At 37.1% G+C, this 72089-nt stretch overlaps 1 protein-coding gene and 2 long non-coding RNA genes across 7 annotated transcripts in view; 1 reads left to right on the top strand and 2 right to left on the bottom strand.

The window, feature by feature from the left end:
• LOC106158229 (uncharacterized) overlaps positions 1 to 8537 on the bottom strand; it is a 9513-nt gene extending 976 nt beyond the window's left edge. The window contains exons 1-2 of one of the 3 annotated variants that reach the window (XR_015333023.1): positions 8287 to 8537; positions 1 to 3289 (exon numbers count right to left, since the gene is read on the bottom strand). The exon at positions 1 to 3289 is cut by the window's left edge and continues 976 nt beyond it. Coding sequence is in view for 2 of the 3 variants with exons in the window: in XM_087005577.1 (XP_086861703.1) it covers positions 7302 to 7916 (615 nt within the window). In the remaining variant the exon portion in view is untranslated. Of the gene's footprint in view, positions 3290 to 7149; positions 8219 to 8286 lie in introns of those variants that run through there. The other 2 variants (XM_087005577.1, XM_087005578.1) reach the window with 2 other exon arrangements.
• A 10819-nt stretch (positions 8538 to 19356) lies between these two features.
• On the bottom strand, positions 19357 to 42684 carry LOC147763553 (uncharacterized). 3 transcript variants are annotated; one of them, XR_015333206.1, is made up of 4 exons: positions 25753 to 25945; positions 24762 to 24900; positions 20603 to 20762; positions 19357 to 20353 (listed from the first exon to the last, which is right to left on the bottom strand). It is a non-coding gene; the product is annotated as an uncharacterized LOC147763553 (long non-coding RNA). The 3 variants fall into 3 exon arrangements; XR_015333208.1 differs by lacking the exons at positions 24762 to 24900; positions 25753 to 25945 and adding an exon at positions 42423 to 42684; XR_015333207.1 differs by lacking the exon at positions 24762 to 24900 and having other exon boundaries at positions 25753 to 25936.
• A 17023-nt stretch (positions 42685 to 59707) lies between these two features.
• On the top strand, positions 59708 to 68803 carry LOC147763552 (uncharacterized). The gene is made up of 3 exons (XR_015333160.1): positions 59708 to 59938; positions 67047 to 67217; positions 68381 to 68803. It is a non-coding gene; the product is annotated as an uncharacterized LOC147763552 (long non-coding RNA).
• The last annotated feature ends 3286 nt before the right edge of the window (positions 68804 to 72089 follow it).

The following is a 72089-nucleotide window of genomic DNA, read 5'->3' as shown; positions in this document are numbered from 1 at the left end:
TTACAATACACAATAATTTGGGTGTCCCTTCTCTGAGGGCAGCGATGCTCCTGCCCACAGCTTTCACCATAGAGTGAAAAATTGTAAAGCCACAAATAGTATACTCTTTTTTTTTAAATATCAAAATGAGAAAATGATGATCTAAGATGAAAATAATTTGCTTTTAAATTGAAAAAGAAAATGAAAGTTCCACATGTTTAGGTATTTTTATACCTTTATCAATTCCTCACAGGGTACAGCTCTCCAGCCAGATATTCTCCTGCCCAAGAACTCCACCTCTGAGTGGAACTTAAGTTAAAGACATGGAAACATGGTAGATTTTATTCCATCCTAAAAGATAGATGGGTAATCAAGGGTTTCTTAACATTCCATATTTTATTTTGAACAGCCAAGGCTACAATAAGAGTAATTCTCAAAGAAAACCTATTAAAAGCTACCCTAGTGGGCAGGGGAACTTCCCTCGGGGGATGGAACCCCAAGAGAGGTGTGAACCTGTCAAGATTCACTAGTATGGGTGTCCCATCTCTCAGTGCAGAGTATCTTTGTATCTTACTTTTTATTTTGAACAGCCAAGGCCACTGTTAGAGTAATCTTGACAAATAACTTTTTAAAGGCTAAAGTGGTGGACAGAGGAACTGCCCTCAGGCGGAAGGGACACCCAGCATGGTGTCAATTTGCCAAGATACACCAATATGGGTGGGTCAACTTTTTAAAAGATATTCACATGCTTTTGTTCAATCTACATCACCCTAACATGCATGTACCAGGTATGATATTAATGCATGCAAGTGTTCAATTCCTAACCAATCTGCACTAAGATTGTAATAAGACTGTCAGAGTAATACAGAAATAGGAAATTCGACAACAGCTTTTATCTCTTAAAGCCCTCAAATGATAAAATTGATAATTAAAAGTTAACAAACAGGTTTGACTACAAGATAAAAGGTCAGAAAGGGCTGAAGAATAAAGTGACTGGAAGGGGTCAGGAACATCATGTAACTTACTCTTTGACATGAAGACTTCATGAGCTGTTTCTCTATTTCAGAAAAACCAGGCAAAGTTATATAACTTATAATCTATAGGTTTCACAGCACATTGCAAGAGGCTGAAAAGTTTCCACCAATGAGAGGTTAACAAGCAGTAAAAATAAATGAAAAATAAATAAATAAATGAGAAAAAACTGGGAAGGCACATCAAAGATCATGCAGCCAGACATGATAGTACTGGAACTGCTGAGAAACACCAAAGAAAAAAGATTTTGTGAAAAAACTTCCTAGTGCAACATGTATAAAGAAAAATAAGTGACAAAAATCACATTAAAAAATACTTGTCATTTATAAGACATTAAATCCAAACATGAAGAATCAAGTGTAAAAAAAATTTAATTAATTAAAATGCACTTTTGAACACCACAACCTAATTAATGGTGATGCTTGCTATATAGAGCTATAAGCCTTATAAATGAAATGGGCAAAGTAAATAGAATTTGAGTATCTTAAATAGAGAAGTATAATTTTTAAAGAGGCAAAATAGGTAGACAAGTTTTAAAATTCCTGATACTCACATTTAAATTTAATGAGCAATTTCCGTTAATTGTTATGTAAATTCAATAAAAATGCATGTTTGAGAGGATCCCCTCTCAAAAACAAGCTGAACATGGAACATGTAGATATAAACAAAGGTCACCAACATCTCATACAACTCTGTTAACCTCTTAGATGGGACCTTTAACCTAAAAGACATATTTTGGACCATACAAAAAACCTAATACAGTAAAACTGTATATTCACTGCAAATCTAACCACTCAGAAAGTGTCATCAATGCTATATTGAACTCAATAAATGAGGCTATCCACAATTTCCAGCAATGAAAACATGTTAAAAACATCAAAGAGTGAGTACTAAGATATGCTGCCAGTAACATGGATAGTGAAAAACTAGCAAGTAATTCAGTTTCATGGGCTATAAAAGACACTGAAAATGCTAATGTGTGAAAGATAAAATATTCAAACAAAAATAAAACAGAACAATTACCGTAAATGTAAACCAATCAGGCCGCTTTTTGAAAGCAACCTGCCTCTTTACCAAACAAATCCACTCAGTAAACTTAATATAAAACAAAAATAAGGTTTGGCAGTTACAGGGTAAACATCACCATAAGTAGTTCCAAAAAACAGGAATAATAAATGTAAATAGATTGTGCCAATTTTCAAAAGTAACCTGCTTCTTTGCCAAACAAAGCCAATTAGTAAACTTAAAGTAAAACAAATAATACGGAAAAAGCTAATGTCCCTACATAGGGAGGTAAGAAAATTTGATTCATGAAACTCATATTGTTATTTGACTGTCTTGAAAATTGCTGCATCCATCATTTTGTTTGTCTGTTACATGTGAAGTTCAGTAGTCCTGTGTCTCCTAGTACAGTGTAGTAGTCTTGAGTCGTTGTGTTCCATTGTGGCAGTATAGTCCTGTGTATCCTAGTACGGTGTAGAAGTCTGGGGTCATTGTGTTCCATTGTGGCAGCATAGTCCTGTGCCTGCTAGTACAGTGTAGTAGTCTTGAGTCATTGTGTTCCATTGTGGTAGTATAGTCCTGTGCCTGCTAGTTCAGTGTAGTAGTCTGGAGTCATTGTGTTCCATTGTGGTAGTATAGTCCTGTGCCTGCTAGGACAGTGTAGTAGCCTGGAGTCACTGTGTTCCATTGTGGCAGTATAGACCTGTGCCTGCTAGGACAGTGTAGTAGCCTGGAGTCATTGTGTTCCATTGTGGCAGTATAGTCCTGTGCCTGCTAGGACAGTGTAGTTGTCTGGAGTCATTGTGTTCCATTGTGGTAGTATAGTCCTGTGCCTGCTAGGACAGTGTAGTAGTCCAGAGTCATTGTGTTCCATTGTGGTAGGATAGTCCTGTGCTTCCTAGTACAGTGTAGTAGTCCAGAGTCATTGTGTTCCATTGTGGTAGTATAGTCCTGTGCCTGCTAGGACAGTGTAGTAGTCCAGAATCATTGTGTTCCATTGTGGTAGGATAGTCCTGTGCTTCCTAGTACAGTGTAGTAGTCCAGAGTCATTGTGTTCCATTGTGGTAGTATAGTCCTATGCTTCCTAGTACAGTGTAGTAGTCTGGAGTCATTGTGTACCATTGTGGCAGTATAGTCCTGTGCCTGCTAGTACAGTGTAGTAGTCTGGAGTCATTGTGTACCATTGTGGCAGTATAGTCCTGTGCCTGCTAGTACAGTGTAGTAGTCTGGAGTCATTGTGTACCATTGTGGCAGATGATGATGGACAGATGATGGACTGGAAAAGACAAAAAAGTGTACTCTAGAGGGTAATATAGATGTGGGTGAACACATAGAAAGAATTAAACCATGGCAAACTGATAAAGCCAACGAATATAATAGAAACATTAACTTAGCTTGCATTATTGATGTACAAAATGTTATTGAGAGATTGGATCTTGGCAGTGTGGAGAAAAAGGAAATTGATTCAATTTTTGATAAGACTGCTGAAATATTGTCGAGTTCAGCTAAGAAAATATTTGGATCTTATAGATATAACAACAATAAAACTAAATTTCCCCCAAAAAAAGAATAAAGAGTGGTTTGGCAATGAGTGCTGTATCGCACGTAAGGAGTACTGTAAATGTTATTGTAAATATAAGAAATATGGATCCACTTTATTTAAACAAGGGGTTCTTGATGCCCAGAAACATTATAAAACTGTAATGAATAAATCTTTTACTAACTATAGATACCAATTACACAATAAAATTAAGAATATGAGAAGTAAAAAATCCAAAAGAATATTGGAAAATGTTTAACGTAAAAGAAAAAAGTCCTGTAGTGATGGTGCAGTAGATCTAGGAGTAGATAATTTTTACCTCCGCCAAGGACGTTATGTTTTCACCCCTGTTTGTTTGTCTGTCTGTCCAGGCCCGTAGCCAGGGGGGTTCGGGGGGTTCAAAAGAACCGTCCCTTTTGCTGGGAAACTCTGGGTAAGATTTGATCTAGGTACATGAAGTTTTTATGGGAAAAGGTCCACTTTTTCAGAAAAAGAACCCCCCTTTTGAAATTGCTGGCTACGGGCCTGCTGTCTGTCTGTTTGTCATCAACATAGCTCAAAAAATTGTGGATGAATTTTGATGGAATTTTCAGGGTAGGTCAGAAATGGGTTAACTTAGAAGTGATTAGTTTTGGGGGTGATCAGGATCAATAATCAATCAATAATCAAAAAACTAAGTTATGGACCGATTTTGATGAAATTTTCTGGAACTGTCAGAAGTGGGCCAAGGAACAGATGATTAGTTTTTGGTGGTGAGCCGGATCAATAACCAATAATCAAAAATATCAAAAATTTAGGGGTGAAATGGCATTGGATGGAGACTTTGCTGCCTTGGCGGAGGTCTGCGGTCTCTGAGTGCTTTTCTAGTTATGAAGGTTAATGCTAATTATGAAACAGATTTACTTTTTATAGATGCTGACCAGATCTTTGATTATAGTTCAATGAACCTATATCGCTCTATGAAGTTGTAAATACTGTGAAATTACTCAGAAATAATAAGTCACCCAGGCCAGACACTTGCTAAATGAATACATAAAATCATCTATACATATTATGGCACCATTATATTTAATCAGGAGTGGATTCAGGCTGTCTTCTGGGTCTTCCGGAAGACGGTCAGATTTTCAAGTTTTTATTGATAGGTATCTAATTTTTTTTTGTCGGAAGATGGTCAAAAATGGAGGATGGATCAACAAAGTTAATTTGGAAAACTGTCAGAAAACATCTCTGGATCCACCCCTGTTAATGTAGTATTTGATTCTGGAATTGTACCAGATGCATGGCTTAATGGACCCATTAAGCCATTATATAAAAATAAAGGATTAGCTCATGAACCATAAAACTACAGGCCTATTTCCTTGTTAAGTAGTTTAGCCAAGGTGTTCACATCGATTCTGAGCAAAAGGCTAACTACTTACTCAGATAGCACAGATATATTAAAGGAGAATCAAAGCAGATTTATAGCTAATTATTCAAAAGCCGATAATATCTTTACTTTGTACTCTTTGACTGAATTATCATTCTTAAAAAAGAAGAAGTTATATTGTGCTTTTATAGATTTTAAATCCGCCTTCGATAAAATATAGAGAATGGGATTATGGAGAAAATTATTTAGTGACCAAATAAGTGGGAAATGCCTAAAGATTACTATGAATATGTACAATGAATGCAAATCAAAAATTACTTTTGGCAATTTCGTGCTATGTAGCTGTTGTGCTACTGACGGATGTCATTTTAATAAAGTGGATTCAAGGAGATACGAACAAACACGCCTTTTCACTTCAAAACAGCAAACCGGAAGAACAGGGAATGCTGGGATTTATTTCAGCATAATTAATTATGATAATTATGTTATCATATTCCAACACCCCCACTTGATAGCATAATTTCAGAACTTACACAACATCTACATTCTTGCAACAATTACAAATGCACCAAGTCTCTTTGCATTTCTCATTTACATTAAATGTCTCTGTTCAGTATTACAAGAATTTACAATTGTCATGCATTACAGGATCTAATATCCAAATATGAAATCTTTAAATCTTTCCAACTTAAACTTGTTTGCAGGCTTTGTGAATAAATCAGCCATCATATCTGTGGTTGGACAGTATTCCACAGAAACACTACACTTGTTGTATTCTGCACGAACAAAATGGTATTTCACATCAATATGCTTGGATCTTTGATGTTTCACAGGATTCTTAATCAAAGCTATAGCACCTTGGTTATCCTCATAAATTGTTACAGGACTAACTCCACAAAATGTGCTATTTCCAATCCCCTTAATCAACTGACTTAGATACAGACTCTCTTGTACTGCACTGGCTAGAGCCATGTACTCAGCTTCACAAGTTGAGAGTGCTACAGTAGGCTGTTTCCTAGCTTTCCACGAAATAAGTGGTCCATCTTGACTTAATGAAAAACAATACCCTGTATAACTACTTTTGCACTGGGTCTAACACCCGTCACTGCCTCAAAAGGCGTCATTTCAATGTGGTTGTTGTAACATCTATTCCTAATATGTGCAGCAGCCATCACCGCATACACCCACATTACCTTGGGTAATTCTGCCTCAATCAGTAAACACCTGGCCATTTCAAATAAAGTGCGCCACTCTCGTTCTACTGTACCATTTTGATGAGGCAAATATGGTGCTGACATTTCATGCTTTATTCGATTCTCAACTAACACAGCTTGAAAATCTTTTCCAGTAAACTCTGTACCTTCGTCTGATCTCAGATGTTTAATCTTGCCATATGGCGCTATGTCTGCAATAAATTTTCTCAAGGCTTCTGCAGAATCTGATTTTCTTCTAAGAAAATACACTGAAGTACATCCAGAAAAATCATCTACAAATGCAATACAATATCTGTAGCCCTCCTTGCTTACAGGAGTAACAGTACCAGTAAGATCAGTGTGAACTAACTCAAATGTCACTTAGCACGACTATCAGCCACTCTGCTAAAGTGCTGTGTCATCTTACCCATCGTACACACTTCACAATCACTAAACTTCCTATCAGTAATTTTCATGTCCTTAACTACTGATTCAAGCTTCTCAATATCTCTAACATTACAGTGGCCCAAAACCTTATGCCACTCTTCTAAGCTATGCTTGACTTCTGAATTAACATTGATACTATACAAGTAATATAGTCGACCATGTTTCTCAATGTCAAAGATAGTTCCATTTGTCGCGATCATTTCCGCATGATCTGAATTGAAGGTGCTCTGGCATCCTTTCTCAGTAGCTGCTTGCACTGAAAAAATGTTCTGTTTGTAACTTGGGACATATAATGCATTGTCTAAAGTCACGTTTGCTACATTCCCATCAGCAGTGGTCAGTGACACATTAACTTTCCCTCTTCCTTGGGCTATGCCATTGGTCCTAGTTCCATCAGCCAATTCAATAAAGTGTTTGTCTGGGTCAAAGTTTTTGTCAAATTCTATGAATTTTGATTTGTCTGTCACTATGTGTGACGTGGCTCCACAGTCCACAAGAAAACTAACATGCCCTGGTGTTTGACACATGTTTTCTGTCATTTTGAATACAAAGTTACAGTTTTCTTCAGAATTTGATACATTGTTTATTACCTAGGCATGATGTGTTCCACGCACTTGGTTCCTCTGCTTTGACTCGTCTGCCCAGCATTCATACGATTTATGTCCTCTTTTATTGCATGTCCAACAAATCACACCTTTTCTGTCCTTTCGTTTCACATGACGCGACGAACTTGATACTTTCATTACAGTCTCTTTCTCTTTACTGCTTGTATCAGTTTGTGATTTTTCTGTGTCATCGTAGTTTTCAGAGCTACTTTAAATTGGGTAAAGTCTAGTTCTTTCTCTCCCTGTGCTAACACTACAGAAAATGCTTTATATTCAACTGGAAGTCCTTTCAAAATCATTGCAATTAGTAAGGCATCATTTACAGTTTCTCCGGCATTATCCAGTGCAGCCGCAGCGTTTTCAGCACGAATAATGTAGTCGGTTATCGACTCCTCAGTCTCCTTTTGCAACGACGACAACTCGGAATACATCGCTATCACTCTAGGCTTTCCTTTACCTAAGTGATAGTCTCTTAACAACATAAGAGCCTTCCTTCCGTCGTTCTCAGCGTCACGCATGACTAAGCTGAGACTTCTGTCGTCCAGACACTGTATGAGCTCTGCATACGCTGTCTCGTTTTTGGAGTGAAAATCCTCTGGCGTCTCCGCTCCCGGCAGAATCGTCTGCTTTAATCCTTGAAGATGCAGATATCCTAAAAATTTGGTTTCCCATAGTTCGTACTTCTTTTCGTCTCCATTGAATAAAAGGCGTCCTCGGGGCCCATAACCTGTTGCGCTACTGACGGATGTCATTTTAATAAAGTGGATTCAAGGAGATACGAACAAACACGCCTTCTCACTTCAAAACAGCAAACCGGAAGAACAGGGAATGCTGGGATTTATTTCAGCATAATTAATTATGATAATTATGTTATCATATTCCAACAGTAGCTCATTGTTAAATCTTCCTCAGCACATTGCATCTAGCACGAAAATTCATGCGTTAGTACTCCTATTGACGATTCTGATATGTACTGGCTGTACTAACACAGTGTGCTAACACAAGGTCAATAGGAGTGCTAATGCGTTTCGTACTACATTGCATCGTGATGTGAACAGTGCACAACTAACACAGTCGATACCATGTGTGTTCTTCACTTCATATGTCTTATCCTGAACTCACCGATAAAGTTTGCCAACAGAATATATAACAAAACCATCTAAGAAAAGTGCCCTGATGGAAGATGACACTCAGTGTACAGAACGTTTGATGAAAAGTCCGGCTTTTCAGCGTCACCATTTGCACGCGCCATATGTAAACATTGTTGAGTGTAGATGGCGCTGTGCAAGAGGTGACACTTTGGATTTGTAATGGACTGCGACCAAGATACTTGTGCAAGGCGGGAGGGGGGTTTGGCATCGCAACAGATATGACCAAGGTCCAGCCACTGTGATATATAAAAAATTATTGTGATACTCCGGAGAAATTATAAAAAAAGATTATCACATCAGCGCCCTCTATGCTTTATCGCTGTCTCACTAGCACAATATGATGAAATTCATGGGCACCGTCACAATCATGTTGAGACAGACTCTGAGAATAAATACTGTAGCATTAACCCTGTTGTAACTCAACTTCCTCAATATTCTCCCGTACCATTACGTACCCTGTCAACATTGACAATTGTCAGAGAGGAAGATTCCCGTGCAAGACCCATGCCCTCCACCCCGACGCGCGCGCGCACACACACACGCACGCACACACATACACACACACACACACACACACACACACACACACACCTATTTTTATGCTTTGGAAAGTAACGCGTCGGTTAGAATTGTGTTGTTAGCCGTTTACTATTATAAAATACTCTGACTTTACAAAATGATATAGAAAAATCAAATAAGCAATTAAGAAATTTATTAAATTCCATTTAGAGTCATTCAATATTTTAAGAATTTCTACTAACAGCCTATTTTTAATCAATAATTAAAACAAGTCATATTTTGCGCTCCGATATTTCAGTCTCCGTTGTGTGGCTTGTTCAAAAATAGCAAACTTTGACTCCACGTAGATTCTGTCGGCACTTTATGTTCCATTTGTAACGTAGCGTTGATGCTTTGCCAGTTAATTTTCCAGTGCTGCGTTTTTAGTAATGGCGCTCTTTCTAAATAGACGTCATCTTTAAAGTTCATCTTTGTGAAATACTATAGTAGAAACATACGGTAGTTATATAAGTAAAAAAGATTAATCTGTACAGTTTTTTAGAGACAAAAGTTGTAAAAGTTTGTATTATCTGGTGTGTTAGAGTTAAAGGACATCAGTAAACACCCCAACGCACTCAAAACTTAATTTCCCCGACTCTCCCAAACCTTTTATACCATCATCATACCCTCCCCCTCCATCATTTTTGTGCCGCTTCAACATATTTCCTTTTAATCTAATTTTCTCTATTGAATGGTTCGTCGACATCTAATTTAAACTAAAATAGCATATTGTCATTTACTGAATGGTTCATCGACATCTAATTTAAACTAAAATAGCATACTGTCATTTCCAATGACTTATTAGGTAATTTCTTTGTAAACCTTTCATCCCCCTCCCCGTCTCGCGTTATGTCTTCACTAACACAATTGACTGATATTTGTGGAGTCCGTCACAATCATGGTTGAGACAGCATCAAAATCAACACACCGCAGCCTCTGGCTACCCTCTACCAGGGCCATAGATTGATTTTTCACTAGATATTAAAAGATGCGTCCCTGGTTAAATAGATGGCTAATCTCTGTACTGTAAAACAGGGCCGTAGCCTCCGGGGGGGCAGGGGGGGGGGGGCAGCTGCCCAACCTGGGATTTGAGGTGCAAAAAAAAAAAATAATAATAAATAATCGCAAAGGTAAAAAGAAAATAATTGCAAAGTTGGTATCAATTCTGTGAGAAAATGCACTCATGGCCACTAGACAATCAATCAACAATCTGTTTACAAAGGTGTACTGATTTTAGCCAACTCAGTTCATGCCAAAAAGTCCAATTGGCGTGTTGTGTTGAAAAAATGACTGTACTTATGGCAAAGTGAACCCACAATTTCTGACTTCTGATTGAGCAATAAATAACAGTTAAAATGCACCAGAATGCAGTATTATACATACAGTTTTTAAAAATTTTCCACACCGTGGGAGGGGTACACCCCTTCCCACACCCTCCCCCCTTGGGGGGTTCGCCCCCTCGTGTCCCCTTACTGCCCCCCTGGCATTTTGCTCAGGCTACGGCCCTGTAAAAGCAAATAATACCCACAGCATAATAACTGCGGAATATGGCTCATTTGAAATATCCACTCATATTTTGGGTTACATGTAGCAAGAAAGATTAAGAGGTTTAAAACGCGTGCGAAAGAGGGAAAAAAGTTAAAATAGGTCTAATTGAGACATTTATAAAATCGAAAACCAAATTAATTCAAATACAAGCAGGAACATTTTGGTGGACCATATTAAATTACACACAAGCATCTAGAACTAAAGTCGGAAATCACCTCTGGAGAGATTATCATTATCAGCGTTCTTATCATTATCAGCCAAGGCTACATTTTTCACAGACGCAGTACGATGAAATCGAAATCAAATTTTTCGTATATTTTGTACTGTAGTTGTCTATGGGCTAGCATGCTTACGTTCGGTACAGGCGACGTACAATTTTCCCCACATGACCTTGAAGTTAAGTGGCGGACGCCCCACGAGTAGGGGCATATGGGCAATTCATGGACACCATAGGACATCGTATACGACAAGTGAAACCTAGGATCGGATATGTGGTAAATTTTTAATATATTTTGTTTGGAATTATGCGTACAATTTTTGAAATGTTTGCGTGCGCACCTGAAAGAAATTTCAGTCTCATTTTTTTTTATTATTATCAAAAGCTGTTTGTGCGCGCGCGTGTTTGCGTGTGTGTGTGTGGGGGGGGGGGGGGGGTTTATAAGGATAATGAAACCAGATCCGCTCATTGCTCAATCGATTGGTTTCCTAGATTTAATTGTATTGTCATCACAGCCACGTGCAGTGAGTATTACTATCGTATTTACTATCGAATTTATTTGAAGAGAGGGTGTATATCGTAATGAAAATGATTAAAAGTACGGACACAAAGTTGTGATCGTAATGAATACATTGTACCTTTCATAACTGATACAATATACATTTGTTAAGAGGTTAAACAGTGTAAGTAAGAGAGTTAAAAGTGCATGTGTTGTTCAATAATAACAAAAGAATAAGGGAGTATAGTTATCATTCCTTCAGGATGATACAATGAAAAATCCGTATTAATAGAAATGGCGACCCAAGGTCAAGTAACATACCATTACCTAATAAGAGAATGATTATATTTTGGTAATGACGTAATGATGGAAAGTTACGGAAAAAGGGATAATCATAGACATTGTGTAAGAGCTGAGGAATTATTACATTACCAAAATATAATCATTCTCTTATTAGGTAATGGTATGTTACTTGACCTTAGTCTTATCGCCATTGTTGGTTTCCCAAGACCATCTAAAACAGATTATTATTCAAATTGAAAAGGAAGCACAGAAATCGATCAATCCGCTACATGTTATTTATTTAAATCCTAAATATTATTTCAATGAGGACAATTTACATATGGAAAACACAAAAATTCATTATTCATTAACCTACAAATTCCTATTTCTGCCTATCCCCATACATTAGAGGTTTATGAAGTAAAAACATTCCCCGTTCCTTTAAATCAATCTACAAACCACGCTTCACAAATACTGGATCTACCAAAATATTTGGCTATTTCTCACGATAAACAACATTATTTTCCCATGAATAATCCTACCTGGAAGAAATGTCATGGAGATCATGTCAAATTATGTCCTTTCGTGTATCCTTTCAGGACTGCGACGCATTTCTCCTGTGTTACAGCATTATTTTTTGACTTGTCACCTTCAGACGTTATCACTGAAACTTGTAATTTCCGTTTTCTGCATAATGTCGTTCAACCCAACGTGCGCGAATTATCAATAGGAAAATTGTTGTTATATAATATCACTGATATAACAGTGGAGTGCCCTACAAGTACTACTTCCCAACCAGGCTGTCAATATTGTGTGATACATTACTCATGTTTTTGCGGTTTAACCTTAGATAGTTTTTATTTGCCTCCGCGTGTTTATGATTGCAAGAATGATACATCAATTACAAAATTACACCCTGTTAATCTTGGTTTACAGCAATATTTTTATTCCAATAAAGAAATATCAACGTAATGATTTCTTTTCTCAACCCCTTGATACTAATTCTTCCAGATTACACATGTACCAAAAAGATTTTTCGAAATTTTTAGCGCAGGATATGAAAGACCATTTGAATTTAAGAAAACTAGCTCAAGCAGCAAAACACAATGAAAGAATGTATTCTTCAATGGCAGATGCTATTGCAGCAAATGAGATTTTGCTTCCATCAAATTCAAAACAATTTTTAGTTTGGATTTCCTTAGCAGTTTCGAGTGCGATTATGCTCGTTGTGATCTACTTATGTATCAAGATTCGCATTTTAACGTTAACAGTGATGACCCTTAAAATGTTAATACAGGTGAAACGATGCCAACTGTACTAACATGGATATTGGGTACAACTACAAAAATTAATTATGAAGTACAAACAACTTGTGATGATCCATATTCCTTCATAACATTTCTAATTGCATGTGTTTGTGTAATTTTGGCTATAGTTTGGATACGAGATAAAATTATTAAGAAATTATGCATCTTCCACAAGGCACTTCTTATTTTAGAAATTGCCAATGACCAACGATGTATTACCATTCCTATTATTCAACTGAATGGCAGTCCTCATTCCTGGCATTTTCATATGACGCAGATCTCTGATATTTTGCAAATTGAAGGTAAAATTAGATCAAATTTATTGATTGATTGGCACGATTTGGTGATAACAAACTACGTAACTGGTCAGACAATACAACTACCAGCACGTGTTCCGATTTCGTTTATAAAAGCAATACAATTAAACAAAACTATTGATCGCGAATTTTACAAATTTTTAGCCATTAAACATGCTGGAATGTTATCCTACATTCGATATTGTTCACCAACGTGCACCGGATCGAAATTAGAATCTTAAATATAACTTGATATTCTCAAACCATCAAATTTTAAAAGAACGGCATAGTAAAATTACGGAGCATAGCAATTGCATTCATGATGTGTGTACGACAGTTTGTATTTAGAAATATTATTTATGTTAAATGTGTTTATGTGTATGGAATGTACCAATAATTAATAAATTCAGATGGACATATGACATTGAAATGAAATGAACTGATTTTACATGAAATGTAATGAACTCTGTTCCAGAGACAAAATGTTGGAACAAATGAACATTGACTTTTAATGTACATACATATACGTATATTATATTCTTAATATTGTCACAATGAATTATTCAGTGAATGAATATGACATAATTTCATATTTAATTGACATTTATGAATGATTTATAATGGAAATATAAGTGGAGATGTCCAATTGGATATTAGTGAATATACAGGAAACTGTGGACATTTATTCACAATAATAGTCACAAACACGGACTAGACGTTTATTTTGTTGTAAATGATGCAGAATAAACATTATTTTCATTGAATGAGCTTTAATTTAATTATTCAAATTATAAAACATTATATCCTTGACAAATGGTTAATGATTTAAATGTCATTGACATATTGCGTAATATGTTAAGGATTACTATTAAATAATATACATGTAAGTATATTGTTGTTACCTTAGACTTTATACACTTTATAACGATATATTATTAGCAGTAGACTAAATTGCATGCAAATTAATGTATTGGAATTAAGATGACATGGAACAACAAACATAAATTTTTAAAGGAATTATTGTTTTTGAATATCAACAAATTGTGGATGTACGTAAATGTATTATAAATAGTGGTTATTCACAACCATAAAGGAAAACACTACAGTATGGATGATAATAACAAACGAAATGCAGATTTTCACCACGGACAATGTGCTGGTCACAATGATGGTGATGATGGCTGTATATTCGAAAAGGAGTCATGACCCTATAATCCAACGTAGTGTATTTAAGAAGATATTATAAAAATGTGTCAGAGCCATAATAAGAGAATTACATGTTAAAGTTACACAAAATTATTAATAAAGTTCAGCATGTGTATTCTTGGGCCGCACATTAAAGACAATAAAGGAAAATGCACTACGCATCCACGCGTATCGCAAAATATGATTATTATTATTTATCCTTTCTAATATATTCATTGTTTCATGTCAACTATATAACTATATATAGGGGCCTATCTATATGATACCATATTATTAAGTCTAATGACAGTATTTTAAAAATTTTAAATAGTTTTTTAGTTATGCAATGCTTGTGCTTCTACATTCAATAAAATAGAGAGAATGTATATCGTAATAAAAAAAAAGGGAATTCGAGGACGAATTTATTTGAAGAGAGGGTGTATATCGTAATGAAAATGATTAAAAGTACAGATACAAAGTTGTGATCGTAATGAATACATTGTACCTTTCATAACTGATACAATATACATTTGTTAAGAGGTTAAACAGTGTAAGTAAGAGAGTTAAAAAGTGCATGTGTTGTTCAATAATTACAAAAGAATAAGGGAGTATAGTTATCATTCCTTCAGGATGATACAATGAAAAATCCGTATTAATAGAAATGGCGACCTAAGGTCAAGTAACATACCATTACCTAATAAGAGAATGATTATATTTTGGTAATGACGTAATGATGGAAAGTTATGGAAAAAGGGATAATCATAGACATTGTGTAAGAGCTGAGGAATTATTACATTACCAAATAAGGTAATGTAGGAGAAAGACTTTGTGATACATCATGACATTGGAATGATGATCTATAGGATAAAAGAGAATACATTGTAACTGGAAAATAAGAATATACGAATAAATCTTTTAGGTTCCCAAAAGATGTATGTTCTTCATTTATAGTACTGGCGAAATAGCGGTACTATATTACTTATATACAACCTATGCCAGTAATAAATTGCCTTCTATACTACTACTCTTATACTACTACTCTCACTACTACTACATCATCTTGTAGGCCTACTACTACATGCACTGGTAGTACTACTTACACTGCCACAGGTATGCTGAGGTGAGTTTTTAGAAGTCTTTAATTAGATGCTGTCGGGGACAACATGAAAATATCTGTTCCCCGTGAGTTAGTACGACTGCTGTAACGAACTGATATTTTAATATGTCTCCCTTCCTCTCTCCTACATCCATCCCCGTTATCCCCACCCCCCCCTCCACCACATTCCCCTTCAAACACTCCAATCATTGCAATACATGTACATGCTATCTCCCTCCCCTCCCCGTCTCACGTTATGTCTTCACTAACACAATGGGGTGATGTCTGTGGAATCCGTCACAATCATGGTTGAGACGGCATCGGAATCGGCTGGAATCTTATCTCGATTGTATTGTTGAAAGGACAGGGCCACACAGAGTATTGTTCTTTAATGTCACAGATATTTTTCTGGCCAATTCTGCACCAGTTTTTGTGTTGTCCAGCAAGAAACTTTGAAAACAAAAATAATAAAACGCCACCCGTCCCACAGCCTAACCCTGGAGGAGAGTAGGACTGCCTATTGGTCATATTGGCTGTCCTCCTCACACTTCGGCTCCCTGGCCATGGTAGAATATAGCATATTTGTATTGTATGATCTATTAGTGTATTCATTACGGACAGGAGCGGTGCATAACTTATATATGATTTTCTTGGCTATGCAGTGATTTAGTTTCGAAGTTTTAAAGCCAATATGTGATACATGTATGTGAGTTGCCAGTTTACGAACTTTTTATCTGTGACAGTTCCCAAAGATTGTAAACTGAGATGACAGGTTAGAGTTATCGTTTAAGTCTGAAGTAATTGAGGTCGGCTTCTGAAGAGTGGTGCCTTTTACTGGACCGGTTCATTTTAAGAGACAATTCAATGGCTTGGAATGTACGTAAGAGTGTTACCTAAAGGGACACCCTCCCTCCTCTCTCAACACGGTTGGGTGATACACTTGGCAGCTTTAAAGCGGGAAGCAAAGTTCAGAAGAACTTGCAAAAAGTAGTAAAAGCCTCTTCAGAGTACTTACGTGTTATAAGACCTCACAAAGAGTTCCAGTTTTAACTTAAAAAATGTACCTCTCAGTGCGAACGAAGTTTTGCCTGACATTACGAATGTATTGATATTTTAAAGGTGTATCAACTGCAGAAGCGTGTCAACAACTCATCAGAATTTGGTGCAATTATATATGTGCAGGCGGATTGTTTTTAACTTCTCCTGACTGGGTAGGGGTAATGGAGTATGGGTCGCTCAACGAAGCTAAATGTTTACCTGAGGAGATTTTAGTCCTGCAGTACTACCAGAGCGGATGAATGTTAGTGCTAGATATCGTTTTGTTGGTGCTAAATAAGTGTGTGGTGTGTTGGTTAATTTGTCAATTTTGTGGTTAAATATGAGCGTTAGTGCTGAAAGATCTGCGGCTAGTGTCAGTAAACGCCTAATCCGTATACTTGCATTTTACTCACTTTTCCTCATTAGAATTCTTTACATCACCATTTATACCGTGGATCAGATATAAGGAAAATTACCACAAAATACTTTTATTTTAATATTCTTTAAATAGATTGTGAATTAGAACACACGCACACACAAACCCATTCAGCAAATTCTCTTTTTATTTCTCACCGACGATATTAGATTTCTGATTTTAAGGGGATAAACGTTTTAAGTAGTTTTTTCTCTCTAAGTATCTAATATTAATTCCACTTTTAAGCCTGTAGCTTATAAATATTATAATATTCAGTTCTTTATTTAGTTTTATGTCTCAAATGAAAAAAATCCGATATTTAGATTTCCAATATTTTTATTGGTTGAATTAATTTTTATCTTATTTCACTAGTTTTTAAAAAAAACAAGGTAAACATAAAACGCCCTAATCTGGACTTATAGGAAATGACCAAAACAAAATCCATTGAACGGCCCTACTGTTAGAGATCTCAGTAATCTATTGGTAGACATATTGTCCACAGCTGCCGTAAGCTTAAAATTCTTCCCTGGAAAGTAGATGATGTAAAGAATAGTACATTTCTCAAGACAGAAGCCAGTCTGATGTTTTCCAAATGTGTCGGGAATCTAATCCGCGAAGCAGGCGACCACTGTACCCCTAAACCACAGAGACGTACACTTAAGCTATAGGCATGGCGAGATGGGCCTCGAACTCTCTACCCCCCCCCCTCGACCCACCACCAAATAAAACCACCCTGGCAGTCGTGCACTTTTCTACAAGTGTGTGCAAACATTTCCTTTATTTTGAATAAGTTACACATACAAATTTCATGAAAAGTAACAATCTGCAGATTCGTTTAAATTACACTTCTCGTTCCCATGACCTGCTACTTACAGATGCTTGTGATGAGTTTAATTACAGACGCGTACGCTCTCTAAAAATTGTATGTATATTTTCTTTAATTAGACTGTAGAAATAAACATTACAGTGTACAATACAATACAATACAAATCACTTCTCACATACACATTTCTCAAAAACATACGCATACTGTACATACATACCTGCATGCGTGCTACGTGTAACTACTGTATAAAATAAATACATATAAAGACAAGCAAAGCATTATTTTTTAGTTCAGAAAACATTCGATGTCCCTGTATTACGGATGCCCTCCATATTTTGATTTTCTGTAAATGTATTATTTTACCTGAAAAATAAGTAGATTTATTTTCTTATCATCATTTCCGAGAATAATATCCGATGCGTAAATCTGAACATTAGCTGCCTCTCCTTCACTTTTAATCCAGTTTTCGAGTTGTTTCCGCATGTTTTAAACAGCATCAAATTTAATTAGTTAACGATATGTATATTATCTTTTATTTTGAAGAATTATACGTATCGGACTTTACTTGATTTCGACTGACGTGAAGGTCACTACATTGTATATAAAATTTAGTTTTGGGGTAATTAAAAAAGATAAATGGAATCATGTGGAAATTATCACAAGGAAGGGCGTGGTCTCGTGTAAAATCATGAATAAATAGAACAGTGAGTTTCCAGGCGGGAGTTTCAAGATTATTATAATTTATTCACATTGCTTGAGACGTTACGACGTTTAACGAGCGTGATTGATATCAATTTGAAACTATCGTGGTGGGCGTCAACTTATCAATATTTTAAGCCAACGATACGCGCACAATCGTTGTTTAAGGTTTCTCTCTGACCATAGGTGCGCTAGAAGTCTGTTACAAAATTGTTGAAAGGGACTGTATACTATTGTATATTATTTTAGAGGTCCTGATATCACAGGGCGGGTTAACGTTAATATACAATGTAGTGAAACGTAGAATTCTGACGTAAGGGGATATCTAAAATGGGAGTATGATAAAAGCTAAGCAATAAATTCAACTTTTTCCATCATTATTCAAGGACTTGCATTTCGTCTGAAATCAGTTCAATCTTTCCCCACACCAGCAGAGGTGTATCGTGGTCCCGGTCCGTCACGTGAAGATACTAGGCCACTGCTTTCATAAACTACGCTACTTATAAAAGGATAATAATTCTTCGTTTTGGCCAAAAAAATGAATTTTCCTGGAGTAAACAATTTTCCCGTACTTACCAGAGGTTAATGAATCCACTTTTACATTCAAAGTTAGTCCCTGTTTTTTTTCTAAAAAGTTTTTTTTTGTTGTTGTTAAAATCTCTTAAGAGATAATAACAGAGTACAGCCATCAGTGGAGGTCACGTGATCTGAACACAATCTCAGATATCAGAGTAATAGCTATAACTGCTGTTTTTGTCGTAAAACAGAATATATTTTATTTCTACGAGTTGTTCACAATGTTTTTATTGTGAAATATAGATCTCATATGAAGAGTTTTTATCCCTTTAACCCAGAAAACGAACGGAATGTGTTAGGTGTGATTTAGGTAGAGCAACCAAATATGTTAGAATTTGTTTTCACCAATTTATTCAGATGTTATGCGGAACAAATGCTTTATAAAAAGTAATATCTGAAAACAGTTTTAATTCAACTAGAAAATATATGAAAGCCGTTCAGAACGCCCCTCCGTGAAAATATAAATATAATTCTTTTAAACCTACACAACAGCTTAAAATGTAATTTATATATTATTATTATAATGCCATACAATGTACACATTCTAGGTAAACCAATAATCCATATTTCAAACAACATTACGTCTTCAGCTTCACAAAAAATAAAGGAAATTTATGTTCTTAATTATTAACATCAACACAGATTTAAAACAATGTAATTGATAGAAATTTAGACATTCTACAAAGTTTAATCAAATCAAACCAATTCAGTGTGGTGTTCACAACTTAAGCCTCACAAAAACAATTTCATCAAATCATTATAATATTGCTCATAAGCAAACAGAATGGAAATTTTATCACTTGGTTGTCTCAGTTAGTGGGTCAATGTTTAAACAAACAATATAGCCCCACATATTTTGATATTTAATTTTGAAAGAAAAGGCTGAAAAACAAAAGCAAGTTTTACATCAGTATCTTGTGATAACACATGAATCATCCAATGGGACTATCATAAAAGTTGGAAAAAAAAAAGAATGAAAATATATTAATGCTTAATATCAGTGTTGCCTGATATAAAACTGATCTAACACCAGAAAGCTATGGAGCTTGATGTGCTACACTCTAATTATTTCTCTGATCCAAATTACTGCCAAGTTTTAAGACACTTGAGAAGAAAAACATGTCTCAGGCCCTATTCCCGTACCTAGATCGATCTAGCAGGATCGACCCATCTCCAAAGGGTTTCTCACTAAAGTACATTCAGCTTAAGTGGCTCTGACATCTAGCACTCCTACTGTAGCTGTTAGAGGGTAATTAACTATCATCTAGCAGATTCAGTAGGTGTGACAGTCATCTAAGCTGCTTAATCTGAATGTAATTTAATGAGAACCCAGAGAATACAGAGATGGGTCGATCCTGCCAGATGGATCTTGGTACGGAAACAGGTCTAAGTAAATCAACTGGTCAAGATTTGTATATGATGAACTGAACCAGATTTGTCCTTGCTGTCACACTGATAAGAATGTGGGCCCCCAGGCTGCTTTTCTGTTGATGAATCTGGAATAATTTCACAATATTCTTTCAGAAGATATCCATTGCTTTAATTGATCAATATGTCTTTAAATAAATATATTATTACACTGTAAAAAAATATATTAAATACCCAACTGCAGGAATCATTTTAGTAAGCAAAATGTGATGCTTTTTATCTTTATATTGTTTACTATGCAGATGATGGAACTGTTGCTGTTATAGGTCTTTAATTGTTTTAATAAAAATTAATAAAACCACAGGGAGCAGTTTTACCTCAGCTGTCAGCTGTGGTACCATATGGTCTGGAGTTTGTCTGTTACCCTGATCTCCATGACAACAGGTGCTGATGATCAACGATGGCGTCCAGAGTCTCAGTAACCACCCATAATTTCTGCTCCTTGCTCACTTCTTCCACAAGAAATGTGCCAAAATTCTGAAGTGAAAAATGAACTAAACAACAAATCTGACATCAATCGTAGGTTTGCAGGAACTCTTGCTGAGTGCAAACAGCTGAAGTGAATGACATGCCTCCTCTTGTTTTCAATATTCTTACATAATCAGCAGCTATTTTGTATTCTATTCAATGCCTGTGGAGGCGCTTCAGTCAATTAAGCTGATTGCACTTTGCGAGAGTCTAGGCACAGAGTTGGTTCACTCTAAGTAGACCTATGGTGTCTGTAGGAGCCCAAAGAGATCAGAATATATACACAAATACACACATCAAACAAATATCTTCTGTGCTATATGAAACCAATTCAATGGCACCTATAGGCAAGAGAGGTGACACAAGAATAGTAAAATTCTTTGAAAAAATCAGATATTTTCACTGTAACAGGTATGGTCTGTCCAAAATAGAAGTGAATTGTTGTTTTTCATTGTTCCAAATCTTTTGGTTTAGTTTGGTTTTCTGCCTAGCCATCAATACTACTGTGTCTGTACTCTTTCAATATTTTAATCTATCAACTGAACACAACCATTCATTAACACTGGCATTATGAGTAAACCATCATCATATTTATATAAAACCCAAATAGGTTATATAATACTGATTCATATAATATTAATTCACGTTATAGAATAAAATGATATCTATTAGTACATCAACCTTTAGACATAGCAAATATTAAGACTTTTTTTGAAATTTTTGAAAATACTGTTTATTTCAGAGCCTGAAATATTTTGTCTATTTTCCCTAAAGAAAATTGTACCTGTTAAAAAAATATTTTTCAGGGTGATGTGACTTTCATTTCTACAATGGGAACTCCTGGCATGTTTATCTTGGAGATGGTCAGCGCTACACTATATTAGTTTTGGCTCATATAATAATCAAACGTAAAGTGCACATGATGTAATCAGAAACTCTGCAAAAACTCATCCCATTGAGTTCCTGTTTACTCTGTGCCTCAGCAACCAGGAGATTGCACTCTTTCATCCAAAAGAAGGCTATAGATGAACATTATCAGTATCAGAGGTTTTTTTAGGTAATTTTCTTGATATTGACTAAGACCCCATTCCCAGAGATTAGATCCATCCAAACTAGATCAACCTAACTCCCTGGGGGTTCATGCTACATTGCTGTCAGCTGAGCGGGCACCATAGTTAATTACCCCCTTACAGTTTGTAGTAGGCGGGACAGACATTTAAGCCGGATTATCTGACAGTAATCTAGTGAGACTCCCCACGGGGATAGATTGATCTAAAATCTCTGGGAATACACTCTTATACAGTACAAATGGCAATGACGCTAGACAGCTGTTAATAGTAAATGTAAATCGGCAGTGTGTGCATGTATACATAAAAAAATCATAAAATTCTTGAAAGAAAAATCAGAACCAAATCAGTAAAATGTACGTGACTGATTTATGGCTTCAGTCAGTTTGAGATACATGTATGTTTACAGTTATCCAAACTCAACTTTGATTTTTAAAAAAAGTGTCCTACCCTACCCTTTAAAAAAAAGACATGCATGTAATTTTTATACCCCCCCAAAAAGTTGTTAAGTATTATAATATTATAATATAATAATGAACAACTGAGGATTAGTTATGCCTGACCACATATAATGTTTTATCTTTTATGTACTCTGTGTGAGGTAAAACGTTGTGAACTTTTTGTTGTGAATTTTAGGAGTGAAAATTCAGAACGTCTCTCTGGTGGCTGGTTTGAAACTTTGTGAGGTCTGTCTCAGTAGTTTTCCGAAAAGATGCCTTAATAACTTATAAACAACAGATTGAGTGAATGCAACGTACCAAAAAACTTTCAAAAACACCACCATCTGCACTGAAGAAAAAAAACTGTGGTAGAAAATTTACTAAGTTCTGTTGAAAAGTTGAAAAGGTTAAAGTTAAGCAAAAATACTGTTGAAAACGCATCTTCCACCAAAGAATCTAAAGCTCGTAGATGTTTGATGTCAGTCATCAATGAACCTGAAGATAAAACTTTACCTTCTACATGCTTATATATATATAATTACCAGACCATGGTTACACTAGATCCCAAGGAGGGGTTGAAAGTGCATGTAATTATGGTGATTTTAAGGTTCAACTGGATCATGACTACAGTTCGACCACTGAGGAATCAGAGACAAAAAACAGTGATGAGCTTTTGAGATCCATATCTGCTTTTCATTCTTATGCATTATCTGATGAACTACTGAAGCTGGACACACAATTGAAAAAACTGTGTCACACTGGGGCTAGTGTATCATGGCAACGAAACCCAGAAGTTTTGATGAATGATAATCATAATGAGTTGGAGTGTAACTGTCCTTTTCTGTTGCATGTGTTGGCTACCTGTCTGTCTTAAAAAAAGTGAATTTTAAATTATTTTTACATCAATCTGACTTGAAAAAAATGCATTTAATTAAAGGGATAATAAATCTTCGTTTTGGCCAAAAAATGAATTTTCCTGGAGTATACAACAATTTTCCCATACTTACCAATGGTTAATGAATCCATTTTTACATTCAAAGTAAGTCCTTGTTTTTTTATCTAAAAAGTTTGGTTTTTTGTTCAAATCTCTTAAGAGATTATAACAGAGTATAGCTGTCAATGGAAGTCACATGGTCTGAAGACCAACTCAGATATCAGAATAATAGCTATAACTGCCGTTTTTGTGGTAAAACAATATATTATATTTCTGTGAGTTATTCACAATGTTTATATTGTGAAATATAAATCTCATACGAAGAGTTATTATCCCTTTAATATCTATGTAAATTAGATGCCTTTTATTTTTTCTAACAAAGTCTTGCACCCAATTTTTTAGACTACATATGTACATTCACATTCTCTGTAAAAGCTGTTGTAGTAAATTTTAGATTGCTGTTATAAACACTATAAAAATTAGTCAAGGCAGGGCCACTAAGCAATTTGCCCACTTGCCAACCAACAACTTGTGTTTTGAAGCTTAGGGAAGGAATCGAACCTTCTACCTTGACAAATGTTTTAGTATATATGATTGAATCTAAATTTTGATTATTCAGTCAAATAAAAAATATTGTTTCTGGAAACATGCCAAAAATTTTTTGGTCATATATATATATATATATATAGGCCTATATATTTGAATAAACAAACAAAATGTGAACTATAAAACACTTGGATAGGCACTTTTTATTTACAGCACTTGACACATGCATTTTAATGGCTGTGCTATTAAAAAAATTACTAGTTTTAAAATAGGACTTTGGAATAAAAAGAAGGGTCAATGGGTAAAATTAGAGTTGGTCAGACTACCGGAAATGCATATTTTTTGTAACTTTACTTATATTTGCTTACCATTCTGAAATGATGTGAACCTCATCTACAACAACGGTACAGACTCTTTCTTGGTATAATTTACTTTTGAGTCCTTCTTTCCACAAAAGTCTCAGGATGTGCATATATCAAACAAAATTTACCATTCTTTACATCTTGTAATAGGGCACATGAAATTAAGAGATTGTCAACTCTTTCGGAGTCACCACCTTTAAAACTGTAATTGGATTGCTTTTAGGTGAACTTCTAGTAAATATGAGAGGCTTACAAGTTTTTTTCTTCAATTCTTTTAATGTGCTTTACAACTATTCCTTAGTCAAGTTTATGATTATTGACCAATATTGCGACATAATTTTAAGGTAAAAATGAGCAAAATGTGTTTTAAATACCCAATGAAATATGAAGACAGCCAGATATACATTTCCAGCCTTGTACTAACATGAACCTATAATATATATATATATAGTACGTTAGTAGATACGTCCCTGTTAGTACAAGGATTTTTTTATCCTATATATACTGTATTTTCATGTTAACTATAAATAAATAAATATTTTAATCTATAAAAGTCTTCTTGCAAATTGTTTAGACGTTTTATAACTAAGAAATATATATATATATATAAATTTGAACTCTTGTTGATTTTTATTCAGAAGACCTCAAAACGCACATACCTTTGACACCCATTCCTTCAATATTCATAAAACAAGCAGGTATACCATGCTTCGATAAAGATTAGACTTGATCCTGCATAATCGAATTTAACGGCATAACTATTAAACAAATCATTTGTTGCTGTCGTCCAAGTTTCCTCTGAAATAGGAAGGGAAGGAAATGGAAAATTATACTTTTACCAAAGCCCGTGGGTAAAACTGCCAAAGTATCATATCCGTCATACAAAGATTTCAATGTTTGGATCTGCTATGAGTACATTATTTAGAAAATTGCAAAGCTTCATAAAAATCAGGGGTAATGGAAAAGTCACTATTGGCAGCCATCTTCATGAGCGGAACACTTGAGTGAAAAGGCAGTTCCAACAGAAAAATGTATCGATTTGATGCATATTCCTACACCTATCACGTCCGAGGTTTGTATAGAGCTTGCGGAGTCAGTCGAGGATTGCCAATAATACAACAGCAATTGTTGTTGTCACAATGTTCAATGTCTTCCCATCATACAACAGCAATTGTTGACGTCACAATGTTCAATGTCTTCCCATAATACAACAGCAATTTTGTCACAATGTTCAATGTTTTCCCATAATACAACAGCAATTGTTGATGTCACAGTGTTCAATGTTTTCCCATAATACAAGGGCAATTGTTGATGTCACAATGTCCAATGTCTTCCCATAATACAAGAGCAATTGTTGACTTCACAATGTTCAATGTCTTTCCATAATACAACAGCAATTGTTGATGTCACAATGTTCAATGTCTTCCCATAATACAACAGCAATTGTTGACTTCACAATGTTCAATGTCTTCCCATAATATAACAGCAATTGTTGATGTCACAATGTTCAATGTCTTTCCGGCAATTGTTGTTGTTTAAATGCTCAATAAATTTTCATAATACAACAAGAGATACCAAATTGAATACAATATGCAGCAAAGTTTTATCTGGCATTATAAGGTGGTAAAGTGACCAAAATGATTTTCTTACCTGCCTTCCCTCATGACCTTGAACTATTCTACAGGTTATACAGTGGTTTGGGATGGTTTGGGCAGCCACATTTTGTAAAGCACATCAGATAACAGTAGTATGGGGTGACTGCATGAAGCTGCAATCTTCCTGGATAGCACATCTTAGAGTGTATCAGATCAGTTCTCTAAGTCCATCTTCTCCTTTTTTGACAATATACCATATCTATTTCCTAACACTAAAATTCAAAGAAATAAAATAATTAAAACTTATTTGTCATGAAAGAAAATAATTAAAACTAGAGAACAAAGCTGATAAATATACAAACACCAAAATTCTTTTCAACAATGCTAAAACAAGGCAGCAAAATTGTCAAATGTACAGACAACAAGAGATAACTATACTGAAATGAGTTTTCAACACTTTTTTACATAAAACAAAATAATTAATTAACAGTCATTTTTATATGATCATTAAGAAAATTGCTGAGATAGGAATAGTATAGAATGGTGCTCTGCAGACAATACTGAGACATTCTGAACTGGTTTTCACAATCTATGCTCTGCAATAACTCACTATCTACCCATTAGAATGCTACAAATTCTACATACAGTGGTTCATCTTACGGTAATGTGCCATGAATTTCGAACAGCTCTTAAATTTGTAACAATTTTAAAATCGGTCGTCTGGAGTTTTTTTATGGACCATGAATTTCGACCAGAAAGCAAGTTTGTGCGATCTTGATTTTCGTGAATTACGTACACAATAAAATCAGCCATCGGGCTATTTTTGCGCTCATAAAGATCTAACAGTCAACAATGTTGCCCTAGCGTACCTTTACCTGAGTACTACGTGTGTAGCCCCAGGTGCAAGATAACGATCGGTACAGTTAGCTTAGGATGCTAAGCAACATGGTCATCACCATTCATTAAGATAACAGGAGAATCAATTATGAGTTGCACTGTCACAGTCTATTCTTTACCCGAGTACTCGGTGTGAGATAGCAATCAGTAGTTTTGCTGAGGCGCACAATAGCATTGTCAACAGTAGGCACTTCTGTAACAGAACAAAAGAAGCAATTAAGAACTGCAAGATTACCACTATTGTTTTCTTGTCTCGCTGGGATCGTTCACGATCTCCCGCTTATGAAGTCCCTTGAACAAATATGAAAACTGCCTTCTCGTTTCGCTCAAATCGCTGTTGATCTCCTGGTGACGATCTTCCACTAACAAAGTCCTTGGAACAAATATAAAAATTGCCTTCTCGTTGCTAGGATCGCTAACCATTTCCCACTGACTATATGAAAATTGCCTTCTAGCATGGACAAAATGTCCAAACTTATAGGCTTGCTCAGAATGTTGATGATCTCTTGCAAACAAATACAATAACGAAGTCCCTTGAACTAGTATGGAAATTGCCTTATCATCACACTCAGATCGCTCACAATCTCCCATTAACGATCTTCCAGTCCCTTGAATGAATATGAAAATGGCCTTTCAGTCTTGCTTGGATTAGTAACAAATATGAAAATTGCCTTTTGGGTTTCATCTAGATTACCTATCACTCACGTGTTTGTTTGAAGATGGTTTAAATGACAAAACGTACAGACTTTTCAAATGTGTACATTGGCGCATCTACAAGGTATGTGCCAGGAAATCAGTTGTGTTGTCGGACAGCTGCTGGTCAAGATTGGGTTGCCTGAGCAAAAAAAATAAAAGTGGTTGTAAAAGGCAACCACACAACCATGGATATCGAGCCCTGCACCTAGAGGTACCCCCCCCCCCCCCCCCCCCCCCCCCCGACCAAGTATATTTGATTGTAGACAACAATCAGCAGTTATCTTGGTTGCAGTGCATGGTGGAGAGAGACTGTAATACACAGTTTGACTGCTGTGGTAAAGGCTACCTCTGCACTGTACATATCGATCTGCGGTCATAGTGGCCTCCCTGCACAGCAGAGAGAGGCCGTAATGCTGAGGCCAGCTTCTGCAGTTAAGGCAGAACCTGACCTCGAAGCTGACTTCGAAGACACCGACCGGCGCACAGTGAGGTGAGGACGCTAATCGCCAATAAAGGCTATCTGTACATGCGCCATAGACACCAATCAGTTGTTAATTGTTACGGCTTCAGCGCATGGAAAGGAGCAATGGTAATACTAAGCCCAGCTTCCACAGTGAAAGTTATCTGGACAGGGTAAACACCAATCTCCGGCTGTCTCTTCCTCCGTCCACTCCCGTTCTGAGCACAAGGATCATTCTCAAAACGATACTATAGTTTCCGGCTGCCAGTTTCGCTTTTGAAAAAGGACACTACTGATAATGATGCTGATTTGCGTCCCTAGCCAACAGTACCACCTTCGGACATACAGAGTGATGGGGTGAAAGTATATATATCCCTTGGGTCGCAATTACCGACACTCACCCATCATTCATCATGGTAACTCTAAATAGATCATTGAGAGAAGGTAACATAAGGCCTAGTGACAAACAGACAACTTCTGGTCAAAATTGACAGAATTCCATGAAATTTTAACGTTTGGAGGTTCTGAGCACCTCCATTTCATGAATTACGACCAAAACTATTGTCGATATGTGGTTCAGAGAAAAAACGAGAGTTGAAAAAACTACACGTTTATTATCTACAGAGACTGATCAAAAACTACCCACTCAATGAGCAGGGCGTGAATATATACAAAGTAGGCAATGGGAGGCGGAGCTAAAACTAAACCCATGTCCACTACAGACATTGACAAATGCATGGACATGCTTTTTCTATACGTTCCAACATTCTCCGGGGGCAACAAATTGTAAAAGTAAACATGAAAGCATTAAGTGTTTTAAAATAAGCAAGAAATCCAAATATTCCATTAAACGTAAGTCATATCAACAAGTCCTTGCGATGTATTAGTCAGTAAGTACTGATTAATGTAAACATTTATGCAATAGATTGTCATTGAAACAAAAAACGAAGTCCAAAGCAATGCTAATTAGAAATATTCCAATAGTAAGGTTAAATAATCCATTAATACGCTTGATTAAATGTTTCAAACAGTTTCAATTGAAGAGCCTAATAGTTCCATAAGTAATCAAAGTTCATTCTCATTTCAGTTCTTGAATCCATCTAGCGATGTTTTCTTTTGCTTGCTGGGCGGCGCGTCTCGTGTTACGGGCTGGTATGTTGATGTTTTCATCAGTAATTTCTTTGGACAGTGTGACCTCTCTCAGGTCAGGGGCAGTGTCATAATCAACGGAAATTTCGAGAGGATAAAGTTTCGTAATAGGGCGATTTGTTGTTCCATACTTAGTTTTCAATGTTGCTGATCGCACTATTCCGTCATTGCCGTAGCTCAGTTTTGTAATTAGACCCAAATCCCACAAAGGTCTAGGTTTAATATCCTCATGAATTAGTACTACGTCTCCAACTTGAACAGTATTTTGTTTAACCCCATTTATATTGTCCCTTTCCCTTAGTGCAGTGAGATATTCGGAGGTCCATCTTTGTGTGAAATGTGCATTGACCTCCTGCACATGTTTCAATCGTTTTGTCAATTGTTCTTTGGGCATTTTGCCATCTGGAGCGAACGTCGGATCCAATCTTTCATCCTCATCTGTCAGTTTGCAAGGTAGTGTGTTGATTCTAAGTCCGTTCAAAAGCATTGATGGTGTAAGAGGTTCACCCTCATTAACGTAGGTAATGGGGCGGTCATTCAGTGTTGCTTCTATTTCCGATGTTATGGTATGCAATTCGTCTAGCGTGATGCGAGCGCGTCCTAATGTTTTTCTCATTGCATTCTTCGTGAGTCCAATTAATCTTCCCCAAAAGCCACCAAACCACGGTGCTCTTTTAGGAATGAATTCCCACGTCACTCTATTTTGACTTAGATATCGACGTACATCTTCATTTTCGAAAAGTTTATTGATTTCATTGGTGGCTGAATGAAAAGTTGTTGCGTTGTCACTAATCATTTTCGTAGGTAGTGATCTCCTGGCAGCGAATCTTCGAAATGCATTTATAAATGAAGATGTAGATAAGTCATTCACAACTTCCAGGTGGACGGCGTGAGTAGCGGAGCAAGTAAATAAACATATGTAGGCTTTCGCTTCACAATTCGTGGACGTTTTGACGTAGAGTGTCCCTGTAAAATCAACTCCAGTGACCGTAAACGGGGGAGCATCGTGAACTCTGAACGTTCGTAGAGGCGGAGCAACCGGAGAAGCATAGGGTCTGCCGATCAAGCGTCTGCATATGACACATTTACGTAGGACGCAGTTGACAGTTTCACGTGCTCTAGGGATCCAAAATCTCTGCCTGATACTTGTTACAGTTGATTGCATGCCGGAATGTAGCGCTCGTTTGTGCACATCAATAATCACTAACAAAGTGAATGGATGTTGCCGTGGTAATAGTATCGGGTGTTTTGCGTCGTAAGTCAAGGGTGCGTTTTGTAAGCGACCTGTAAGTCGTATAATGCCATTACTGTCTAAAAACAAAGAAAGTTGCTTAACAGTATTTGATTTAGATTTTCCTCCTTTCAATGAGTCAAGTTCTTGATAGAAAGCTTTCTCTTGAACACACTTGATCCACATTTCTTCTGCATTAACGATTTCTTCTGCAGAAGGTGAGGCGTTTGTAATTACGTAAGATGACGTCTTGTGTATTTTCCCCTTCATAACGGCAACAAATCTGAGCACCAATGCCGTAACGTTTAATAGTTTCGGAAGCGTGCCATGTCAGCCTATGTCGATCACCTTTGAAATGTCTGTTTTCGTTGTGAGCGGCTGATTTCCTCGCATTCTTTGATTGTTGGCTTTGTCGGAAATATCAGTTTCAACGGAATGACCCTGAACTGCGGTCGCAGGGTCAATGACATTTGGATTGTTTTTAAAGAGTTGCTCATTCAACGAATCACTTGGGGTGAGTGGGGCAAACTCTGCCCGCTCCGTTCTCAAATGCATTACAGTACTGTTGTACTCTCCTATGGGCCAATCTCCATGTGCAAGCCAGGCGGGTCCTTCCCACCATATAGTTGCGATTTCTAGTGACGATACGGTCGTACCGCTTGTTATGAGATCGGCCGGGTTGTCATCCGTCGGACAATATCTGTATTCGTTGAACAACGACGGTTTGATTTCGTTGACACGATTTCGGACAAACAACAGTAGGTGTTTGTCGCTTTTAAGCCAGCACAGCACAATTTGGCTGTCTGTCCACAGAGCACATTTCGCAATGTTAATGTTCTCTTTCAGCTGGTCATGAACAAAACTTGTGAGGCGGGTTCCTAGAACGGCTGCCATCATTTCAAGGCGCGGAATAGTGATCGTTTTCACTGGGGCGATGCGCGATTTGGACATAACTAAAGTAGTTTGTTCTCCATTTCGTAGATATACGGCGCATCCATATGCCTTCTCACTGGCGTCGACAAAACAATGTAATTCCATGGGCTGTTGTGACTCCTTGGTGTTTGAAAAATACTGCCGGGTAACTTTCAGCAATGAACATTGTTCAAGATCAGCAGCAATTTCTTTCCACGTTTCGCTTAGTTCTGGAGGTAAAGTTTGATCCCAATCGAGTTCCGCTTTCCAGAGTTCTTGCATGAACATTTTACCTCGAACAATAACTGGTGCTAACAGACCTAGCGGGTCGTAAACTCGAGAAATGCGACTAATCACTTCGCGTTTGGTGACTTGGCTGACTGGGATTTCTTCACCGGACTTGTAAGATAACGTATCTTGTTCAGTGTCCCATATCATTCCCAACATCGGTGTATTCTTGTGGTCTGTGTGAGCTACTCCGTCAGTTTCGACTATGTTGCGGAGTTTGGGGTCATTGGTAGCCCACGACTGAAGATTGAATCCTGCAGATGCAAGCATATCATTTGATTCCTCGTACATTTGAATGGCTTGGTTTGAAGTGTCAGTTCCCGTCACAATATTATCCACATAGATGTCCCGTTTTAGGGCTTTGGCGGTGCCATTCTCGGACATATCCAAATGCAAGCGTACTACGGAGTTAAGAATGGCTGGACTGGAAATGCTTCCAAAGAGAACTGACGTAAAGCGGTACACTTCAAACTTACTTTCAGTGTCTTCTGGATCTTCAAGCCACAAAAATTTCGTAAAATCTCGGTCATCTTCGTGCAATCCTATGTTTAAGAATGCTTTTTCAATGTCACTAGTGATCGCGACATTGTGAATTCGAAATCTTAAAAAGATTCCAACAAGGTCATTAAGTAGCTGCGGTCCTTTGAATAGACAGTCATTCAGACTGGGGTCATCAGGTGTGGCCTTTGCGCTGCAGTCATAAACTATTCGAATTGGTGTTGTAATCGAATCCTTTTTTACAGGGCGGTGAGGCAGGTAATGTCCACTGGAAGTGTCGTCATCGCATACTTTCTCAATAAAGTTGCGTTTTTCTTGATTCCTGATGATAGTGTCATACACGCGTCGCGTTTCTACTGGTAACTTGCGCACGGTATTACGTGTTCGATGACATGCGTTGCGATAATTCGTAGGCAAAGGACTGTGGTCGGTTTTCCACGGCAATTTGGCCACATATTGGTCATCACGTTTTTCAATGTAATTTCTCTGGAAATTCTGAAAATCGGAGGGATCCTGGACAGTTTGTTTATTGTCTTTAATGCCAATGGATTCTAGGTTCCAGAATTTGTCCAGGGTATCGTCTTCTGCGTTGCGCTGTTTCGCCATGACATGAAAAGCGGTGTCGTTTGCTGTGACATAGTCATCGGAGTGGGCGGGGCCCAAGAGTAAGTATCCAAATTTGGAAGCGACAGCGGTGGGCCCTGGACCTCGCACGATTGTATCTTCAACAAAGTCCCAGTAATGATCGGCACCAATTAGCACAGAGACGAAAAAGGCGATCTGTCATCAGATGGTGTGTGAGCCAGTCTCAAGTTCCTTAAGTGGGACAAATTGCCTGTCCTACGTGTCACTAAATTATGGAGTGGAGCGGAAATTTCAGGAACGACGACTGCGTTAATATCAACAAATTCTTTTGATGTTGTTTTCAGGGAGATTGTGATGATGTCAAAAGTCTGAGGTTGTTTACAGTCCATTCCAAATACAGACAAATTGATCTCCTCAGAATGAGTTGGCTGGAGCTGAAGTTTATGAACAAGCTCTTCTGTAATGAATGATCTGGTCGCTCCTTCTTCGAACAAGACCCCACTAGTTGCCGATAATTGGAAGGGTGTTTGTTTGTTGGAGACCTCCACGATAGCCGTTTTTAACAAGACAACATTCCTTTGATTTTTTGCCCCTTGAGTGAAGGTGCTCGCCGCATGTTCCACAGCAGGCGGTTCCCGCGCTTTCTGAGCGGCGCTTGGTTCACTGTTTTGCTTAGCATGAAGGGCGGTGTGGTGTTTTCCATTGCAACTTCTGCAGCGAAATTTAGACAGGCATTTTCGGCTTGTATGGTTGGGCGTAAGACAGTTAAAGCATAAATTGTCTCTTTTTGCTATTTCAAAGCGTTTTTCCTGTTCCGACACAACTGGGCACGTGATAGAGCTATGTTCATTTTTGCAGAAAGCGCATTTCAATTTTCTTTTCGGCTTGTTCGTCGTTTTCTTCGTGTTACTATTGGTGAAAAACGCAGCAGTGGGTCGGTACGATTTCTCTTGGTTGAACCCGTCTATTTCTCCAGCTTGTAGGGCGTCGATCTCAGACTTAAGTGTAGTGCGCAGATTGGCGATTGACCATTCATTGTTTCCATGCGCTCTTGCGATTTGTCTGCGCGTGTTGGCAGGCAATTTATCTAGAATCATAGGAATCAAGAGTTCTCCATAACTTTGTTCTTCTTTTCCTAAAGAGCTGAGTCCTCTAATGAAAGTCTCGATCCTATCGTAGAAAAATCTCAATGATTTTATATCTTCATCGGGGCGTGGAAGCTCCCAAAGAGCTCTCATGAATGCATTAATGATTTTGTGAGTTTGTCCATACCTTTCTCGAAGAAGTTCCTTCGCATTTTCGTAATTATTAGCCGTAAGCTGTAATTCCGCGATTGTAGAAAACGGTTCGCCGTCCAACTGCGCCCGTAAAAACTGGTATTTCTCGATAGTTGACAGCGTCTCGTTTTCATCTATAGCACTGACGAAGTCGTCGTTGAAAGCGGGCCATTGAAGGAGATTTCCATCAAACCTGGATAGGATGAGTTTGGGGAGCCTGTAATTTCGTTTCATGTTGCTCCGCGGAGGGTCATGACTTGGAGTGGGAGCGTTAGAAATCGAAGGCTCGCTTCGGCGTTCTTCTGACTGTATATTTTCTTTATGTTTTCGAATGCAACGGAGCTTCTCTTTAGCTGAAAACATAAATTCGTCTGCTTCGGCAACGCCGTCTTCCATCTTTTCATCTGAAAGTTTGGACAGAATTCTTTCGTCTAATGTTTTTAGATAGTCCATCTTTTCCTCGATTAGTTCGTACGTTAAGTCCAATGTTTCCACATTTTCTACGGACGGCTCATCAGACATCAAACTTGATACTCGTTGAAACAGCTTCGTTAGCTGGGCTCGGTTCGCCGACCGGAGTTTTTGATTTCTCTCTGCAGCCATAGTTATCCTGGTCACGGCACCAAAAAATGTCGATATGCGGTTCAGAGAAAAAACGAGAGTTGAAAAAACTACACGTTTATTATCTACAGAGACTTATCAAAAACTACCCACTCAATGAGCAGGGCGTGAATATATACAAAGTAGGCAATGGGAGGCAGAGCTAAAACTAAACCCATGTCCACTACAGACATTGACAAATGCATGGACATGCTTTTTCTATACGTTCCAACAACGATCTTTTCCCAAATTTAATTATTTTCTACTGTACAAAATTCATGGCACATTACCGTAATTCCAGTTTATCGACAAACTGAACAACTACTATCCTAGTCAAAAGTAGTAGGAAGGTACTTCAGTGTTATACCGGTACATTATACAAAGCATCCAACTGTAACTTATCTGGATTGAAAGAAAACAGCAAAATAGTGTAATAACCAAAGATTTTTGAAATGAACCTATTATAAAGTCCAATTTGGACAAGCTTTGAAAAAATCATCCAGAAACTACCAGATCTGCCCCAATCTTCTGGGAGTGGCAAACACTGTTTTACACCACCACCAGACATTTGAAGGGTTTAAATGATGGCATAATTTAGGCTACAGTTTTACCTAACCTCTGTTGCTAAGATAATAAAATTAACTCTTACTCTGGTAAAATATATGGAATGTGAATTCTACAGATGCAGCAATCAACATATTGGCCATGAAATGTATCCAGTAGTGGTAATGGTATTTATGTAGTTCCTTTAAAAGCAAACATAACACCCACTGTAACCATTTGCCATTTGTTGATTTGAATAAACATCTTTTATTAATTTTTCTATCTTATTATGTGACATTTGTCATATCTGTAATACTACAAATCCTGAATTCAGCTTCTGAAGTTTACTTTTGAATTTAAAAAATCTAAACAAATACTGTTGCTTTTGACCTAACCTCCATTACCAAATTGTTCATTTTTTATTTGCACATTGGATATTTGTGTGCTGATTGATCTATATTACAACAGATGGATAGCACTTTGTTCATAAACAACTAGTATGACTAGCAAGACTGTTCCCAGTGATTTTTAAAATATTTAAATTGGAATACCTCAGGCTTTGTATTTATAGAAAACATGTGACTTAATTATTACCAAAGTGTTAGCCCCGCATTTTCTGTAATTGAAGAGAAATGTTAAATAGGTAACAATATTTTTAAATACATACAAAATCTTGGTAATTGAATCAAAAATGGAACCTATGACGTATGGAATGATTGAAATATAACCTAATTTAGATGTTACCTAACCTCCATAACGAAAAAATATTGTATTATGTTTACACGTGCATATTTCTTGAAATACAGTAACAGAGTGGGTTAAAATTCTTCTGTCACTCTCTGAATACCTCTTCATTAAAATAATGTAAAAAGTTTTCCAGTTTTGCAAAGTTCATATTTCTGCATTTCTCATTTTGGAATTGTACCCTTTCTTCTGGAATGACCAAGAAGCTATCAAATGTTAATTAGCATTGTTCACCACCTCCCCTTCTCTTTATATTATAACAGCAAACTTTTTATCCAATTACATCTAGCTCAGCATGCACTCCTTATTTAAATACTTTCATGATTTACTATTAATAGATGTGAGAGAAGTCTTTATTGTAACACAACAAAAAATAAAACTTGTTTTAAACTTATCAAGGAAATAGTCACAACCACTTCAAAAACTTATGCTTAACCTCAAAGCCACAAAATACCCAAAAGCTTGTGTTAGTCTGAATGAAGTAAAAACAATGATTAAAAAAAATGGGAAGGACCTAAGTGCAAGTGTAATCTCTGCAATGCCATGGATGTCTCAATGTAAACTTAATTATTACTCACTATAATAATGTATCATACTATGTCAGCTGCTTGGCCTTATTTTCCTGTTGTAATTTCAATCAACAGAAGTAGTTAGAAACAACAGTAGTAAACGCTGTATCATTATTTAATTTATTCTGTCCATGAACAGCTACTCAGCTACTTTCATTCTTTCTGACATGAAATAAACTGTATTGTATTGTATTGTATTGTATTGTATTGTATTGTATTGTATTGGGACGGGGCATGTCTTCAAACACCATTACAGTAATTAAAGCTTAACATTGTATTTAAAGCATAACTGGGGCAACAAACAAAATAAAACAAACACGTCAATTCTACATATCTTTTTTATAAGTTCCAAAATGAGTCACACTGTTTTCCTTTTATTGCATTTATGGTGGCAAGCTGTATTTTACTTGTACCATATTTTTCTGTAGGTTTGAGAATTATAAGTATCTGGTTTACTTTAAATGGCCACTACTGTGGCAGTGCCCAAAATAGGGTTTTGTTCAAGTCCGATGCAATACTATGTACATAATGTTTATAATCACCACCAGTTTTAATTATATACTGCAGATGACAGATATTTAGAAATGATACTAGCTAAAGTCTTCAGGCCCATTGAAGTTCATAGTCACACTATGAAAATACAATAATGAAAAAAATTTAATTTTCCATACACATACACACAAACACACACACTCCTTTAATTACAACAACAATACTAGAAAAGCACTCAGAGAGCACAGACCTCTGCCAAGGCAGCAAAGTCTCCATCCAATGCAGTTTCACCCCTAAATTTTCAATATTTCTGATTATTGATTATTGATAGATTATTGATCCAGATCACCACCAAAAACTAATCATATGTTCCTTGGCCCACTTCTGACAGTTCCTGAAAATTTCATCAAAATCGGTCCATAACTTTTTGAGTTATATTGATGACAGACAGACAGACAAACAGGGGTGAAAACATAACCTCCTTGGCAGAGGTAAAAAGTACCAGTATATATGCGATCAGGCTGGTTTTAAAACACCAGTTGTATCTAAGTCATATTTGTCAGTCATGTAAGTTTGAAGACAGGCAAATTGTTTTCCATGAAATAGGGTATCTGCATATATATATATATATATATATATATATATATATATATATATATATATATATTGGTAAGAATAATACATACTGAAAAAAAAAAACAGCACGAAGGGCCCCAAACCCCGCACACCAAGTGTGTATGTGTGTGTGTGTGTGTGTGTTTTGGAGGGGGGAGGATGGACTTTGCATCTGCGGACCCCCCTTCAAATAATCTTGGATCCCCCCTGTATAATAATATATGCCAAAATGCAAACAAAAAAACAGCATAACAATAATATTGATCACTCCTGAAGGTTTGAAAAAAAGGCCTGTCGGTTTTCCTTGAATACAAGCTGATAAAAGGTTAACTAATGAAAAAAATTGGTGGGATCATGTTCATCAGTTCTGCCAGTTTGAAGACAACAGATCTAACAGTTTTCAACGTATTAACAATGAAGGTGCACAGCTAAAACAGAAATGTTGGGGACAACAACAACAGCAACTAGAGGATCAGAGAGGCGATACCGCCTCCGGATATTGTACCACCAGCTGGAGTAAGCGCATTCGTATGGACCCCCCCTCCAAAAAGGGACATCCTCACCAGTCTTGTGCTTGACAAGCTCTATAAAATGCAATCAACAAGAGTTATCAAAATATGCAAAAAAATATAACTAAAAATGGTACAATCAAGCAGATTTTCGAATTGACTTGCATTTTCCTACCCTTGATCACTCCTGTATTCTCTAGACAAAAGGCCTATTGGTTTACCTTGAAATGTGTTGTCAGTGGTGCATATATGCTGTCAAAAGAGAAAACCTAGGGGAAACAATGGGCACATCTCTGCTAGTTTTAAAGATATGAGAGGCAAGAAAATATGCAAGGCTCAGTTCATGATGAAAAAGTAGGTCAAAGGTCAATTTCAATATCATAGTATATGAATTTCTATTCAAGTTCAATAGCAACCATGGGCATTTCTTTGCCAATTTTGCAGATTTAAAGGCCAGAAAACATGCAAAAAGCAGTTCATCATAAAAAGTAGGTCAAAGGTCAATTTCAAGGTCACAGATTGCTAGTGTATTACTTCCTATTTAAGTTCAATAGTAACTATGGACCTATCTCTGTCAGTTTTGGAGATAAAGGAGAACAAAAATTTGCAAAATTCAGTTCATAGTAAAAAGTAGGTCAAAGGTCAATTTCAAGGTCACACTTAGATTGCCAGTATATGACTTCCTATTCAAGTTCAATAGTAACTATGGACCTATCTCTGTCAGTTTTGGAGATAAAAGGGAATGAAAATTTGCAAAGTTCAGTTCATGGTGAAAAGTAGGTCAAAGGTCAATTTCAAGGTCACTGTTAAATTGCCAGTATGTGACTTCCTATTCAACTTTAATAGTAACTATGGACATATCTCTGCCACTTTTGGAGATATAAGGGAACAAACATTTGCAAAGTTCAGTTCATAGTTAAAAGTAGGCCAAAGGTCAATTTCAAGGTCACATTTAGATTGCCACTATATGACTTCCTATTCAACTTCAATAGTAACTACGGACCTATCTCTGCCAGTTTTGGAGATATAAGGGACTAAATGTTGTAATTTTGGAGTTACAATAATGTGCCATAAATTTCGTACAGAAAAAATTAATTAAAATAAAGAAAAGGTCATTTGGGTTGAAATTCTTGAAATGGGAGGTGCTCAGAAGTTCCAGATGTTCAAATTTCATGAAATAATGTCATTTTTGACCAGAAGTTGTCTGCCTCGCCAAGCCTTATGTTTTATTTTCCCGGGGTTCAAAATTTATTATCCATTACCGTACTGCACATTTTGCTTTCACCACCAATATGTACTTTTTGATACAGCGTAACTCGAAATCCGTATGGAATACAAAAAAACGGAGACCACCTCCAGTGTTGGCCTTTACATGCTCTACAAAATGCAAAAAAGAATGGGTCTCTAGCATTAACGGTTCCCGCATTAGAAACGGTTTTCAGTTGCGGTACTTTATGGCCGCTACTCCCGTGAAAATGCACCGATTGACCCAAATTCACGGAGATGAAAGATGACCCGAAGGGTAACACTTTCAAATAATATTATTGGTTAAGTCTGTGTGGTGTCTGAATAACAGGGCAAAAAAAATTTTTTTCATAAAAAATTTCATTTTTTTGAAAATTTTGGCCCGTTTGACCTTGAAATAAAGGTCAAAGGTCAAATCCAAGGGCATATTTGAAATCTACACATATGACTTTTGGAAAGCTGTCTGTAGAAATTTTTCCCATAACTCCTTCCGTAGGGTAGATAATTAGCATTTAATTTTGCCATTTTTAGACAAGGGTGCATTGCAATGAGTGCCACACCTAGACCCCAATACCGACAAAGCCCAAATTTTATGTGGAACGAGTTGAGATTATAGGTGACCTAAATCCAAGAGATGGGTACAGGGGCCCTTACTGTCTAGGAGGAGAAGCGGTAACGGTGACTTGCCGGCGGAGCTGCAGGAGCCGGCGGAGCCGGCGGAACATACGGGTCGGGACTAAAACCATGGGTACCGCCAGCGCCTACCCTGGTGGTACAATAATGCAACTGCAACTGTTGATGTCAGAATGTTCAATGTATTCCCATAATGCAACTGCAATTGTTGATGTCACAATGCTTAAGATGTATTCCCATAAAGCAACTGCAATTGTTGTTGTCACAATGCTCAATGTATTCCCATAATGCAACTGCAACTGGTTGAATTGAACCGAGATTAAATTACTGTGGCCCTGCAGAGACGATGCGCGGGGAGGCTTGTAAGAGGTGGAGAGACCATTACAGGATTAAGCGGTCTTCCTTTCATGTAGGTCTGCCATATTTAGGTCATATGGCCTGGCTAGCACTTGGCTCTTCTCATTCTGAATGGTCCCTATGTATAATACAACAGCAAGTTATCAACAGTTGAAATCACAATTTCCACGGTCTTCCCATTACAAAACAGCAATAGTTGTTATTTATAAATGCTCATTCTTTTAACACAACAAGAGAAACCAATGTGAGGCAAAGTTCTATCTGGTGTTATACAGTGGTAAAGTGACCAAAATGATTAAATTTCTTCGATCCCTCATAACTTTGACTCATTGTATATATGTTGCATTGTATGTTACGTAATGTATATGACAAACATTAAAATAGGGTGTATGAACAGCAGAGGTTTAATTAGCAAGAACCAAGTTCAAAGAAGGGACATTGGATTTTTGTTTGAAAAATTATGACCCTGCTTAACTGAATGACAAGCATTGTGAAAACAAGGCAGCAAAACTGTTAAATATAATAATAATAATAATAATAATAATAATTTATATAATAATTTATTTTGAGTCTAAAATCCATTATAACATGTTCAGAGGACTTCACATATACATAAAACAATTACTTAAGAAATCAATTATTAGGAATAGATAAAAGAAAAATTACAGAACTTAACGACAAAAAATAAAATAAACAAATAAATAAAATAAAAATAATAATAAGAGTATTCTAGATAAAACATACAGATTCTCACATAAAAGTATTTATAGTACATAACTAAAACATATTTGTTAAGAAAAAAATAATCAATTCTAGATAAAAAAAAAAACAGCCTTATTTGCACACATAAAGGATTATAGGTAGAGCAGCCTTATTTCTTATAGTGCAAAAATGCAATTACTGTAAAATTTGTAAAATCAATTTAAAAAACGATTAATCAAAAAATTTCCTGAATAGGTATGTCTTCAATTCTTTTTTAAAATGTCTGGTAGACTCAATTGATTGGATTTCCAGTGGTAATAAATTCCATTCCTTTGGACCAGCTGATTTAAAAGAAATGTCACCATAAGTTTTTAGGTGGATTTTTACCAGCTTAAGTAACAATTTGTCTACAGACCGCAGGTTTCTTGCTGGAACATAGTGAGTGACTAATTCACTTAGGTAGATCGGTGCAACTTTGTAATAAGCATCATGAACAAAGACTAGAAATTTAAATAAAATCCTGGCTTGCAGAGGTACCTGTAGCCAATGTGACTTTTTAAAAACTGGGGTGATATGGTAACTCATGGATGTACGGGTTAACAATCTAGCTGAGATGTTCTAAATATGCTGTAGTCTTTTAATCTGGTTTTTTGGACAAGCATATAAAATAGAATTACAATAATCCAATCTAGATGTTACTAAACAATTTGCAACTGTAGCTGCAGCAGAGTCAGATAGGTGATTACGAATTGCGCCTATGTTCCTAATGTTATATGCTGCTGACTTGCATATGCTAGCAATAAGCTTATTCATAGAAAGTGTTCTATCTAAAAAACACCAAGATTCTTAGCATGGGGCATTGGCTTTATGATACTGGATCCAATTTTGAGTTCAATTTTTTCTGATATTTTCTGATTATTTGGCTGGGTTACAACTAAACGTTCAGATTTTCCATCATTGATTTTCAACTTAGTTCTCATCAACCACCCTTGTAGATCATCAATACACCTAGACAGATTTTCAATTGATTCATTAGGATTTTCTACATTACAGCATGTAAAAATTTGTGTATCATCAGCATAGATGTGATTGCCAAATGCTAATCTGTGTACAGTCGTAAAGCAGATAATAATTATTATAATAGTCTACAAAACAGGTTTGTTGTCAGTTTTAATGCAATATTACTTTGTTTACCAGTAAAATCACAATCACTTTTCCATAATGTGTATTACTACATAAAGGGATAACAACTTTTTGACAGAAATCTGGTGACAGAAACCCCATGCCTGATCCCAGAAAGATATGGATATACATAAACATAGCATTGATACCAAATAGATCTATATATAATAATAATAATATCAAGTAACAGTGGCAGGTTTAGAGGGGGGGGGGGGGTCATGGGGGTTAGGAGGGGGTTAACCCCCCCCCCCCCCCCCCCCCCCCCCCACCACACCACGATTCCTGGTTCCCTCTTGAAATTAGAATTATGACTAGCTAAATCAATAATCATGAATCATAGTTCTAATCTGTATCAAATGGCAACGTTCGCTCTCTAAAATACAAATTTTTTTCGGGGCCCGATGCCCACGCCAAGGGAGGGGGAGGCTTTGCAACTGCGGTCCCCCTTCAACTAATCCTGATGTATCCCACTGTCAGTGACAGTAATACATACTGACCATTGCATTGAGTTCACTGCTGACCACATCTCTAATCAGTTTACCTGAGTGTCCCTAGGGCTGTCTTCCTGACGTGTTGACCACTGTCCACTACGAGTGACCAACTCATTGTTCTCAAGTAGAGACTTCGGTTGACGGGTAGAAAATGTGATGCCAGCACATACTGTAGCTCTACTTCTGCATTTACTCCCTCGAGCTGAGGGAAAGTATATAATGTTAGTCCACCAAACTCTCTCCGCTGAGAACTGACGTGGTTGGAAAATGTATGTGTGTTTGTGTGTGTGTGTGTGTGTGTGTGTGGGGGGGGGGGGGGGGGGGGGGGGAGGGGGGTTAACCCCCTCCTAACCCACCCCAGCTACTGTGTGCACGTATCCGGTATCGTTGTCGGGTCTTATGCTGCCACTTGGCGCTGGATTCTCTGCGTTTCCCGGGAGCGGAAGAGTTAACGCGGTCCGCGCCATTTTAGGGAGAGGCAGTTGAAACACAAAGATCTCATAATATCTGTAAACTTGTACTCTCTGAAATTGAATGAATGGGTCTTGTTTTTAACACCCTTTCTAAATTTTTTGCAGTATATTCTGCTTTAAGTGATTCCATGCATGCCGAATATTTTTGGTAATTTGATCCTCTCTCTCCGTGTCCTCCCCCTAAAATGTTCCACGTTAGAAAAAATCAATAATCGTATGGGAGAATAACACAGGCAATTGACCTACTTCACCAGTCATCGCTATTTTACTACTTTTATGACTTGGGAGAGATTACGTCATGCACGTCTGGAATGTGTCTTTTTTATGATTATATAATTAATAAATTACACATATTGATAAAATATTTATAAATGTGTCAGTAAAAAAAGGAACATTGCTTTTTAGAAATAATGAAAAAATATGTTAAAGACCCAACATAAGATAAAAACGACTTTTTTTCTTTTATATGCAAATTAGATTGTCTTTAGTAATAAAGCTGACAGGAAGTGATGCTCAAACCTGAGATTTCAAGGGTGGTGATCTTGATTAATCTGTATTTTGATATTTAATAAATTTGATAATATCAATAAAAGTAAAATATAATTGAAGCTACCAAATCAAGTATTCCTCAAGAGTTTTTTTTTTTTTCTAATTACGAACCAATGCTCGACTCGCTCCTGGGATGAATTTAGTAACAGCCAGAAGGGCCTGAGAGTACTCCCCCCCCCCCCCCATACTCCAATGTGTTGTACATGTATGCCCTATCCAGACAACGTTTACCTTCTACACACTGTTACTTTACTTTACTTATATCTATTCTGTATCCTTTTCCTTTTTATGAATTAATGATTCCTAATATTGAGGTGCTTATAAAAAGTAACTGCTATATATCTTTATTGAGAGACTGATCATAAAGTACGGGGCGGAGAAAGTAGGGGTGGGTCACATTTTTTGACTACTAAAAGGGGTGGGCCCATAAAAATTAAGCCATTCATTAAGGGTGGGGCACAAGCTAACTAAGCTTTATTTTTGGCACCTACTATGTAATTGCACCTACTATGCAAATTTTGAGAACAACTATACTATACTTGAAGGAAAACAGTCTGAAAGAGGTCTGTTTCTGGTTCTTCTTTTTTTTTCCAAGCATTTTAAAAAACAAACAACAAAAAATTCTTGTAGTTATTAAAGAACAGCTATATAAGCATATCATTGAGAGGGTGCGTCATTCAGTAATTCATTTAAAAACATATCCGTGGCAGAGGCGGATCCAGGATTATTTGAAGGGGGAGGGGGGGTCCAGAACGATAGACCTTGGATGCGAAACCGACTATCGCCCCCTTGACGTAGGGTTTGGGGCCTGCTTAAGTGCCCCGAAAAAATTTTGGTGTTATGGAGGGCAAATGGTTTTAGTCTTTTTACCGGCTTAAATGTATGCCCCGCCTACTAAAAGCTGTAAGGGGATAATTAACTATTTGTGCACTTGGCTGACAGCAATTTAGCGTGAACCCCCAGGGATTTAGGTCGATCCAGATGGATCGATCTAAATCTGTGGGAATGCAGTCTTAATCAGGTTCTCTACGTGAAAGGAAATAAATCCAAATACCAGATTTTGACCGTCAGTTCTGAACTCTCGATATGAGGCAGAGTCTATTTATAATGGTGCTGATTACTGGGTATTATAGAGTGGGGGGGGGGGGGGGGGGGGGGAGGGGGGGGGAGACGTCCAGGGCCCCGTAACTCGAAAGCATCGCGCATTGCGACCGAGCGCAAGCGTCTAGATTTGCCCATACTCACCACATTCATGTACATGTTTAATACATTGTAGCCATCTCGGCCTATTCGCAATACGCGATGCTTTCGAGTTACGGAGCCCAGATGTCTTGGAGACGACTTTTTCTCTTTGCTCCAGATCTCGCTTTCATGAACTTGGATGATTCATGATTTTTATTTATATTATTGAGTCACTGAACATTCATCTTCATCTTTGTTGTTTTGTTATAACGAATAACGACATGAAAAATATTTTTTCACAAATAATTAAGCTTTGCGCTCATTTGCAGTTTAACTTTATGTAGAAATACTCTCTTTCTCTCTCTCTCTCTCTCTCTCTCTGTGTGTGTGTGTGTGTGTGTGTGTGTGTGTGTGTGTGTGTAGTAGTAGTAGTAGTTACGAAGTAATAATTCATATTCTGACAGAGGTACAAAGAAAATGTAAGCACTACAAAGATGAAGCAAGTAAATTCATCATTTGTCTTCGTCATGATTTCAGAACTTTCATCTTCTCCGAAATCACATTAATCTGCAAAAGTTTACCCAATTTTGATAATTATTCGAGACCTTTTACTTTGGGCCAGCGAGTTGTTAAGTAGGCCACTTTCAGGAAAGTTTCAGAAGAATGACTGTACCCTTTCTTAAAGTTATAGATATACCCGCGTGTGTATTTAGGAGTGATCTTCTGTGCCAGCAAAAAATTTGTCTGTACAAATCCCAGGAAAGGTTGCCATAGTTACTGTAGATGCACAGGGATTAGATGCAGTCTGTCTGTGAAGCGGCTGATGCGAAGCCGACCCCACCTCCCCCCTTAGCGTGGGGTCGAGGCCCTATGAAGGACCCCTAAAATTTCGGTATTTCAGAAGGCAAACGGTGCCTTTTGATTCAAAATTTTAATTTCAAGAGGAGACCATTGGTGTAATTTTTTTTTTCAGAAATCGAAGGGGGGTCAGGACCCCTTGACACCCCTCCCCCCTAAATTCGCCACTGGTATTAAACTATACAATGTAATTTCTTTGGCTCTCATTTGAAAAAGGATGTCCTTTTTGAATGTGGTAGACATCATGTTTGTAAAATTTGACGTCATTTACAATGACTAGTTAGAAAACAAGTCTAAATTGACAAGGTTTGAAATTCATAGTTGTAGAAAATAAAAAAAAAAACTGTCAAATTCATATAGGTGACTGCATGTTTTAATTTTTTTTTCTGCAATCCAAATGCAGTAAATTACCAGTTGACTTTATTTTTACTTTTTAACTAAGAGCATATTCATTTATCTCGTTTCTAAAAAATTAACTGCATGATATATATTTGTCATTTTTATTGCAGACTAAACTGTTATCCGAAAATTATTTTTTCTGTGAATACATGAAATGAATAATCAAGAAAATTCAGATGCAACACTCGTGATAAACATATTTGGTTAAAAATATAATCATGGTTGTCGTGAGGTACCAGCTAACATCACTGTGAGTTCCAGTCTTTAGTGAAGTCGAATGTACCTCGACGAAGAGAGATTTTCATCATGTCACCAAAACCTATAAGTATTTCACTCGGGGATCTAAGACTTTGTGTTGAAAGATTTGTGGTAGACGTCACAACCATGTTAAGACAAGACAAACGTCAGAATATTACCGCGTATAAAAAGTAATCGGGAATAGGTGTAGTCTGTCTGTGTTTCTGAAAAATAAATCACACCTGTCCTCGCCCCTTCACCTAACCCCAGCAGCTGAAGTCGCATAAACAAGGGCACTGTGAGGGCGTTTTGAACTATTTTATCCACGCTTTACTGCAGTAAAATAAACCAACAAAATAGTTACAAGAGCAAAGTAGCGGTTTGTTTGTTAAATAGGATAGTAATATTTTTGTTAACAATTATATTTTTCTTTCCCATCCACTTATCTTATTATCACAGGTCCTTGCTGACAATTACCCCCACAAAAATTAAACCACTTACCTCAACCACAACACGAATGTCACCTTTAATGAAGATGAATTAGTATCGTTTAATTAATTAATTAATTAATTTATTTATTTATTTATTTATTTGCAGAAAGTCTTTGATAGTAAAAGAACCCGTCAATATTCCACACATAATGCAAAAACATTTATTCTTCCTTCTTCCACGCACATACTGGGGTACATAGTTGAACTAATTTTGAAATGACCCATGCGCTACCTCCAGAATAACGTCAAATGTCATATTTCTTTACTTGAATCTGCTTTTTAAATTGGATGCTTTTGCTAAATTCTTCTTTTTACAAAATAGTTTGTAATCTAGAGTGTCGTATTAGAGACGCTGAAGGGTTCAAAAAGAGAACTAGTTTTGGAAACATGTTGCACATATTCTCTTGAAATATTTTGCAATTTAATTACTAACTTCAGATTTTAGCGCTCTCTTTCGGCGTACTCACTGTTTCACAGCGAGAGAAATCACAGTGCGCGATGATTGACGTTTGTTTATATAACCTGCCAATCGATCTGTTATTTTTTGACAGCAACTATCAAAACTAACTGAATTTGATTGGCACCTTGTCAATCAAAGGGTGTAGGAAGCTTGAACTAAATGTGTTCGACGACTATAGTGATCCACCGTGTAATGATTGTGATTGACGTTTGTTTATATAACCTGCCAATCAAGCTGTTATTATTTGACAGCAGCTATTAAAACTAATGAATTTGATTGGCATCTTGTCAATCAAAGGATATAGGGGGTTTTACATGTTCGGAGAGAAGAGTGTAGTAATTGTGTTTGACGTTGTTTAAAAAAAACTGTCATTCATAGTCGTGTGCGATTAACACTTTTCATCAAAGCTGAATTAGCCTGTTTGACTTTGACACATTCCTGTCTATATCAATATATTGTAAGGTTCGATTTTAGGTTCACAGATCGAGAAGAAGTGAGCAACAAGAGTCGTGGATTTCCAAACAGCTTTATTCCCACTACCTAACTTGTTCTCTCTACCCACCACCTGTTCTATTTATATGTACCTTAATGTCTCATTATAATAATACCTTATAATATATCTTACTAGGCGCGGGCGCCGCGACATCCTATAGTCTAGGCGCGGGCGCCGCGACATCCTAGGGGCGTGGGACATGCTAAGGGGCGCCACCGCGTCCCTTACAGTCCTCCCTTTCCCCTCTCAAAATGACTGGTATCAGTCATTTTGGACTTAAAGACATGTATGTTATACTAATACACTTTTTTTTTAAGTCTTTCTTTGTTACACACCATATATATATATGTTCATCGTTTGTTATTGTCACGTTGACAAAAAGTTTGTAAGTATCGCCTCAGTGGCCTCCACGGCGAGTTGGAGTTAGTCCATTTGATCGCTTCAAACAACTGATTGGTGGTGTTGCTGTTATAGCTGTTGCGCTTGTGATTAAGTCAATGTTATTGACCGCCGTGTTAACTTCCTTACTTAGATTATTGAGCTGATGATCTAGTCAGTGTCATTGCCTGCACAGCCTCTTGTTGCGATAACGACCAATGCAATGTTATGGGTTGAAGTTCACGGTTATCGTTGCGCTGATAATCAAGTCTGTAGAATTGGCGATGGCGAATGCTGTTGCGTGGTGGTAACGTAGACTGCATGATCTGACTGCTTTGTAGCCCAGGACCGTTCATTGCGGGTAACGTGTATACAATATTGATAATCATATCTATAAAACAACCTCAGATATACCTAAATATATACAAGATACATACACACATATATGTACATTACAAAACTTAAGATACAGTTGAGTCTTATCAGCCTTCATTGTGTAACTGAATTTATCAATGCCGCAATGTTGAATATACATAATAAAGTACATACTAATGACAAAGTATAGCGCTTAACTATTAATGCATATACAGTGGTGTACAATAGCAGGGGCGGATTTAGGCCGTCTTCTGGGTCTTCTAGAAGACGGTCAGATTTTCAAGTTTACATTGTCAGCCATCTAATGTTTCTGTCGGAAGACGGTCAAAAATTGGAAGATGGATCAACGAAGATAATTTGGAAGACAGTCAGAAAATATCTCTGGATCCGCCCCTGCAATAGGTCATAAATAAAATAATGCATACTCATGTTACATATTCAACAATTTGAATCAGAAATATATCAAATGATTCAGTGTGCATAATAAAGTACATACTAATGACAAAGTATAGCGCTTAACTATTAATGCATATACAGTGGTGTACAATAGGTCATAAATAAGATAATGCATATTCATGTTAAATATTCAACAATTTGAATCAGAAAAATTGAAAATGTTTCAGTGCCTTAACATTTATGTCGCGGTTAGTATAGATCCGCATTACCCTTAAAAGTAGTAACAAAATCCCAACAACTTGTGCGATTTTTTCAATTTTTTTTTTAACCCTTCACCACCTCTATCTAATGAATTGTAATGGATCCATAAATCTACGCTGTGGCGTACCAATATCACAAGAGACTTCTTGTGTGTGCAAAAGAGCACTTGTGTCCACACTTTGCGATTGTGTGTTTAATTCAATATTAATAGCAGAAGCCTTTTGTGATTTCCTCGATTTGACTTTTCGCTTTATTTTCAGAAATGCAATGACTCCTGCCATGACCAGTATTAAAAATAAAGCGACAGTCCCCAGATAACCCAGCATGTTTTTGTTGGATGGTAAAATTTCCTCCCAGTTTGATGTTTCCGTGTCAGTCAAAGGAGCCAAATTTATCTTTGCTGACATTTTTAAATCTTTTGCCCCCAAATTTTCTAATAATTTAATTGCTTTTGTTTCGACTACAATATCGTGAATATTAAAAGGTTCTGTGAAATTAAATTGTATTGGTTTTAATGAAATTTTGCCGATTTTTCGTATGATGCCTGGCAAAATAAAATTGTTTCCGTGGACAGAACACCCATTTTCTACGTCAATTAAATATGTACCAGGGGTAATTTCTATAGAAGTTTCTGGTGATTTTATACACCTAGTATACAGTCTTTCTCCCCATGTCTCGATTACGAATTTACCAGAGTCAATTTCCGTGGCCGAACTGTAACTCGAGTCTTTTGTAATTTCCACAACGCACGAATTTCTATGTTTTGGATCTCCTGTAATGATAGCTCTTTCGCAAATTTGTCCAGTCCTAAATATTGGTCCCGAGTTACATGCTATAGGATTTTTGCCAAGACTTTGTGTAGGATTAAAAATATCGCCAGTTTTAGGATGCAATCCAATTTTTGAAGCTGGTAATATCAATTTTGCACTAAAACCAGGTTTCGTGTATGGGGATTTAAATGTTCTAACATTATAAAGAAAATACGTTCCTTTGTTGACAAGGGGGAGTTTTATGCGGTAAATAAGGGTATCTTTATCAAAAAGAGGAAACGCTGGCGTGTTTTCGTAATACCACTCTTTATTTTCCAAATTGAGAGGATCTAACATAAGTTCCTTTTTCGCTTTGTCCAATATCTGTTGTAATTTACTAGGAGGCAGGAGTGCTTCCGTTAACCTCCCTAGTTCCAGCGACTGCTTTTGTTCCGCAAAATGCTCATTTAATATCCGTTGAAAATTTACGGACTCCTCGAATGTCGCGACCGCTCTTTCGATATTAAAAATTATAAATAGACGGTGTACTTTCTGTTCGGTCTCATTCGCAAGTGAAATCGCGTCATTCAATCTCGTGCGAACACTTGTATCTAAGTAATGCTGGATTGCATTTATATGTCTTCTGTTTTGATTTTCGTTGTCAATTGTTTTATTTATCACGGAGGCCAAAAAGTTTACGCGGTGCGCCATTTGTAGGCCCTCTTTACGCGTTTGTCTGACAATTTCTTTACATTGTGCGAGACCCTCATCCGTGGCCGTGCCTATTAGATAATGAAATGCCTGTCCTATGGAACCAAAAAGGGCGCGTCTGTGTCTAGGATTACGTACTCCTGACCTGCTATCCGTGTCATTTAGTGTCGTCACACTATCAGAAGACCAGCTTCTGAAAAACGCCGGAGCAACAGTTGACTCACCATTTTCTAATGCATAGAACAGGTATAGGCTCGCGTGAAGACGTTGCTTCCATTGATTACTCTCGAGTATTGAGGCATAACCATTTCTCACAATTTGGTTAATTTCATTTACAATGTTTGTATATCGTTTACGGATATCCGTAACCACAACTGGTCTCTCTATTGTAACTAGGACCGTCCATTCTGCTTCTATTATTTTCAAGTCTTCTTGTTGCTCCACAAGGAGACCATTCCTGAGCTTCGTCATGTCGCCCGAGCAGATATTTATTTCTAGAACACAGAAACTCAAAAGAAAAGTTAAAATCATCTCAATCAGTAGGGAATATAACAATTTACTTTAAAGTAATCTTACCTTTTTCCTTTATGTTTTCGTACCTGTATATTCCTTATTTCAAGTGCTTCGTCTGTCGCAGGGACGGTAATATTTACTTTTTTTCGCAACTGTATCCGAAGTAGCTGTCGTTGGTTGAGGGGTAGGTGGACCTACTGCTTGTCTAGGGTTAAAACCCGTCTAATTTTATTTCTATTTACCGTTTTTGTCTGTCCGGTCTGCTGATGACGTAACCAGAACACCTTTCCTCTTTTACGAACCACCTCATATTGTGGTAACCATTTTGATGTAAAGGGAATGCGTGGTTGGGCCAATAAAACTACCGAGTCACCCACGTCAATTTCGTCGGCGTTTGCCTTTGCGTCTAGCCGCTTCTTATTATGTTCACGTGACGCTTTAAGGGTTTCCTGGGCTTGTTTCAAAGCATCTGATAAGTCGCTCAGTCTGCCTTCTAAAGCATTTGTGTCTGTCTTCGCCGTCAGGAGTCTTGTTAATGGCAGTCTTGGCCGACGCCCATAAACTAGGTAAAAAGGGGTGTGTCCGGTACTTGTGCTCACCGATGTTCGGTATGCCAATAATGCGTTAGAAATTTGTCTTTCCCAATCGCGGTTGTTATTGTTTACCATTCGTGTGATCAATTGTGTGAGTGTTTTTTGGAACCGTTGTACTTTTACATTTGATTGGGGATTATATGCTGTCGTTTGTCTGTGTTCTATTCCAAGGCCTTCCAAGTAGGCTCGAAAAGTGTTTGCTGAGAATTCTTGTCCGCGATCGGAAATCAAAATTTCGGGGATACCGTGTCTCGGAATAAATTCGTCAGCAAATGCATTTTCCACCGCTAGGGCTGTTTTATTCTTAAGCGGGATGCATTCCGCCCATCCCGAGAGGTGGTCAATAATATCAAGACAGTATTTGTTCCCATTTTTTGATTCTGTCAGGGGGCCAATGAGATCAACGCCAACAATTTGAAATGGATAGGATGGTAAAGGCATTTCTCCCATAGGGGGCTTTTGTTGATTAGGAACATTTGAGAGACATGTTACGCATTTTCTGATGAACTGTTTCACATGTGCACGCATAGGGCATACGTAAGCTTCTCTTACTCTGCACAATGTTTTATAGACGCTCATGTGCCCGACCTCGCTATGTGCTCGTTTAATGACACGCGTGCGGTATGCGCTTGGAAGCATTAATCTTGGATAACAGGGTTCACCTTTATTAGGTGGGCGTGTAGAGTACAACAAGTCCCCAAATATTGCATATGAGGAGCCCTCTGTCTCTGCCTCCTTAATTTGTGATTCAAATTCTTCTCCCTGCCCCTCAATTAGACCCTCTTTATCAAGCTCATCTGCTTCTATGGGAATTCTTTCTAATGAATAGTCATCCGGATATGCCTCTGGATCAATCCACTCCGTGTCTACGTCTATAATAGCAATTTTGTCACCGTCTTTCGACGGTAGACGACTCATAACGTCTGCCCCGTAATTGTATTTCCCTTTGATATATTCTATTTCTGCGCCAAATTCAGAGAGAAACAATGCCCATCTTTGAACTTTAGTGTTTCGCATTTCTTTCGTGAATGCTGAGCGGAGCGGTTTATGGTCGGTCAAAATTTTGAAGTCCGCCATCCACAAATACGGCCTTAATTTCGACACGCAGTAAACAATGGCGTACATTTCTTTTTCTAACACTGACCATTTCCTTTGGGTTTTAGACAAAGTGTGACTGACATATTGGACTACCCTTTCTCGACCGTCTTTGTCTTCTTGTGTTAAGACCCCACCAACGGCGTAATCGCATGCATCGCAATAGAGCTTATATGGCTTGTTTAGTTGGGGATGGGCCATTACTTCGTTAGAAATCAAAATATCTTTCAAAGCGGTGAAACTTTCTTCGTGCTCTTCATTCCATTGAAAAGGGCAATTCTTTTTGGTGAGAGAGTATAATGGTGTAGCGATTTTTGCAAAATTTGGTAGCGTTTGGGCATAGTAATTGCACATCCCTAAAAATGAGCGTACGTCTTTTTGATTTCGCGGTGTTTTGATTTTCTTAATAGCCTCTATTTTGTCAGGGTCGCTTCTAATTCCCTCTTTGCTAACTACGTATCCTAGAAGTTTAACTTCTGTTTGGGCGAAGCTGCACTTTGAAGACTTCAGTTTTAGACCAGCTTTTCGTAATCTATCGAAAACTAATCTGAGATGTTCGCGATGTTCCTCTATATTTTTCGAGTATATGATCAAGTCATCAATGTAAACACGAACGCAAACACCTATTAAATCATTGTACCACCAGCGTTAGCGCTGGCGGTACACATGGTTTCGGTCCCGTCCGGATCGTTCCGCCGGCTCCGCCGGCTCCGTTGGCTCCGCCGGCTCCGCCGGACGGCTACCGTTACCGCTTCTCCTCCTAGACGGTAAGGGCCCCCGTACCCATCTCATGGATTTAGGTCACCTATAATCTCAACTCGTTCCACGTAAAATTTGGGCTTTGTCGGTATTGGGGTCTGGGTGTGGCACTCATTGCAATGCACCCTTGTCTAAAAATGGCAAAATTAAATGCTAATTATCTACCCTACGGAAGGAGTTATGGGAAAATTTTCTATAGACGGCTTTCCAAAAGTCATATGTGTAGATTTCAAATATACCCTTGGATTTGACCTTTGACCTCTACTTCAAGGTCAAATGGGCCAAAATTTTCAAAAAAATGAAATTTTTTACGAAAAAAATTTTTTTTGCCCTGTTATTCAGACACCACACAGACTTAACCAATAATATTATTGGAAAGTGTTACCCTTCAGGTCATCTTTCATCTCCATGAATTTGGGGTCAATCGGTGCATTTTCACGGGAGTAGCGGCCATAAGATACCGAAACTGAAAACTGTCTCTAATTCGGGAACCGTTAATGCTAGAGACCCATTCTTTTTTGCATTTTGTAGAGCATGTAAAGCCCAACACTGGAAGTGGTCTCGGTTTTTTTGTATTCCATACGGTTTTCGAGTTACGCTGTATCAAAAAGTACATATTGGTGGTAAAAGCAAAATGTGCAGTACGGTAATGGATAAAAAAATTTGAACTCTGGAAAAATAAAACATAAGGCTTGGCAAAGCAGACAACTTGTGTTCAAAAATGACATTATTTCATCAAATTTGAACTTCTGAAACTTCAGAGCACCTCCGATTTCAAGAATTTTGACCAAAATGACATTTTCTTTATTTTAATTAATTTTTTCTGTACGAAATTTAAGGCACATTATGGTAACTCCAAAATTATAACATCTAGTCCCTTATATCTCCAAAACTGGCAGAGATAGGTCCATAGTTACTATTGAAGTTGAATATGAAGTCATATACTGGCAATCTTACTATGACCTTGAAATTGACCTTTGACCTACTTTTCACCATGAACTGAACTTTGCAAATTTTTCTTCCCTTTTATCTCCAAAACTGGCAGAGATAGGTCCATAGTTACTATTGAACTTGAATAGGAAGTCATATACTGGCAATCTAAATGTGACCTTAAAATTGACCTTTGACCTACTTTACACCATGAACTGAATTTTGCAAATTTTGCTTTCCTTTTATCTCCAAAACTGGCTGAGATAGGTCCGTAGTTACTATTGAACTTGAATAGGAAGTCATATACTGGCAATCTAAATGTGACCTTAAAATTGACCTTTGACCTACTTTTCACCATAAACTGAACTTTGCAAAATTTGCTTCCCTTTTATCTCCAAAACTGGCAGAGATAGGTCCATAGTTACTATTGAACTTGAATAGGAAGTCATATACTGGCAATCTAAATGTGACCTTAAAATTGACCTTTGACCTACTTTACACCATGAACTGAATTTTGCAAATTTTGCTTTCCTTTTATCTCCAAAACTGGCTGAGATAGGTCCATAGTTACTATTGAACTTGAATAGGAAGTCATATACTGGCAATCTAAATGTGACCTTAAAATTGACCTTTGACCTACTTTTCACCATAAACTGAACTTTGCAAATTTTGCTTCCCTTTTATCTCCAAAACTGGCAGAGATAGGTCCATAGTTACTATTGAACTTGAATAGGAAGTCATATATTGGCAATCTAAATGTGACCTTGAAATTGACCTTTGACCTACTTTTCACCATGAACTGAACTTTGCAAACTTTTCTGCCCTTTTATCTCCAAAACTGGCAGAGATAGGTCCATAGTTACTATTGAACTTGAAAAGGAAGTCATATACTGGCAATCTAAATGTGACCTTAAAATTGACCTTTGACCTACTTTACACCATGAACTGAATTTTGCAAATTTTGCTTCCCTTTTATCTCCAAAACTGGCTGAGATAGGTCCATAGTTACTATTGAACTTGAAAAGGAAGTCATATACTAGCAATCTAAATGTGACCTTAAAATTGACCTTTGACCTACTTTACACCATGAACTGAATTTTGCAAATTTTGCTTTCCTTTTATCTCCAAAACTGGCAGAGATAGGTCCGTAGTTACTATTGAACTTGAATAGGAAGTCATATACTGGCATTATAAATGTGACATTAAAATTGACCTTTGTCCTACTTTTCACCATAAACTGAACTTTGCAAATTTTGCTTCCCTTTTATCTCCAAAACTGGCAGAGATAGGTCCATAGTTACTATTGAACTTGAATAGAAAGTCATATACTGGCAATCTAAATGTGACCTTGAAATTGACCTTTGACCTACTTTTCACCATGAACTGAATTTTGCAAATTTTGCTTCCCTTTTATCTCCAAAACTGGCTGAGATAGGTCCATAGTTACTATTGAAGTTGAATAGGAAGTCCTATACTGGCAATCTAAGTGTGACCTTGAAATTGACCTTTGACCTACTTTTTATCATGAACTGAACTCTGCTAATTTCTTTCTCTTTTAACTTCAAACTTGACAGAGATAGGTCCATAGTTACTCTTGAACTTGAATAGGAAGTCATATACTGGCAATTTACTGTGACCTTGAAATTGACCCTTGACCTACCTTACGAAGAACTTAAATTTGATTGTACCATATATATTTTTTGCAATAGTTAAAAAATTCTTGTTGATTGCATTTTTACAGCTTGTCAAGCACAAAACTGGTGGCTGTGTCCCTTATTTTGTGTATGTGGGGGTCTATACGAATGCGTTTGCTCCAGCTGGTGGTACAATATTTGGAGGCGGTATTGCCTCTCTGATCCTCTAGTTTAAAACGATTTCCATTACGCGTTCAAAATGCGCGGGCCCATTGACCGTCCCGAATGGAATGACGTTGAATTCGTATAACCCTTTGTGTGAGATGAATGCAGTTTTGTGTTTGTCTTGTTCTGCAACTGGGATTTGAAAAAAATCCAGATTTTAGGTCAGCAACAGAGTAAACAGTAGCCTCTCCTAAATCATCAAAAATGTCTTGAATCAGTGGGATGGGAAACATGTCACGTTTGATAACTTGATTAAGTTTTCGATAATCTACGCAAAATCGCATAGTGTTATCCTGCTTAGGAACAAGTGTGACAGGACTACACCAGTCCGAGGTGCTTGGTCTAATAACAACGTCTTTTAACATCTTTTCTATCTCTTCTTCAATGATTTTTCGCTTATGTATTGGGGCTCTGTAGGCTCGTGATCTGATTGGGGTGGCATCACCCGTATTTATTTTCATGGGTAATATATTACAGTAACCTACGGGTCCTTCTTTTCCACTGAAAATATCTGCATATTCTAGGGTCAGATCATCTATTTCTTTGTTTCCCGAAGATTTGGGCAATTTGACAATTTCATTTATTTCTACTTCTTTCTCATTTTTCTCCAAAGACCATTCCTTATCGAACCATGTCAGTGTTTTGGCCACATAATCTATTTTACCTTGCCCTTTTTCAAGCAAATCATTTCCCACTATCATTTCTTGAGATATGCCCTCTACTACAACTAATTCTACTAATCCTATGTTTTCTATCTTGAGGTTGGCAATCCCTTTTACATCTAATTTTCCACCAGAGACACTAAGCAGGTTTCCTGACTTTGCTAATAAATGGCATCTACCTACTTTGGCACAAATTTTCTTAAAAACATCTTTACGCAGAATCGAAACAGCTGCACCTGTATCAATTATATATATATAATTAAGGCTTTACATTGATATCCGAAAAAATTCAAACTAACACCCAACCGGTTATCATATCTGCCCGATTCCGCGTCCTCTAGTTTAAAGGATTGTGTCTGTTACCTAATGGCTGTGTGTGTTGTTGTGCAAAATTGTAATGTGGATTGTGTTGGTACCCTACCCTGCTCTCTTGTTTTATATTTCCCTTTCTTTGATAGCACTCTCTTTGCCTGTGGCCGGGCTTATTGCAGTAAAAACACACCGGGGCTCCATCCGGCGTCCATTTATACTTTCTGCTTTGTGACTGTGGTGGTGTATGTAATTTTTGTGCCTGGTTAGCTTCTAGTTTTGCAATTCTGGTTTGTAATCTTTCTTCGGATTTTTGTACCGCATCCAAAATTTGGCGCATGTAGGTATCAGTTTCTTTTTTCGAGTTAACTACCCCTATCTCCATGTCTTCTTCTATTCTGAAAGCCTGAGTGGCTTCCCCTTTTAATTGACGATAGACTTCTCTACTAGCATTCTGCGTTTCGGTCCAGGCCAAGGCATCTGCCAGAGTGTTTGGCTGGCCCCTAACTATTAGATCTTCGGCCAGTCTATGATCACGTAAGCCTTTCGCGTATGCCCTAAGTACAAGGCGTTCTGCGTCACCCGTTCTAGGAATTGGGAAGGCTCTATTAGCCTTTTCTCGGAATTTTCTGTTGTAAGAGGTTAGGTTTTCGTAAGGCGACTGTATGTAATGTTCTATTTCGGTCTTAAGTCGTTCAGTTTCGTTACACGAGAGAAAAGATCTTTGAATGTGGTCTTTTAATACCCGCCATGTAATATTTTCCCTGTCTTGTTGGGCTTGTAAAAAACGCTCTATCTCTCTTTTTAAGCTACCTCTAGTTACTCTACAGGCTAGTTTCACTTGTCCATTACTCACCGATGCCACCTGGTGTTCGGCCGAGTCGATCTCCTCCAAAAAGTCTCTTACCTCGTTTTCGTCCTGTCCGTCACATGGTCGTATTGCTGTCGCCGCTGTTTTTAGGGTCTCGTTGCCTATTTCAATAAAGGCCTTTCCCTGCACCGCTTCAAGTAAGCCTTGGAAGTTTTGTATTATCTGCTGAAGTTGGGGATGACCCTCGACTTCGTTCGGCAGTGGGACCTGCGCTGCGTTTGGATTTGCCATTTTCTCCTTTGCTACTTCTTCTCAACCTGGCGGCTCGCCAATCCTGTAAGGTTCGATTTTATGTTCACAGATCGAGAAGAAGTGAGCAACAAGAGTCGTGGATTTCCAAACAGCTTTATTCCCACTACCTAACTTGTTCTCTCTACCCACCACCTGTTCTATTTATATGTACCTTAATGTCTCATTATAATAATACCTTATAATATATCTTACTAGGCGCGGGCGCCGCGACATCCTATAGTCTAGGCGCGGGCGCCGCGACATCCTAGGGGCGTGGGACATGCTAAGGGGCGCCACCGCGTCCCTTACAATATGTCGTAACATTCTGAAGGTGTAGCGCATTTTCTTTTCTTTTTTTTTTTCTTGCAGCGCGTTCAAAAACATCGGTTTTTTTTTTATTTCAACCGAGAGACTGAAATTTAACAACGTGAAAGAGTCCCGGGTTCTTTCACAGGCGTTTTTAATTGTACTAAAAATCAGTTGTCATTCTTTTTCTGGATATGATGTAAAATGACTATACGTGAATTAACGTTGTTGTCGATGTTTGTTGCTCCATGATCCTTTCTTTGGTGCTCGTACGAAATCGGAACTTCGTATACGAACTGAACATATTACTTTAATCATACTCATGTTCTTTTACACCCGATGAATATTTTTGGGTCATTTTTAGAGAACGAATGGTATAAAAAGTAAAACCTTGCCATCTTTTTCATGAGCTACGGAGAGAGAAATGCCGAGATAATGATGTTAGTGACCAGGTAAAATTAAAAACTACCGGTTTTGTTCGTTCCTTATAAAGGGCCGGGGCAATAAGTAGCCCGTCTCTGTATATTGACAGGAGCGTGCGTGAAAACTGTTGTTTTCAATTAAACTACACAATTAAAACTGACAAATTAAAACTGAAAACAATTTTATGCAATGCGTTAACAATCTTTCGAGCTTAAATATGCGATATATTTTTAGTAGTATAAAATTAAGTATAAAAACTCCAGATTTCAATTACGTGTGAATAGGAATAAGTCGGGCTGGTCTAATCAAAGACTTGAAATTCTTGGTTTAATTTAATGAAGTTGTTTTTAAAGCCCCCTGCCCACTTTTTTCCCGTCAACACAGGAAGGGACAGGCTTCTATTTCTTCTTCTCCTTCTTCTTCTTTTTTTTTGTGGGAGCGCAAACTGGTCGAAATTTAACACTTTTTGAGACCTTTCCTGCCATCCGTAATCACAACGCATGGATTTGTGCTAGTCGTCGCAATGAGGCCGAGACCGCAGCACAGGCAGCCTGAGCAGTGGCTTGTTTAGGGGGGTCTCAGGGGGGTCCTGCCCCCCCCCCTTCAGTTTCTGGATATTAAACCACACCAATACTCCTCTCTTGACCAGCTTAATCATAGTTCTAGACCGTAGCAAATGGCACTGTTCGCCCTCTAAAATACCAAAAATTATCGGTACCCTTCAGCGGGCCCCGAACCCTACGTCAAAGGGGATGGAGGAGGGGGCGAGGGTCAGTTTCGCATCTGAGGCCTGTCATCCGCCCCTGAGTAAACTGTTACCATTCGTGCATGATAACTGGTTATTCACTGGTACATGGAAGTATTGGCAAGTGCGACCGCCCATCACATAACCCCAGCAGTCGAGTTAAAACTGGCGGCGAATGAAAATGTGTTCGAATTTTACATTCTTTCCTCCCATTCCTAACCTGGCATGGTTGATCAACTTTATTCAGGTGTAGATAAGGTGAGCTGAAAACCTGGTTTTTTAATTTCTTTTTCAGACAGCTCTCAGTCAAATTTATACTTCCGGGGCCGTGGCTCTCTTCGACGTATTTCCTCTTCGACAGCTTTACAGGGGCGGATCCAGGGTTATTTGAAGGTGGTGGTGGTGGTGGGGGGGGGGGGGGGGGGGGGGGGGGGGGGGGGGGGGGGGGTCCGCGGATGCGAAATCAACACCCACCCCCTTTTACATGGCGTGGGGTTCTACCGGTGAAGGGCCCTAAAACTTTTGGTATTTTTAGAGGGCGAACGGTGCCATTTGGTATTTGGTACGATTTAGCACCATAAATCAGCTAGTCAATATTCTAAATCCAAGAGGGGAATATTAGTGTGATTTTTTTCAGACCCCCCCCTCCAAATCCGCCACTGCTTTTACTAACACTACCCGCTGATCTTTTAGCTCTAACACCCATTTTAACCACAAAACATACAGATTATCCAACACTACCAGAGCGGATGAATGTTAGTGCTATAGGTTTTGCTTCGTTGGTGTTAAATAACTGTGTGGTGCGTTGGCTAATCCGTGGGTTTTGTGGTTAATATAGGCGTTAGTACTAAAGATTTGCAGCTAGTGTCAGTAAACGCCTGATCCGTTTATAAGGCCTGGAAGTCCCAAACAAAATTTTATTGAAACTGCTGCCATAAATGATAACTTGATAAGTCAACTTACATTTCTTGATCCTCTTCCCAAAGCAATTTCGTTGATGTATAATTAAAAAAAGCTTCAAATTTTCTTATTCATCTTGGTCTTTAGATAATCTAAGAGATCAAATATCTATCCAGGTATCAGGACGCCCCCCCCCGGACAATCCCCCTGTAATGAATATAATAATGAAAATGAAAATGCCATATTGAGAAAAATTATAAATGCCTGCTTTTAATAAAACTCTATCTCCAGGTGATGGGTAAGCAGATAACCTCACTCTACAGGTATCTCTTTGATGAAATTACTGGAAGTTTTAATTGTTTTACCACTGCCCCATGACAGAAATAAACAAGCTCCGAAATTTATCATCTTTTTTTCTAATTTCATTTTTGCCCCCCATCCACGGCCTTCTCCACATCCCTTCCCTTCCCCACGGCCTTTTCCACTTCCCTGCCCCTCCCCACGGCCTTTTCCACTTCGCTGCCCCTCCCCACGCCCTTCTCCACGTCCCTGCCCCTCCACACGGCCTTCTCCACATCCCTGCCCCTCCCCACGACCTTCTCCACGTCCCTGCCCCTCCCAGCGGCCTTCTCCACATCCCTGCCCCTCCCCACGGCCTTCTCCACATTCCTGCCCCTCCCCACGGCCTTCTCCACGTCCCTGCCCCTCCCCACGGCCTTCTCCACATTCCTGCCCCTCCCCACGGCCTTCTCCACGTCCCTGCCCCTCCCCACGGCCTTCTCCACGTCTCTACCCCTCCCCGCGGCCTTCCCCACGGATTTACACCTCCCTGCAGCCTTCTCCACGCCCCCCCCCCCCCCCCCACGGCCTTCTCCACGTGAGGTACATAGTTGTAATTCATGTGCCATTTCTACACTAGGCGAGTACAGCTGTGTAACATGAATGGAGAAAGTCCGGCTATTGCCTGCTGGATTTTTTTTGTATTACCGCCAAATTCTATAAAAATTTCTTAATTTTCTGAAGCAGATGTTTTTTGGTTTTGTTTGCTTTTTAATTTAGGAAAATGCAACGATTGGCTAGAGAGCCGATTGTTCTCGTCTGCTGAACGTTATTGATATTTGATGGCCTTGTTATAAGCTCTCCAGGCTCCACCCTTAGTTTAGAAATGACCTAGAACATTGAGGGCCACATTCCGTCTTCCTTTTCTTATCTAACCAAATTAAATCAAGACAATATCAAATTGAGAGGTAGAATGGGGTTTAATAATTCTGCCAAACTGCCGTACACTAGTCCTTGGAGGGTGTCAACTACCAGAGTATAGAACTCAAACAAGACAGATAGGGCCTACATATAGGCCTACCGTTTTCAAAAAACTTCCTTCCTTTTAAATAATGAACAATGCTTATAAAATCAAATTCTTTTCAACCAATATATCATCAATTTATATTTGAATGCGCCTGATGTGCCCCGATTCTCCTCCGATATAGTGTGTTAGTTGTGACAGATATGTTGATTGCGTTTTCACTGCGGGTCTTTTTTTTTTCATCAACAGACTTGTTCTTTCGGATCGGAATACTATTTTCAAGCATTTCGCACGTTATGGAATATATCTAACTACGTAACAAAATGCCATCTTCTCCCATTCAATCGCCACTGGCACCTTGCCTTACATATTCAAAGATTCAGTGAAGATTTTTCGGGATTGGAAAGCGCGGAATACATTTAGTTTTGCAAGTTAACACAATCGAAAAGGAGTGCATTTTAGTTTATTGGGTAAGTATAAAGACTTACCCAATAGACATTCATTTGGGCTTGTTGTATACATGTCGACTCTCCCGGATAATCTGGGAGTCTCCCGGATACAGAACGAATCTACCCGTCACCCGTACATGTAACCAAATCTCCCGGATAAAAGCGACTTTTACAAATTTTCACCACTGTCAGCTAACGCCCTGTCGATTTATTTTCAGAATAGTTGGGTGATCTCTTGAAAACTTCTCTTCTAATTGTTTGAGATAGGGGTCCCCCCCCCCCCCCGACTTTTACAAATATTCACCACTGTCAGCTAACGCCCTGTCGATTTATTTTCAGAATAGTTGGGTGATCTCTTGAAAACTTCTCTTCTAATTGTTTGAGATAGGGGTCCCCCCCCCCCCCCCCCACTGAGCACAACCCCCCCCCCCCCCCCCCCCCCCCCCCCTTATTGAGCAAAATTTTAGAATCTCCAGATTTTAGATTTCCAGAGGTGGGCATCTCTGTTATTTGACACCTGGCAGGATCAGGTATACAATATATATGTGAGTAGAAAAGTAGAAAATTTCATGCCTAGAAAACTTTGATTATATCTGGTTTTCTTAGAATGTGTTTCCATAGTAACAAAGCTTCCATGGATACCCATCTGTTGCTGCATGATTGTCAAATATGGCCTTATGGGCCATTTTAAAATTTTTGAATGAAATTTAAGACATTTTGTAAAAACTGCTGCAATGTAAAACTTATAACACTGTTTTATCTCCCCACAAGGTTGTTCGTAACTGCAAAAAAAAAAAGTTTAAAGTATTAAAAAAAATTAAAATGAAAAGCTGAAAATATAGCCAAAATGTCATGAGCATAACACTGTTTAGCTGCAATTGATTCAAACTTTTTAAAGGTCACATTATTTAAAAACTGTACATGGCATTTGTTCAACTTATTGCTTGTAGTTAAACAAGTTATCCACTAGATCTAACCCTCCCCCTCCCTCCCCCTCCCCCCCCCTCCCCCCCAATGATTTTTCCTGGGGTAAGGAGCAATTTTCTCCTACTCACTAACTGCTTGACCCATGGATTATGTTTATTCCGTTTTTAGTTTAAAATGACTGGCCAGTGAAATAGATCATCTACGGTCACACACATTGCCTAGTTTTCACACAAGAAAAAAGGGTTGTTCAGTATTGCAGCCCTGTGCCATGTATAATTATAGACCTTGCAAGCTGGCACTGGCTAGGTGCTAAGAAAATAATAATGACACTAGGTATGCACCAGATAGGTGACTTTTGATCTATTTTTTTTTTTGTTCAATATAACTGTTATATGATGATTCTAAAGAAAAATTGTGACAAAACCCGTGTCTTGTTATTGCAAATAGTAATGCAGTAGGTGAAAATGTGTAGTTTATTCAAAAATTTACTTGGACCTCAGTAAATCCAGTAGATTTTAGGAAACTGGTGGTCCAATTGGCCAGAAAACTGAAAAGTTTATGGCAAAGATTGTACTAATAAAGGAGCCTTTTTTCAAATTTAAAGACCAATATCAAATTTACCAAAATATAGCTTAGATAATTTTTTTCTATTGTGTTACACGTATAAGATTTTCGTAAATTTATACTTTTTAAACCATCAGTTAAATTTACGTTTTTGTGTCATCACAAGTGCCTTTGGGTGGCAGAGGGTTAATGCTGCCCTTCCATTATAGTCCTCATGTCAAATATATACGTATGTGAGGAGTGTAACTATGCTAAATGCAGGGATATTTTATCCCACTGGAAATGAAGCAGTGGGATTTTTGCCTATGAGTGGGATTTTTTTGGTAATCATGTTTTAATACATTTGATGGTCATCAATATTGTAATACTAGAGGTAAATTACATATTGATTTGGTGCTTTATTCTTTTTTTTTTATTCAATCTGATTTTTTTTCTCTTTAATAACAATAAAACCTGTAGTGATGTTTCAAACCACATCCATATCAGGAGGGCCTGTTTTATTGACAGAAACAACAGTTTAATTCTCATGCACTGTCTCTTAAAAGCAAAGTCAGTTTACTTATGATTACAAGTGGAAAATCACCCTCTGCTTTTTTGCCTCCATTTTTTTAGACAACTAACAAAATCAAAGTAATCCCTTCCTTCTATTTTTATTCTCATGAGTGCATCAATTTTCTCTGGATTGAGTCTATTTCTTAGTGCAGTTGTAATTAATTTTTTTCCAATCCGCTGTGTGCACTGGATGTGCCAGTGCCAAAGAGGCTAACATTATGAGATTTGGAAATTGATCCTTATGATCAGTAGCTATCAATTCCCAGAGTTTTGCAGTTGAATGCCTTGGGTAACACTGAGTAAGAAGATCATTTTTTTACAATTCTCCATTCTTTCTTCACCTCTTGAGCATCAATAAGGGTCTTGGACACAGATTCCTTTGAATTCATTGTGTGCATTTTCTCCCCAAAGTGAGATGTCAGCATTTCCATGGATTCATCCCCCCAACACTGCAGCTCATCCTGACTGAGTAGAGAAATGGGCTTCATCCCCAAAACACAGAAAGAGGACATCAGCTCCTGGTCAGGGAATCTGGGAATAATACAATACAGAACTAAATTCTAAGATGCACACAAAGTAAAAACTTCTTTTTAATAAAAAGAAAAATTAAATTATTGATTTAAAAATAATTATAAATAATAATATTTGGCTATAATTGAAAAAGTCATTAAATTTGTTATAAATCAAAGCGAGTACTTAAAAAGGAATGAATAATTTAAGAAAACTCATAATCTTTAATGGCACAACTTGTAATGTATTGGGGAAATCAATTAATATCATATGGGTTTAAAATCAAAATATTAATTAAGATTATCAAGCATAGCTTGGATGGAATCCCTTTTAATAGCCTCAGTCTTGTACTTTGAGTGTGCAACCACATGGTTCACTTTGAAAGTAGCTCCAATAAGGTGCTCCTCTTATTGTTTGCTGAAGGTCTAGATGCACAGATCCATCTTTAATGACCTTCAAGTCCATTTTGCAGCTATCCACAACTGGCTGGAAGTCATGTTTAATTTGCATAAATTAATAACAGAAAACTATTTTTGTCAACCTAAAACTGAAAGCTGTACTTCTTGTTTGTTTCAGTATGTTATAGCAAAAACTTAAAACTTTTGAAAAGTACCGTAAGTTAAATCATTAGCACTGAATTTAATAAGTGACATAGTTATCATAAATAAACTTAAAGAGCCTGACTTTTACCTTTACAGTTCCTATGTCAATGACTTTCATTTGGAAAAATAAACTCAGCTGATGATCAATTGTTTGTACCAATTTTCAGAAACTACACAGACCTAAGCTGTCATATTATAGTGAGGGATTACAATCAGCAACTCCTTTCATCTTTGGGAGTATGGGGTTAATCGGTGCATTTTCATGGGAGAAGCAATCATTAGATACCGAAACTGAAAACTCTCTCTAATTCTGGAACCGTAAAAGCTAGAGACCTTTTGTTTTTAGCATTTTTTGTAGAACTTGTCAAATGTAATACTGGAGGTGGTGTCCTTTTTTTTTTTTTGTTTTCGACGTGGTTTTTTCATTGCACTATATAAAAAAATACAATGTTTCAATATTCAGTGGTGAAAATGAAATGTGAATTATTCCAAAATTAGCAGAGCTATGCCCATAGTTACTATTGAACTAAGGACGTCATATACTGGTAATCTAACTGTGACCTTAAAATTGACCTTTGACCTACTTTTCATTATGAACTGCACTTTGCAATTTTTCCAATCTTCATGTCTCCAAAACTGGCAAAGATACACCCATAATTAATACCTTTTGTGTTACACGTGACTGGCCTTATTTTTCGAGCGTGGTACATTATTGGAGCGCAATATTCTGCGTGAAACGTGATTCAGGAACTTCTTTGTTCCGCGTTATTAATTGGTATGAATTCATCAACGTGATTCGTAAAAATGTTTAATTAGCATTAGAGGAATTTGTTCTAGATAGTCCCAAACTTTGTATCATGATTGTAGGGCGATCATTCACTGTAGATAAATTCAACAAACTCTTCAAACAAGGCAGGTAGAAAAGTGGAAATGTGAGTAGTTTGTTACTTTCCTGTTCTATTCGTATATCATCGCCTTAGTCTCTGTCACGGGAATCCTGACCAATAAGAATGGCTGAATATCTCTAAACAGACGATTCATGTCATTCAACATACGAAATTAATTATTCTGGGAATGTTTTGAATTCTTTGCATTCCTGCAAGTATAGCAATTTTCTATCTTGATGAATGGTGATAGCTTTCAAATCCTCGTGATTGGCGATTGACCTGAATATATCTTCGTGATTGGTGATTAACCTGTTTTAATTCTTCGTGATTGGTGATTAAGGGGGAGTATTTCTTACCCTCATTGAATTTGAATATGATGTCATATACTGCCAATCTAACTGTGATCCTGAAATTGACCTTTGACCTAATTTTCACCATGAACTGAGCTTTGCAAATTTTCTATCCCTTATATCTCAAGAACTGGCGATATTTTCACTTTTTTCCAAACTTGCTGTTCTTTTTCCAGATGAGCCTTTCCATTAGACACAATCAACTTTTAAATCCAACTTAATCAAAATTATTAATGTTTAGCTATTTTAGTCTGATAAATATATCACTTTTTAAAATTGAATTTCCATTTTTTTTAAAATACATTGTACATTTCTCTTCCAGGTGACCTTTTCCATACAGCGTGGGGGCTTTTTTGGTGAACTGATACTTCCTGTCTGGTCATGGCCAATTCCTATAGAAAAAACAGGCAGCAAAAGACAGCAGCAAGAGCAATGGATTGTGTCATCCATGTCTACAATAGGTGGTAGGCAAGCTTTGGGACATTGTCAAAAGGTGTGCTAAACCCCAATTCCAAAAACAAATTGTAAGGAGGAATCTGCATCTGGTATTGGTAGTAAGGAGAAGTCTTGAATGGGTATATATTGTTTTCCAGAAGACAATTATGGGTAATTTGTCACCTCTTACACAAACAAACTCAAATCATAACATTTGATGTTTAATATGAAGCTAATTAGATGTTGTGAAATTGAAAAAAAATGTTTTTGATAATTCTCAGTCTTCTCATACAAATTGTCAATAAGCTACACTTCTATTGCACACAGTCAGCTGATAAGCTTATCACAGATTTTTATTATTGTAAAGTATCATTTGTCCAAATTCCACAAATAATGGACAAGATTTGTCAAAATTATTAACGTTTAACTATTTTATACCTTGGAATTTGGCAGTCTTTTCACTAAAAATTATAGTTTTCTCAAATATATTGTCCAAAAAAAAAAAAAAATCTTTTTCATTGAACCCAGTCAACTGATGAGCTTATCGCAGATTTTTATTGATCTAAGGAATTATTTGTACAAATTTCACAAATATTGGACTAGATTTGTGAAAATATTAACGTTTAACTTTTTTAATCCATGGAATTTGCCGGTCTTTTTAATGTAATTTTTAGTTTTCTCCAAATTATATGCTCTGAAAAAATCTTTTCCATGAGACACAATCAAGTGATGAGCTTATCACAGATTTTTATTGCTGTTATGCATCATCTGTCCAAATTTCACAAATATTGGGCAAGATTTGTGAAAATTATTAACGTTTAACTATTTTAAGCCATGGAATTTGGCAGTCTTTTCAACGTAATTTTCAATTTTCTCCAATTCATATGCTCTGAAAAATGTTTTTCATGAGACACAGTCAAGTGATGAGCTTATCACTGATTTTTATTGCTGTTATGCATGACTTGTACGAATTTCACAAACATTGGACGAAATTTGTTAAAATTATTAACGTTTAACTATTTAAAGCCATGGAATTTGGAAGTCTTATTAATGTAATTTTCAGTTTTCTCAAATTTATATGTACCGAAAATATCCTTTTATTAGACAGTCAACTGTTAAGGTTAACTTTATAAAAATTCTTAATGTTTAACTATTTCAGTGTGTGAAATTTGTCAATTTTTAAATTTTTCACTTTTTTCAAAAATATTGTTCTTTTTCCAGGTGACCTTTTCCATACAGCATGGTGGCTTTTTTGGTGAACTGATTCTTCCTGTCTAGTCATGGCTAATTCCTATAGAAAAAAACAGGCAGCAAAAGACAACAGCAAGAGCAATGCTATGTCTCATGATGGTATGTGGGAAGCTTTAGGACATTGTCAAATGGTGTGCTAAACTCCGATTCCAGCAACCGATTGTAAGGAGGAATCTGCATCTGGTATTTGGTAGTAAGGAGAAGTCTTGAATGGGTATATATTGTTTTCCACGGGACAATTATGGGTAATTTGTCACCTCTTACACAAACAAACTCAAATCATAACATTTGATGTTAAATAAGAGCCTAATTAGATGTTGTGAAATTGAGAAAAAAAATGTTTTTGATAATTCTCACTCTTTTCATACAAATTGTTAATAAGCTACACTTCTATTACACACAGTCAGCTGATAAGCTTAGAACAGATTTTTATTGCTTTTAAGCATCAATTGTACAAATTTCACAAATATTGGACTGGGTTTGTCAAAATCATCAATATTTTACTATTTTATGCCATGGAATTTGCAGGTCTTTTCAATGTAATTTTCAGTTTTCTCCAAATTATATGCTCTAAAAAAATCTTTTCCATGAGACACAGTCAGCTGATAAGCTTATCACAGATTTTTCTTGCTGTTATGCATCATCTGTCCCAATTTCACAAATATTGGACATGATTTGTGAAAATTATTAATGTTTAACTATGTTATAGCACCGCATTTGGCAGTCTTTTCAATGTCATTTTCAGTTTTCTCACATTTATTTGCTCTAAAAAATGTTTTTCATGAGACACAGTCAACTGATGAGCTTATCACAGATTTTTATTGCTGTTATGCATGACTTGTACAAATTTCACAAACATTGGACGAAATTTGTGAAAATTATTAATGTTTAACTATTTTAAGCCATGGAATTTGGAAGTCTTATTAATGTAATTTTCAGTTTTCTCAAATTTATATGTACCGAAAATATCCTTTTATTAGACAGTCAAATGTTAAGGTTAACTTTATAAAAATTCTTAATGTTTAACTATTTCAGTGTGTGAAATTTTTCACTTTTTTCAAAAATATTGTTCTTTTTCCAGGTGACCTTTTCCATACAGCATGGTGGCTTTTTTGGTGAACTGATTCTTCCTGTCTAGTCATGGCTAATTCCTATAGAAAAAAACAGGCAGCAAAAGACAACAGCAAGAGCACTGCTATGTCTCATGATGGTATGTGGGAAGCTTTAGGACATTGTCAAATGGTGTGCTAAACTCCGATTCCAGCAACCGATTGTAAGGAGGAATCTGCATCTGGTATTTGGTAGTAAGGAGAAGTCTTGAATGGGTATATATTGTTTTCCACGGGACAATTATGAGTAATTTGTCACCTCTTACCCAAACAAACTCAAATCATAACATTTGATGTTAAATAAGAGCCTAATTAGATGTTGTGAAATTGAGAAAAAAATGTTTTTGATAATTCTCACTCTTTTCATACAAATTGTTAATAAGCTACACTTCTATTACACACAGTCAGCTGATAAGCTTAGAACAGATTTTTATTGCTTTTAAGCATCATTTGTACAAATTTCACAAATATCGGACTGGGTTTTTCAAAATCATCAATATTTAATATTTAATAATTTATTGAGCACAAAGAAATGGTTTACATTTACAGGCTCTCTAACTAATACAAACATTATAAGAATAATTTAAGTAATAAACTATGCTCATCCACGCAGGGATACACGCTTTTTAATTGCACTGTTAACAAATTTACATATGGCAATCACACTCTGCGCAGAGAGTGGATTGAGTAAAATAGATAGTTTATTGGCTGTTGGACCCTGCAAATTCACCTCTGGTATGGAAGCGAACAGTATTTCTATATTTAACTATTTTATGCCATGGAATTTGCAGGTCTTTTCAATGTAATTTTCAGTTTTCTCCAAATTATATGCTCTTAAAAAAATCTTTTCCATGAAACACAGTCAGCTGATAAGCTTATCACAGATTTTTATTGCTGCTATGCATCATCTGTCCCAATTTCACAAATATTGGACATGATTTGTGAAAATTATTAACGTTTAACTATGTTATGGCACCGCATTTGGCAGTCTTTTCAATGTCATTTTCAGTTTTCTCACATTTATTTGCTCTAAAAAATGTTTTTCATGAGACACAGTCAACTGATGACCTTATCACAGATTTTTATTGTTGTTATGCATCATCTATCCAAATTTCACAAATATTAGACAAGATTTGTGAAAATTATTAACGTTTAACTATTTTAAGCCATGGAATTTGGCAGTCGTTTCAGTGTTATTTTCAGTTTTCTCAAATTTATTGTCCAAAAAAATTCTTTTCCATGAGACACATTCAACTGATGAGCTTATGACAGATTTTTATTGTTGTCATGCATCATCTTTCCAAATTTCACAAATATTAGACAAAATTTGTGAAAATTATTAACGTTTAACTATTTTAAGCCATGGAATTTGGAAGTCTTATTAATGTAATTTTCAGTTTTCTCAAATTTATATGTACTGAAAATATCCTTTTATTAGACAGTCAACTGTTAAGGTTAACTTTATAAAAATTCTTAATGTTTAACTATTTCAGTCTGTGAAATTTGTCAATTTTTAAATTTTTTACTTTTTTCAAAAATATTGTTCTTTTTCCAGGTGACCTTTTCCATACAGCATGGTGGCTTTTTTGGTGAACTGTTTCTTCCTGTCTAGTCATGGCTAATTCCTATAGAAAAAAACAGGCAGCAAAAGACAACAGCAAGAGCAATGCTATGTCTCATGATGGTATGTGGGAAGCTTTAGGACATTGTCAAATGGTGTGCTAAACTCCAATTCCAGCAACCGATTGTAAGGAGGAATCTGCATCTGGTATTTGGTAGTAAGGAGAAGTCTTGAATGGGTATATATTGTTTTCCACGGGACAATTATGGGTAATTTGTCACCTCTTACACAAACAAACTCAAATCATAACATTTGATGTTAAATAAGAGCCTAATTAGATGTTGTGAAATTGAGAAAAAAAATGTTTTTGATAATTCTCACTCTTTTCATACAAATTGTTAATAAGCTACACTTCTATTACACACAGTCAGCTGATAAGCTTAGAACAGATTTTTATTGATTTTAAGCATCATTTATACAAATTTCACAAATATTGGACTGGGTTTGTCAAAATCATCAATATTTAACTATTTTATGCCATGGAATTTGCAGGTCTTTTCAATGTAATTTTCAGTTTTCTCCAAATTATATGCTCTAAAAAAATCTTTTCCATGAGACACAGTCAGCTGATAAGCTTATCACAGATTTTTATTGCTGTTATGCATCATCTGTCCCAATTTCACAAATATTGGACATGATTTGTGAAAATTATTAACGTTTAACTATGTTATGGCACCGCATTTGGCAGTCTTTTCAATGTCATTTTCAGTTTTCTCACATTTATTTGCTCTAAAAAATGTTTTTCATGAGACACAGTCAACTGATGACCTTATCACAGATTTTTATTGTTGTTATGCATCATCTATCCAAATTTCACAAATATTAGACAAGATTTGTGAAAATTATTAACGTTTAACTATTTTAAGCCATGGAATTCGGCAGTCGTTTCAGTGTTACTTTCAGTTTTCTCAAATTTATATGCTCTGAAAAATGTTTGTCATGAGACGCA

This window comes from Lingula anatina, chromosome 2 (assembly GCF_051362555.1).
Source record: "Lingula anatina isolate TDL-2025a chromosome 2, LinAna3.0, whole genome shotgun sequence".
NCBI lineage: Eukaryota > Metazoa > Brachiopoda > Lingulata > Lingulida > Lingulidae > Lingula > Lingula anatina.
Note: the sequence above shows the minus strand (reverse complement) of the source record. Positions and strands in the feature narration are given on the sequence as shown.